The sequence below is a fragment of the Micromys minutus genome, assembly GCF_963924665.1.
Source record: "Micromys minutus genome assembly, chromosome: X".
Taxonomy (NCBI): Eukaryota; Metazoa; Chordata; class Mammalia; order Rodentia; family Muridae; genus Micromys; species Micromys minutus.
The window spans coordinates 79785038-79857126 of NC_137970.1; the positions used below are offsets into that span (position 1 = coordinate 79785038).

At 42.5% G+C, this 72089-nt stretch overlaps 1 protein-coding gene and 1 pseudogene across 2 annotated transcripts; one reads left to right on the forward strand and one right to left on the reverse strand.

Annotated features, from left to right (window-relative positions):
• Positions 1 to 4375: 4375 nt before the first annotated feature.
• Positions 4376 to 10881, reverse strand: LOC308415053 (large ribosomal subunit protein eL8-like; annotated as a pseudogene). The gene is made up of 2 exons: positions 10841 to 10881; positions 4376 to 5234 (listed from the first exon to the last, which is right to left on the reverse strand). The product of its transcript is annotated as a large ribosomal subunit protein eL8-like (transcript).
• An 898-nt stretch (positions 10882 to 11779) lies between these two features.
• PRPS1 (phosphoribosyl pyrophosphate synthetase 1) lies at positions 11780 to 34276 on the forward strand. The gene is made up of 7 exons (XM_080910627.1): positions 11780 to 12016; positions 19879 to 20062; positions 26582 to 26680; positions 28021 to 28145; positions 30934 to 31107; positions 31808 to 31967; positions 33272 to 34276. Exons 1-7 carry the CDS (start codon positions 11895 to 11897, stop codon positions 33362 to 33364), a joined length of 957 nt encoding a protein of 318 aa, XP_080766753.1. The 5' UTR covers positions 11780 to 11894; the 3' UTR covers positions 33365 to 34276.
• Positions 34277 to 72089: the final 37813 nt, after the last annotated feature.

A 72089-nucleotide genomic window follows, 5' to 3' on the forward strand; every position in this document is an offset into this window, starting at 1 on the left:
ACATGAGATTGTCTCAAAAAATTTGGAAGGAAAACATCATTTGTATGACATATTAAATATTTTTATAAATAAAAATATCATGATGCCAAAAGTAACATGATACAAAAGTGCTGGGTGTGGCTCATATCTATAATCCTAGTACTCAGGATTTGGAGGGAGGGGTTCACCAGCAACAACTCACCCCTCAAATACTAAAAACAGTGACAACAAAATCATGGGAAAAAAAACATAAACCTTGACAGATATTTTTCTTTCTTCCTTTTGTTTCATTTTGGTTACTTTGCATATTTTTAAAGAATACTGAGCATTTCAAATACACCCCAAGTGTGTCACATAACTCCGGCTACATTTCCTTACCTTACTACTTGGCATCCATCTTTTTTTTTTTTCTCAACTCCTAGACATGCTTTGGCAGGAATGATGTATATATTCTGTTTCTAGTGGATGAATGAGTTGAATAAGTGCCACAGACCCCAGGGGGAGGCTGTCTAGGACTGACCTGTTTCTGAAAATCTGAACCCAAGTAAAAATCAAAAACCTCAAAAATACAGGGGTTAGAGGGATGAACCAGGAAGAGATGCTAAGACATAGCAAACCTGTCTCTCTTCACTCTCTAGACCAGTGGTTCTCAACCTTCTAACACCACCACCACCTCCACCACCATAAAGTTATTTTCTTTTTTTTAAGATTTATTATTCATTATATATATATATATATATATATATATTTAAAGATTTATTTATTTTATGTGTATTTTATGTAGTGTAGCTACAGTGTAACTGTCTTCAGACACACCATAAGAGGGCATCTGAACCCGTTACGGATGGTTGTGAACCACCTTGTGGTTGCTGGGATTTGAACTCAGGACCTTTGGAAGGGCAGTCAGTGCTCTTAACCACTGAACAAAGCAAGGGTGACTTGTAGACTAACTTGAGCAGTTTACCGAGGAATCACAGCTTGGTTCTATTTACAGCACAGTGGCTGACTTGCCCTATGATGGGGTTCAAGTCATTTCACCTCTTTGGAACTCCTCTTTAAAATGAAGATGACTGTATCTTCAGCCTCCCTCTGCGGCTGTGAGGATTAATGAGATGGTGCTGAAAAAGCAACTATAAAAATCCTCATTCTGAGCTGTACAAGCTTAACAAGTGCAAATCAAGCTGCCCCATTTGCAGTCGATCCACAGAAATTGGTTAAGCTTCCACTAAGTGCCTGGAACTAGAAACTTGGCCCAAACAAGACTGAGGGCCTGTTTCCTTCAAATATCCATTCCTGTCAGGCAAAATTGGCTTCTGTCAGTTCCCCTCAAATAGAACGTGCACAACCTGCAATCTTCTAGCCTTTCTTCTGAGACCATGAAGCTCTGGGGCTGCCCCATGGAGAATCACTAACTTTCAGGAAGAGACTGGAGGCTCTTCCTGGCCTCTGGCCAACACCTGGACTTGTTTCCTGGACGCCCATACCCCTGCTCTTTCTTCATCCTCTTCCTCTTTGCTAGAAGCAGATTTAATTAAAGGAGACCTGAATTTCTTATCCTACTACAACATAGAGGCTTAAAGGAAAGGGTGGGTTGGAAAGGATATCTCAGTTGGCAAAAAGCAAAATAAGGAAGGATGCTAATTTAGTTAAAGAGAGAAGAGTCATTCAAAAATTGATGTGTGTGTGTGTGTGTGTGTGTGTGTGCGCGTGCGCGCGCGCGCACGCGCACACGCGTGTGTCCATCTGAGGAATCCAGAAGAGTGTATCAAATTGTTTGGCATATAAATATGAGCTGCCCAGTGTGGGATTCAAACTTAGATCAAAACAATAAGGAAGCAAGCACGTGCTTTTCACTGCTGAGTCATTTCTCCAGCACCAAGTACTCACTTTTTAAAACATTTTTGTGTGTGACAGGTAAATGAAATCTACCTTTCTGGTATGGCATATTTTATTACAGTTTTAAAAATAGTGTGCATGCATGCTCATGACATAGCATGTGTGTACAGGTCAGAGGACAACTTGTACTTCCTGGGGGCTGAACTTGGGTCTTCAGGTTGACAGCAAGCACCTTTACCTTTGCCATCTTGTTGGCCCCAGTATCCTTTTACTAACTACACAGTCTTCATGCTGTGTATTAGATCTCTAAGCGTGTTTATCCTACATATTACCTAACTAACCAACATCTCTCCAGTACTGTTCTGCTCCCCACTCCTGGGGATCACTGTTTTACTCTTTATCTTTTGGTAGTAAAGTGTTTTTTGTTTTAGCTTCTACTATGAGTATGCTTGTATCTTTCTAAAAGAGTCTGCCTTATTTCACTTAGCATGGTGATCTCTGTGTCTATTAATTTTCCTATAAATCACATAATGTCCTTATTCTCTACTGTTGAATAAGACTCCATGTGCCTGTGCGGTACATTTTTTTAAGATTTATTTATTTTATGTATATGAGTACACTGTAGCTGTCTTCAGACACACCAGAAGAGGGCATCAGATCCCATTACAGATGGTTGTGAGCCACCATGTGGTTGCTGAGATTTAAACTCAGGACATCTGTAAGAGCAGTCAGTGCTCTTAACCGCTGAGCCATCTCTCCAGTCCCTGTGCAGTGCATTTTTATTCATCTGTCTATTGGTAGATGTCTAGCTTGGTTCCTTATCTTGGATATTGTGAACAGAGCTGTAAGGAAGACAGAAATGTATGTATTCTTACAGTATAGTCACTTGACTCCTTCAGCTATAAACCTATAAGAGGATATGTTGAATTACATAAATTTAAAAAAAGAGAGAGAGAATTTTTAAAAAATCTCAAAATCTATTATTTTTACTTCCTTCTTTCCTTCTTTGCTTTCTTTCAACAGAGCCTCACGTTGTAGCTCAGGCTATCCTCCTCCCTTAGCCTCACCAACTATAGTATGCACTATTACACCCAATTAAACTCCAAATCAATATCAGCTTCCCAGGGGCCAACTTCTTGAGTTTACCCACTTTGCCAGGGTTTATCTCAAATCTTTTCCACTTTCACCTAGGCAGTTTACCAACATAATAGCCTTATGCAAATGTTAGTAGGATAATGATTTTCAAGGAATTGTGGGAAAGGGGGGGGGGAGGATTCTGTTCCTAAGATCATTTCCAAGTTTCCTAGAAAGCAAATTCAGCTTCAGTTCAGGACCACTGACTGCTCTCTCTACTCCTACCTCAGTAGGACATCCCAGTCTTCTGACATTCCTCTGGCATCTCAATAACTTTCTGGAGACAACCTTTTATGCCTGTCTTCCCTCTAAGCTGATTTATGTCTCCATTTTTCTCTTTCTGAGCAAAAATACAATCAGACACTTTCACTGGGTTGTGAGCCACAAGACTAGCTAAATAAGACATTTGGGAACTGGGACAAAAGAGGTTCCTGCAAAGTGTAATTATTATTATTATTACTACCATTATTTGCGATAAGGTTTTTCACTGCATAGCACTGGCTCTGGCTGCTCTGGAACTTGCTTTGTAGAGCAATTGGCACTCACTATGTGGTCCACACTGGCCTCCCACTCGCAGAGATCCATCTGCTTCTGCTTCCCTAGTGCTGGGATTAGAAGCCTGCACCACTACATCCGGCTTTGAATCTAATCTTTCAACTAATATGCATGCCCTGTGACCTTTGTAATAGAGCTATTGGAATCTTTTACTTGGGAAGGGAGTAGGCATGAGGAGGAAATACTTAGCATACAATAAATACATTCTGTCTGGCACAAAGACATACATGCGAGGAAAACATCTATACACATAAAATAAATTAAGATAAAACAAAAATTTTAAATCCTAAAAATAAAAAATGATTTCAAGCTCATTTCGTCCTCACCCTTTTACTGTACACATTTGACAATTACTTTTCAGTGTGGACAAGCTGTTTGCTGTGATTGGAAGCAAATGCACTTCCTACTTCCAGTTATGACTTTAAAACATCAATTGCTAGATGGCCTTAGCCACCAAGAGGCATCCTGCCCTCTCTTTAGCCTGGCACAGTGGATATGTAAAAGGGCTCCACTCAAAGAACAAAGTAAAAAAAAATGACAGATTTCATTTGTTGAGTAGTGGAAAAGACAGATTGTTGTGTTGTTGCTTTTGTTGTTTTGAGGCAGGATTTAAGGTATGTGTTAAGGATTTAACACCTGGCTGGAAGGTACTGATTTGATTCACAGCTATTGTAGTGCTGGCCCATGGCTAGCTCAGCTCAGAAACAGAACTAGAAGAGCCATAGACCAGAACATACTTTGATTCTTTTATTTTGTTGTATATATTCTAAATATTAAAGAAATGTGTTTGAACAAGTGCCCACAGAGGCGGTTGTGAGCTGGCACTTGTGGATGCTGGGACCCAAATTCAAGTCCTCTCCAAGAGCAGAACTCACTTTTTAAAAATATTGTAATTATATTTATGTACAGAAAACTTAGTGTACATTAAATCAAGTTTAGTGGCGAGTTCTTTAGCCTTTGCTTTTCCTGCTTGGCAATGCGAGCCACAGACTTAAGACCCAGGATGTTGCCTCCCCAGTGGCGGTGGATCTTGACCTATCTGTCATTATAATTGGTCCTAATAGCTTCCACCAGCTTAGCCAGAGCACCCTTGTCTTCTGAGTTAACCCATGTGAAGGCAACAGTGGTGCATGTCTTCCTGTGGACCAGGCGCCCCAGCCTGGCCTCTCCCTTGATAATGCAGTAGGGCACCCCATCTTTCAACACAGGACAGGCAGGAAAACCACCAGCTCAATGGGGTCTACATCATGGGCAATCACCACCAGCTGAGCCTTCTTGTTCTCCACCAAGGAGGTGACTGTATTGACTCCTGCTTGGAGGACAGGTGGTTTCTTAGTTGGGATGTCCCCTTTGCCAGCAGCTTTCTTCTCAGCACGGGCCAGCAGCCTTTGCTTCTTCTCTTGCTTTGTCTCTGGCCTGTACTTGTGGGCAAGCTTAAGCAGCTGGGTAGCTGTTTGCCTGTCCAGGGCCTGCGTGAACTGGTTATTGGCAGGAGGCACTTTGAGCCATTTCTAAAGGATGACCCTTTGCTGCGGCAGCCTGGAGCTATTTGGCAAAGCGTGTGAGATCTCTTTGGGGCTGGATGTTCTGTCCAATGCCTAAGTTCTTAGGCCTTTTTTCAAACAGAGGATTGACTTCCCTTTTGGCCTCCTGTTTCTTCACGACAGCAGGGGGCCGGGGCCACCTTCTTCCTTTTGGTCTTCTTTCTTTCCTTTGAGCATGTTCCTCCTCTGGAGGAAACAGAGAGAGAGAGAGAGAGAGAGAGAGAGAGAGAGAGAGAGAGAGAGAGAGAGAGAGAGAGAGAGAGAGAGAGAGAGAGAGAGAGAGAGAGAAACTAAGCAGCTGCGGAGATCCTGAGAGCTCACTCTTAACCACTGTGTTAACTCTCCAAACCCAGACATTTATCCCTGAAACTCTTCCAAGGACTAGTAATGTGGCTTTGAACATTATCTTCTTCTCTGTGGTTATCAACATCTTTGTGTTTGCTTAGTTGAGTGCTTAGTTTTGTTTTTAATACTTATTTTATTTTTTATGTATATGTTAGGGTGCCTGACTATATGTATGGATATACCATGTTCACACATGTGCCAGGGTAGGTCAGAAGAACATCATTCAAACATTCCATATGTCTGTGATTATCCTGGGACAATCGGTCATTCCATAAAAGTTAAACACCAGAGCAATCAAAGCTCTCTTGTTCCTGTTGTTTTCCTCTAACTATGGTGGGCATCTTTGAAATCCTGAGATGATTCTTGCTCCCTGAGATACTAACTGACCACACACAATGACACTTACACACATGAGAAATGAACTCATATGAAACTAGAATAAAATGCATTCTGCTTAATCCCAACTGAGATAAAAACACTTTTTAATTAAAGAAATTCTAGGTATATGAGACAAATCCTTCAGAACAGAAATAATTTTAAGAAAATGAGAAAAGCCATGATTTTTGTTGGCTTTTTTTTTAAGAAAAAAAAACTACTTCCCCTACACATTCCATTGTAGGGGATGAAACCTGGGCTTCCAGGGTCCTTGGAAAAGAGCCTGGGGTTGTGCTAAGTAACTGTAAACATCCTCATTACAGTTTTCCCTCCCTCTACTTCTCCCAGTTCCTCCCCACCCCCACTCACATCTAGCTCCATCCCTGTTTCTCATTATAAAACAAGCAGGCTTCTGAGAGTTAGTGACAAAATGAAGTAGGTCCTATAGCTGAAACAGCAGTGGGCACTGCCCCCCCAAACCAGAAACTATCTCCATAACCACTTGCAAATGTAAATTAAATTTTTTCTAAGAGAGTCTCACTGGGGAAAGAAACAACTTGTAAGGGTAGACTATATGTTCAATAGTAGATGGCCAACAGAAAACAAACTCAAATGTATTTTCGAAATTTCCTTGTTTTCACAAATGTGATAGGCATTGTGACTGTGTCCTTTGAAATCGCTGTGATGTTTACTCTTTTGTTATTTGTTTGTTTGTTTTTAACGTATTTGTTTTCTAGACAGGCTGTGTAGCTCTGGCTGTCCTGGAACTTGCTACGTAGAACAGGGTGCCTTTGAACTCAGAGATTCACCTTCTGCTGTCTCCAAAATGCTGGAAACACCCAGTTTCCTAAAGTAAGACATCCACCTTGGTTTGGTCATTGACTTAAGGTGGCCGAGAAAGGCCAGGCCAACCTCCGGAGTGAGAAATCAGATATAGGCATGATCTAGGGAATAACCTAGGAAAAAATGCTGATACCAGAAGAAGCTAGAAATAATCACCAGAAGGTAACTCCAAAGTCCAGCACATACAGTACATTCTGGAAGAAGGCCAGCATGGTAGGGCCAAAGGGCCAGACTCCAAAAAGGGAGATCTTAGGTTGTTTGCATGTTTTTAAAGACAGAGTTTCATAGTGCCAAAGCTGGGCTGTCATGTCCTTATCTTCACCTGAATGCTGGGATTGCAGGAAAAAGCCATCACACTTGTGTGTGTGTTGGGGGGGGGGGGTGTTGTCCTGGGATGGAACCCAGAACCTTATCCATGCTAGACAAGCACTGTACCATGGAGCCACAGCCACAGCAGAAAAGGAAAGTCCATCAACCCCCTCCTAGTCCAGCAAAGTGTAGCAAGTTGCTTTCTTCACTCTCTGCCGTTCAAGTTGGTCATTTACAAATCTGTTTGGCAAGCTTTGTAAGTGAAAGGGTCATGCTTTGGCTTGATGGGATTGCCTTCAACTTAACATTATCTGTATGTGAGCTGTGTTTATGTATGTATGGTTATGTACTTCATTGTGTGGGTGCATATGACCATCAAACACATGTAGACTTAAGAGGACCTTCAAGTGTCTTTATCCCTATGGCCTTCTGCCTAGCTGTCTTGAGGCAGGGGCTCTCCTCAGTTAACAGGAATGTCACCATTCCAGTACGGCTGGTGTATAGCTGGCGTATAGCAAATGAGCTCAGCCCTTTGACCTGCATCTAATGTTAATCACAAAATTCCAGGGTTTTGCATGGAAATGGGGGTGGAGGCGTTAAATGTTGGTCCTCCTGTTTGTATGATAAACACTTTTTCCTACCCCACCATCTCCCCTACCCCTCCATCTCCCCAGCCCCTGCTGGCATGTTTTAGTGTTGTTTTATTTTGCAGGACTTGGAAATAAGGCCTCTCAGATACCAGGCAAGTGTTCTAACACTGAGCTATATAGCCCCAGCCCTGGTGTTGATTTTCTGTTGGTGGGAATGGTTTTTTGTTTGTTTTGTTCTGTTTTTGTGTTTGTTTTGTTTTCTATGAGATCTGACCATGTACTCCAGGATGGCTTTAAACCTGGGATTTTCTGGCCTCTGCCTTATGAGTTTGAGGAATGAATACAGGCATGTGCCACCATGCTCAGTTCGAAGGCCATGTTTGATTCACATCTGTAGTCCAGAGCTTCTCACTGGATGCCTAAAAGAGAAATGGCTGGGGGCTGGAGAAATGGCTCAGTGGGTAAGAGCACTTGCTACTCTTCCACAGAACCTGAGTTCAGTTCTCAGCACTCCTGAGTCAGTGACCTCACAACCTCCTGGAACTCTTAACTCCAGGAGGACCCAACACCTCTGACTTCCACAGATACCTGCACTCATGTGGATGTACACACACAAAGGCACACACACATTATTAATGATTATAACAAACAAATATTTTTAAAGAAACCCCAGGCATAATAGTGCACACCTAATTCCATAGCTCCAGAGGCAGAAACAAATGGATCGCTGCCAGTATAAAGCCAGTTTGATCTACAAAGCAAGCTTCAGGCAGGCTGACGCTACACACTGAGACCCTGTTTCAAAAGAACCGCAACAACACGATTATAAAAGAAATGACTGAGCAGGGAATTCAGACTCTCCTTGGTGTCTGCCACTCGGAGGAAAGTGAAGCCAGACAGACAAACCCCTTTGGATGGGAATAGTTAGAGATTTTTCAAGGAAGCCTGTTTTCGCGATTCTCTCAGTGGCTCTGTGCTGTGCAGGTAGCTGAAAATATGAAATGTAGGCTAGAGGGGACCCCTTAGCATTTCCTAGAACAAAATAAATTGTGCTGCCTCCCTCCTGTTTCCCTCCAGGTCAGAGATGAGATCTCCCCTCACAGCATCAAAACCATCCAAACTCTCACTACTTAGTTTTATGAGCTATTGTTAGCCAGTAAGGGGTTTACAAGTTTTTGGTTTTTTGTTGTTGCTTTTTGGTTTTGGTTATGTGTGTGTGTGTGTGTGTTTGGGTTTGTTTGTTTGTTTTTGAGAGGAAGACCTACAATGGTGCATTGGCTGACCTCAAACTAACAATCTTTCTGCTTAGTGTCCCAAGTGCTGGAATTAAAGGCACCACACCTCCAACACTGACCTGACTTTTGTTCCCCCCCCAAGGAAATTTCAGTTCTCTAAAAAATTTTTTTCAACTGATTAAATCAGGCCCTGTCCAGAAATGAAAAACTTTTCTTACTGTCCAACACCCTGGTCATTAGTATGACTGATGAACTATATTTGTAACACCCATATCTGTTTTCATAGTTATCTTTTAATTTTTAATCTTAGGGACTAGAGACATGACTTAGATGTTAAGTAGACTTTTGCAAGGGCCAGAGTTCCATCCCCAGAACCACACTGGGCAGCTAACAACTGCCAGTAATTCTATCTCAGGGTGGCCCCTATCAGCACTGTACTCTATGCACAAACCTATGCCCAGACATATTCATGTACAGTGAGGGTCAGAGAACAACTTTTGGGAGTTCTACCCTGATAAAACAAAATGAAGTATCAGGTCTTAGTCAGGATTCTCTAGAGTCCTAGAACTTATGGAATGTCTCTCTATATTGAGGGGATTTATTGTGATGATTTACAGTCTGTAGCCCAACTACCCCAACAAGGGGCAGCTGTGAATGGGAAGTCCAAGAGTCTAGTAGTTGCTCAGTTCCACAGGGCTAGTTGTTTCAGCTGGTACAAGGTCTCATGTAATTCAAGCTGGTATCAAATTTGCAAAAAAACCAAGAATGGCCTTGAATTTGACATTAGCCCTGCCTAAGGGATTAAACACATGCACCACACCTAACTTGTTTGGCTCTCTGTTTCTTCCTTTCCTCTTTTACTGTTGCTGTTTCCCTCCTTCCTTCTGACACAGGGTCTCACTACTATATATAGCCAAGGCTGGCCTTGGAACTCATAATCTTCTTGCCTTTAGGATTATAGATACGGACCGCCGTGCTCAGTTTCAAGACAGCACTGGCTTTAGTAACAGGAAGCACAGCATAGCTGTCCTACAAGCTTCTTGTTGCTTATCTTGCCTGAGCTCTCAACACATACTCCCTTCCCTACTTCTGCTCCATGCATTCATCCACCTTGCTTGCCCTTTGACAAGCCTCTTCTTTGTTTTGTTTTGCTTTGTTTTGTTATTTCTCCTCAGGATATCAGCCTGGGTCTCCATGAGACCCATTTCCTGCAAGATCCTTTCTAGATCTTCAATTTGATTTTGTTTCTCTACCTCCAAATGCTGGGGTTATGAGGATGTTCCACCACTTCATGTTATTAAACTTCTTTCTGTATCTTGTGCCTTCTAGGGGAAAAGGATTGTGCATTGTCCACTCTTTATGTCACCATGCTCCAGAGAGCCCAATATATAGGCAATCAGAGTATTTGTTAAATTTATAGAACCCATCATAACATACCTATAACTGGTTATACTTCGCAAAGTCTTCTTTGAAAAATGACTGCTTTTAAATTTCATGTGCATTGGCATTTTGCCTTCATGTATGTCTGTCAGGCTATCGGATTCCCTGGAACTGGCATTGTGCACAGTTGTGAGCTGCCACGTGAGTACCAAGTCCCGGGAAAAGCAGTGCCCTTAACCACTGAGTCATCTCTCCAGCCCTGCTTTATCTAAGGCTCATTTTTTAAAAAGTATGTTCAATGTGTCATATGAATACAAATGCCCTTGGTGGGAAGAGACATCACAAACAGTTATGAACCACTTGGCTGTGGGTGCTGAGAACCAAAACTGGATTCTCTTCAATACCAATATATGTTCTTAACCACTGAGCCATCTCTTCAGCCCCAAAAGTGGTTTGGCAAGCTCCTTATGGACAGTTTTAAGAGCAATATTACACAGAGAGAACAGGGGAGCCTCTCTATGTAAATCTAGCTGTCCTGGAACTCACTAGACAAGGCTGGCTTTGAACTCAGAGAGATAATCCCAATTCACAAGTATTCATAATACCAATGTGCCTCCTGTCTCTCAAAACCTTATTTCCAGCTGGAAGTGATGCTAGAGCCTTTAATCCTAGAGACAGGGTTTCTCTGTGTCTCCTTGGCTGGCCTGGATCTCACTTTGCTGCCAGAGGGCTGAGATTAAAGGTGTTATCCGACATGCCTGGCTCAGAGTCTCAGAGTGTGATTGAGGCTAGCTTGGGACTCATGATCCCCCTGGTTCAGTCCCCTCACTGTTAGGATTATAAGCATGTACCACCATACCTGGTAGTCATTATTTTGGTTTTGTTAATTGTTGCTGTTTTGAGACAAGATCTCACTATATATCTCTGGTGGTTCTGAACTCCCTTTGTACATCAGACTGGCTTAAAACCAACACAGATCTGCCTGACAGCATCCTCCACAATGCTAGGATTAAAGGTGTACACCACTACCACCAGCTTAGTACTGATATTTTTTATTCTAAGATTGTGTGACTTTTCCTTTACATCTAATTCATGGCTATCTGGAATACTGTTAAAGAAAACGGGGTCTAAAAGTACATGTTTGTACTGGTCCAGTTAGCATGTGTTACCTTGCTACGTTAGCAATTTTACCTTGTGTCTGTGGAGGACTTAAAACACTATGTTGATTCTTTCAGGGCTCTTCATGGATAATTCTTTATTTTTGATTCTCCTAGGCATTAGTTAATCAGAAATTTATCACCCAGATATCTCTTGTATTGTTCCAGGATGACTCACCTTTAGTCACGTTCCCCTGGGACTTGCCTTCCAGGTGAAAAAGTAACTTGGTAATTAGAGTCGGTAACAAGCCCTTAGGGTGGGATGCGCCTGCGTTGTAGCTGTCCTTGTGATGTGAAAGTGCTTTAATTTAACCCCTTTCATGCCTTTGGACAAATTACCCGGGAGAGTGGTTGGGCGGCAATATTACCAGAAGGCTCCGCCCCCACCCGGGTCCAGCCAACCCGAAAAGACTGGGTGGAGACCTTCCTTTGTAGTCCCGCCCCCTGGGTAATTTAATGTCGCTCGCTGGGCGGGAATGTAAGATGGCGGAGTAGCAACGCGGTGCTGTAGGTGTTCAGGATCGCTGCTGACTTCCCTTCCCGAGGCGGCGGCGGCGGCGGCGGCGGCAGCAGCAGCAGTGACCACTGAGCACATTTGAGTAGTTGCCCAAGATGCCGAATATCAAAATCTTCAGCGGGAGCTCCCACCAGGATTTATCCCAGAAAATTGCTGACCGCCTGGGCCTGGAACTAGGCAAGGTGGTGACTAAGAAATTCAGCAACCAGGAGACCTGGTAAGGACACAATTGGCATCTTGGTGTACCTGATCGCCCCAGGCGATGGCACCTTGGCAGATAAAGCGGCCGTGGGATTTCCCTGGCTCAGAGGGAGGGCAGTAAGGGGCAGCTTACCCCACGGGCTGTTCCGTTATTTTACCTCCAAGGAGGGTCGCGTTCATCCTCACCGCGAGCGGTTAGGTGGAGCCAAGATGGAGGGGGGCAGCGAGGCCGCTGTGTTTGGAGACTGGGGATGGAGGACCAAATGTCGCGGGGTAATGGCCTCCTGGAAGGTCTGGAGGGGTATGGGCTCTTAGCTTTGGGCATGGGGACACGTGGCTTGTCGCCTCACTGTGGAGCCAGTAGATTGGATTCGGTTCGCTTTCGGCGCGTCGACTGGTGTACATCAGAGAACCTATCGCGTTCTGAACCTGTCGTGGTCTTTTTCCTAGAATCAAAAAGCTTTTTGGTTGGAAATGGTGGCATTCTGGTTTGGTCTTAAGGGAAACATCGTGTTCTAAGGGCGCGAAAATGTTACCAAGTCCCTTAGATTGGCTCTCTGCCGGCTTTTCCAATTCTGTCTGCTGAGGAATTGAACCGTCTTTTAAGTTATATCCAGCTGATGGGGTAAAGTGGTTGCTATAGCTCAGCATCCTTGATCTTCAGAAGCATCTCAGCTTAAGTCATCCCGAAAAATAGAGAAACCTTAGTTGTAGGATTGGAAATTTTGACCTCTTTCCAATGACTCTACTAGCACAGATAATCCACGCGCTCCGCCCCTCCTCCATTGTAGCCGCTTTTCGGTGTTAAGTGTGTGAGGATTTAGGGAACGGCTTACGTGTGAATGTTAATAACTAGAGACAAAATAATAGTGCAGGAAAAGATCTGGCTCAAACAGCGAAGTGAAATTTGAATGTCCTCTTTTTATGCTTTGCCTTAAAAGTCTCCCAGCACTGGTGGGATCCCGCATCCCACTAGGCAGAAGCAAGACAGCCAGCCACAAGTTTGGGGCAAGCCTGCATAACTAATTCTAGGCTAGTTGGTACTACATAGTGAGACAGTCTCTGAGAGTTACCAACAAAACTCTCTTCCTGGCCCCGATCTTCGTCCACATGCACTACTAGACCACGTGAGCGAGTTGGTTACCTGCTCCTTTCAGTGCGCCTTCCACTTATATACAGAATCTTCTACATATTTTATTGGTTTCCTGTGGTAGATGAAATCAGAGCACTAACCTTAATGCTTTTCGTTGGCTTATTTTCATTTTGTTTTTAGTTTTTTGTTTGGTTTTTTCTTTGAGGGGTAATCTCTGACAGGACTCGAACATTTATCTTGCTTCTTGCTCCTCCACCTGCTTAGCACGGGGGTTGCAGACATGAGCCATCACTATCTCCACAGCTAATTTTAGTCATCTGCTAGGGGTGAATTTTTTAAACCAATGATCAATTAAATTACATAAGATTTATTCTATTTCTAAACATTTTGTGGTTTTCCTTTAAGATGGTTTCTAAATATGTCTGTGTAGCTAAAGTTCATCTGTAATGTTGGCTTCTTCCGGGATTAGTATGCTGTTAATTGTGATGCAAATGGAAGGGCAAACACTGATAGCATCTGTAACCAGGCAATACCTTAGTCAAAGGAGGTGTGCAAGCTGCTGTTTTTATCTCTGACCATAAGTACTCCTGGGCCTCAATTAGGAATGCAGAACAGCCCAGACCTTGAACAGCTTAGCCTGGGGATAAGAATGTTGTCTTTTTTTTCTTTTCCTTTTCAAAAAAAAAAAAAAAAGGGAGGACTGTTTTGTCCTTGCGTTAATCCTTCTGCCCTCTGCATAATGCAACACACTAGAAACTGAGATTATATTTGCGGTGGTGGTCATGGGAGAAGAGAACAATGTATTTTCTACGGATTAGTCTTGATAAAGCCCAACTTGGAAAATAAGGCTTTTTACGGTTTCTTTTAATTTAGTGTATGGGTATTTTGCCTGCATGTAAGTATATTGTGCAGGACTGTTACCAGTTGGGGGTCAAAAGAAGGTGCTAGATTCCCTGGGACTGGAGTCACAGATGGTTGTGAGTTACCATGTGGAAGCTGGGAATCAGAACCCCGATCCTCTACTAGAGCAGCCTGCAATCTTAACCAGTAAAAAGGCTTTCTAACCCTAAATATAAGTTATCTCTGAGCTTGGCTTTTTAAAAAAGGCTGAAATGTTGGTAATTAAGCAAAAATTTTAAAAATCCTAGTAACGGTTGGGTGAGTTTTATTGGGGGTGGGGAGTATACCTGGGTGGATTAGAACTTACTCTATAGATCAGTCTGCCCTTGGAATTTAGAAACCTGTTTATGCTTCCTCGGTATACTTAAGCCTGCACCATCATGCCTGACTTCAGAATAGTTTGGGTTCTTTTTGCTTTTTGGCGGTAAGGTTTTACTGTAGCCCTGGCTGTCCTGCAACTTTGTAGATAAGGCTGACCTCCGGACTCAGATCCTGCAAGGCTATGAAGCAGGTGTGATGGCGCACGCCTTAAATCTCTGTTCTGGGAAAGCAGAGACAGGCAGGGATCTCTGAGTCAGCTAGCTACAGTAGTTCCAGGCTACTACATAGTACATAGTGAGACTATATATATATAAATAATTCTGTAGTTACAACAAACAAGGACTATGTTAAAAATCAGTATAAGTCTTATAGAACTGAACACTATAGTATTTTTACCAAGAACTTAGAGGAAAATGCTAAAGTTCAGAGTTAGTTACCTTATCTTATCTCTTGTCTTCTAGCAGCTTAAGAGAGGTATAAGTAATGGAAAACAGCTCTTTAAAGACTTTCCAAATTCCTAGAGTTTTTACACAGTGATAAAGAATGAAGTGTAAAATATAGTAATGTTGTAGGGTTTTTTTTTTAATTGACTTATTTGAAACTTTGTATAAGGTGAGAAGCAACTTTGGTCTAAATGCTTTGAGGAATTTAAACCTGTCTGACAGTCTAGGGTCAGTTGTAAAATTTCGTATTTTGTTTTCCAACTCCTAATCAAACAAGCTGACACTAGGAATTCCTGACATGTGAGTCTTCGAAGCACATGATACTCTGTTTACAGAAACTGCCTCCGTAGGTAGACCTCTGATACCATGTATAAGGAAAACATGACCTTATTGGAAATCAGTGCACCCAACTTCTCTCCCCTGGGAGAACAGAGATCTGGGTCAAAGAGGTGAGATGTCTAAGAGGGGTGCAGACAGATTTAACCATTTGTTTGAAGTTGCTCAATTGTTGGAAATACTTGGTCTAGACTGCATGAACCACAAAACAGAGGCACTTTTTAAAAAGGATTTATTTATTATATATAATTCAGACACACCAGAAGAGGGCATCAGGTCCCATTATAGATGGTTGTGAGCCACCATGTGGTTGCTGGGATTTAAACTCGGGACCTCTGGAAGAGCAGTCAGTGCCCATAGCCACTGAGCCATCTCTACAGCCCCAGAAACACTTTAAAAAAATAATAATAAGGGAATCTTTCAAGGAAAGTGAGTAAAAAACAGGATGCAATTATTAATAAGCTAACAGCTGTAACCTGGTCGAGTGTTTTGAAGAATATATATAGCCAGAGTAGTAAGAATAATTCCCCCACTCTGTGTGTGTGTGTGAGAGAGAGAGGGAGAATATGAATGTTTCTGGAGCTGGAGTTATAGGTGATTGATTTCTGTCCCTGTTAAGAATGATTGAGCTATCTCTTCAAGCTGTGTGCATCCACAAGTGCTCCTATGGGAAAGTAAGAGATAGAGACCAAACCTTGTAGCTAGCTTGCTTCATGTACACAGCTGTTAAACAGCAAAGAAACTCTCTTCTGACCTGACTACACACACAACACTATACATATAAAAAATTAGTACTGATTCCTAAATATGGAAGAACTAGATAGTGTTCAGTTCTCTCTATCATTAAAGTAAAGAAGCTTTAAAAGTAAAATTTTACTCTAAATATTTGGAAGTGTGAATGTCATGTATGTACCACAATACAAGGGTGGAGGTCAGAAGACAGCTATTGGGAGTTCCTTTCCATGTGGGTTCCAGGAATGGAATTCAAGTGGGTAGGCATGTGGCAAGCACCTTTTATCATCTGGACTACTAACCTTTTTTATTGATAACGCCTGACAATGTTTAGTACATTTTCTTTATGTTGAGGAGGGGACACAATGGCGTTGGTTATTTTCTTGTGCCAGGTCCGTTTAGGGATTGAACTCTGGTTGTCAGGCTATGCAGCACCTGCTAAACCATTTTACCATAGTTTTGTTGGACTTTTAAAAATCTTTTTGTATTGTTGCTTTTGATTTAAGATAATTTTTTAACTGTAGCCTAGATAGGCCTCTAACTCAATCCTGCTGCAGCATCATGAGTTTTAGATTTACTAGTATATATTGTCCTACCCAGCTAATAGGTACATTTTTAAGTATGTTTGAACTAGAATAAAATTAAGATCTAGTGAAGATAGTTGGTAGTTTTGTTTTGTTTTTCTTCAGTTTTATTTTCCACATGAGTGTTTTGCCTGCACGTCTGCCTATGCAACACATGTTGTGTCCATCAGTGCCTATGGTGGCCAGAGGAGGGCATTGAATCCCTAAACTGGAATTAGGGGTAGTTGTGAGAGCTGTGAACAGAACCTGTGTCTTGTTCAAGAGCAACAAGTACTCTGTATCACAGAGTAGACTGGCACATACACGGGCACTGGCGCATGCATAAACACACACTAGGTTTTGTTTTAAGACAGAATTCAGGCTGCTCCCACACTTAGATAGGGTCTAACCCAAGACTGCCTAAATACTAGGGAAACACTCCCAATTGAGCTACACCTTAGCTACATTCTTTTATTCTTACTAGTTCTCTGAATACAGTTTAATAAAACTATCAGAGAAGGAATTGTAATTGGAGACCAAAAAAAAAGGGTATTTGTGGATACTGGCAAGAAGCATAGAGGCCAGAAAGTGAAAGGATATATATCCAAGGAATATGAAAGAAAAAAGAGAAAGACTGAGTGCATGACAAGCTAAGGAGAAAATATTTTAAACTATTTTTTGAGACAGGGTATTTAGCCTTGGCTTTCATCAGTTTCCTAAGGGATAGCAGCATAAGTGTATACCATCAAACCTGGTTCAGAAGTGGACGATTTCTTATGCTAACTATAGAGATTGGAAGTTTCCCAGGCTCCCTCAGCATTACATAGCTTCTCAGAGAATACAAAATTAAAGTAGGTTCATTTGACTGACCACAGAAGTGTCTTTCATTTTTTTTTATGTCTGTACCTCAGCTTTAATTGAGAGATGCAGTAATGGTTACTTGAGTATACACAGGTATAATGGCACACAATTATACTCTTTCCTTTACTATTTGTTTAGTTGGTTGTTTTGAGACAGGGTCATAACTGGCCCAGACTGCCCTGGAGCTCACTGTCTATCCTAAACTGCCCTCAGCATACTGTCTTAATTATAAGTGTGCGGCATCAAAATTGAATTTGGAACCAGGCATGGTGGTGCCTTAGGAGGTAGTGGCAGAAGAATCAGCTCTAAAATTGCAGGCCATCATAAATTACATGAGTCCTTTATTGTCATTTCCCCCAAAATAAAAAAAAAAAGGTTGAGTTTTGAGAGTAGAGTATAGCTCAGTGGTGTGTACAAAATCATGAGTTTATTCCGACTGTTACAAAAATGAATTTTGAGTTATAGACTTACGGGCAGTTGGTAGAAAATGAGAAAAATATGTCTTGTATATGTGTTTTATAACTTTCTGGCTATAATTTTTCTGCAAACTGTAGTTTATTTGGAAATCTATGGTATAGTATAACAATAAGTATTTTTACACTGATAAAAAGTCAAGAGAGGAGGGGCTGTAGTGGCACACACCCGGGTGGCAGAGGCAGGTAGATCTCTGACCAGCCTGGTATACAAAACGAGTCTAGGACAGTCAGGGCTCTGTAATAAAAAGAAACCTTGTCTCAAGAAGGAAAAAGAAAAACAAACAAGTCTAGATATATAAAGCACCCCTATTGATTTAATCACCAAAGGGTCTTTTCTATTTGCTATGAGATGACTACAACTGCTTTCCTCCTGTTCTTTCAAGGATTTTCTTTTAATACTGCCTTCCTCAGGTTTTAGTATCTGAGTAATAATGGCCTCAATAAAACTGAGTTGGAGCCTGTTTCCTATCCATTTCTGGAAAAGACTGTAAAGTTAGCATTAATTCTGTGTAAATGATGGTAGAGTTCTCAGATTAATCTGGGTGTTAGTTTTGTTGCCTGTTTTTTTCATACAATATTTTTGATCATATTTTCTCCTCACCCAAATCCCCCCAGATCCTCTCACCTCTCTACCTACAAAGCAGTATTCGTTGGTTATCTTAGAGAGTTATCAATGGTATTGCTTTTTCTTACTCATATATAAACTAGCCTTTTTTTCCCTTACAACTTTATTTATGTACAGATGATGAATATATTTTTGTCAGTACTTGATTTTTTTAAAGGTTTGATAATATGCATTGAAAGTTCATAAAGCACATGTAAAATAAAATGTAACATGGAAATAGTCAAGGTGTTTTTGGTAAAGATTAAACATAATGATTTTTAACTACCAAAAATTGCCACAAGGCTATCTTCTTAGCTCTTGAGTTATTAATTATTTAAGGTCTAGGTGTACCCCATTCTGGGAGGGTGCTATACACATTATTATTACTATTATTATTATTATTATTATTATTATTATTATTATTATTATTTTCTTCTAAGAAGGACTGAGGCTTCCACTTTTTGGCCTTTTTTTTTTTTTCTTTTTTTGAGCTTCATATAGTCTGTGAGTTGTTTTCTTGGGTATTCAGAGCTTTCTGAGGCTAGTATCCAATTATCAGTGACTGTGTATTTCTGTTCTTTTGTGACTAGGATACCTCACTCAGGATGATTTTAAACTAACCTTTTATTTTGTTGGTTTTTCTTCACTTTGCACTTAAGCCTTTGACTTTCTTTTAGACAGGGTCTCTTTATGTAGCTACCTTGTCTTTAAAATCACCACCACCATTTTTCAGTTTCTTTAGTCCTGGAATTGCAGATGTGTGCCATCAGCACTGGCCCAATTTTGTAGTTATGATTTGGTTTTTAGAGACAGTATCTCTATGTATCCCTAGCTGCCCTAGAACTCAGTGGACCAGGCCAGCGTCAGACTTATAAAGAGTTTATAATTCCAAACACTGGGATTAAAGGCCTGGACCACCACATCCAGCCAATTCATGTTCTTAAAGACTGATTAATCTCATCCCTCCAGACCAAAGTAGTTAGCAAGGCTTTCTGCGTAATTCAGAGTAGTTAGCACAGAAAGAGGGCAGGGCCCACATCTGTTCCATGTACTGCTACACACGTATTCCTAGTAGAGTACTTGGTTTAGCATGAATATTTAATACTTTAGCAAACTTACACTATGATGGGAAGGGTACTATCTTTTCTATACAGCATCTTTACAGAACAGTGATGATTCATTTCTGAGGATTTTCTTTCTTATGTGTGGACTATAATAGTCACCATTACTAGCAGATTTGGTACTATATCTGATGGCTACCATAAAAAATTACAGGGCAATTCCATCTTAATAAGTACTTTAGAGTAAAGTCAACCAATCTTTCTCATCCTGTGTCTCATTTATAAACTCAGATTATTTGTATAGTAAACTTTAATAAACTGGATGATAAACTGCTTCTGGTATGCAGGTTCCTTTAGGTGTCCACTCAAAGTCTGAAGTGATCAATATCCATGTGTAGCTGTAACCCATGCATAGCATGTATTAATGCTCATCCTATGACTGGGGCTTAAAAAATCTATTGTTTATATTCTCTTTTTTTATATTTTAGCGTGGAAATTGGGGAAAGTGTTCGTGGAGAGGATGTCTACATTGTTCAGAGTGGGTGTGGTGAGATAAATGACAATCTAATGGAGCTTTTGATCATGATTAATGCTTGCAAGATCGCTTCAGCCAGCCGGGTTACCGCAGTCATCCCATGCTTCCCTTATGCCCGCCAAGATAAGAAGGACAAGGTAAGAATGGATGGTTTTCTTGGAGTTGATCAGACCCAGAGCTTAATGTTGGCCAGTGCTCTACCAGAGTTATACCTTCAGATCAGAATCTTTCTAATGTAGGGAAAAGAGGAACATATAAAGTCACAATGTCCTTAGCTGTTTGCATGTTTGTTAGATGTACCATTGGTGGTATAGTGCTGAGTATAGCTGCTTTCCAGAATATTTCCTTAAGCACTCCCTAACTTTACATCAATGCCATATATATAACTTAAGTATTTTAACTTTCATTTAGATGACAAATAATGCTTTCATAGCGAAAATTATAGTTTAATTCAAATGCTACAGAAATCCATTTGTAAGTAAATGCAGTGAAAAGGCATTGATAGTATGTGGCTTTACTTTTTTTTTTTTTATTGTGTCAGTGCTTGGCTTTTTTTCCTTTAAGGTTTGATACTCTGCACTAAGGTCTTACTAGTTACAATGAGCAAAAAGTACATGTAAAACAGGATGTAACCCGGAATTAGTCAATGTTTTCTTGGTGTGTAAGGATTGAGCATGACGTTTTGTTTTTTTTGTTTGTTTGTTTGTTTGTTTCTTTGTTTTTTTGTTTTTTTTTCTTTTCTTTTTTTCTTGAACTCACAGTCTGTGAGTTGTTTCTGGGGCAGTCTGAGCCTCTGGGGTTAGCATCCCACTATCAGTGACTGCATATTATGTCTGTTCTTTTGTGACTGGGTTATCTCACTCAGGATGATATTCTCTAGATGCAACCATTTTCTTAAGAATTTGGTTAAGTCATTGTTTCTGATGGCTGAGTAGTATTCCATTGTGTAAATGTACCACAATTTTTGTATCCATTCATCTACTGAAGGACATCTGGGTTCTTTCCAGCTTCTGGCTATTATAAATAGGGCTGCTATGAACGTTTTGGTGCATGTAGCTTTGTTGTATATTGGAGTGTCTCTGGGGTATATGCCCAGAAGTGGAATAGCTGGATCTTCAGGTAGTACTATGTCCAATTTTCTGAGGAATTGCCAGACTTATTTTCAGAGTGGTTGTACCAGTTTACAACCCCACCAACAGTGGAGAAGTGTTCCTCTTTCTCCGCAACCTCGCCAGCATCTGCTGTCATCTGATTTTGGATCTTGGCCAATCTGACTGGTGTGAGGTGGAATCTCAAGGTTGTTTTGATTTGCATTTCCCTGATGGCTAAGGATGTTGAGCACTTCCTTAGATGTTTCTCAGCCATTCGATATTCCTCAATTGAGAACGTTTTGCTTAGCTCTGTACCCCATTTTTAATAGGGTTGTTTGATTCTCTGGTGTCTAGCTTTTTGAGTTCCGATGTGGAGTTGGTAAAGATATTTTCCCATTCTGTTGGCTGCCGTTTTGTTTTCTTGACAATGTCCTTAGCCTTACAGAAACTTTGCTATCTCATTAAGTCCCATTTGTTAATCTTTGACCTTAGAGCTTGAGCCATTGGTGTTTTGTTCAGAAAATTTTCTCCTGTGCCTATGTGTTCTAAGGTTTTCTCTACTTTCTCATCTAATAGTTTCAGTGTATCTGGTTTAATGTGGAGATCTTTGATCCACTTACACTTGAGCTTTGTACAAGGAGATAAGAAAGGGTCTATTTTCATTCTTTTGCATGCTGAGTGCCAGTTGAACCAGCACCATTTGTTGAATAGGCTGTCCTTTTTCCATTGAATGTTTACAGCTCCTTTGTCAAATCAGGTGACCATATACATGAGAGCCTATTTCTGTACCAGTACCATGCAGTTTTCAGCACAATTGCCTTGAAATATAGCTTGAGGTCAGGGATAGTGATTCCTGCATATGTTTTCTTGTTGTTGAGGATGAATTTCACTATTCTAGGTCTTTTGTTATTCCAGAATAAATTGCACATTGATCTTTCCAACTCAATGAAGAACTGGGTTGGAATTTTGATGGGGATTGCATTGAATCTGTAGATTGCTTTTGGTAGGATGGCCATTTTTAAAATGTTGATCCTTCCAATCCATGAGCATGGGAGATCTTTCCATTTTCTGAGATCTTACTTGAGTTCCTCCTTTAGAACTTTGAAGTTCTTGTCATACAGGTCCTTCACTTGCTTAGTTAGAGTCACACCAAGGTATTTCATAGTTTTTGTGACTATTGTGAAGGCTATCTTTTCCCTAATTTCCTTCTCCACATGTTTGTCCTTTGAATATAGGAAGGCTACTGATTTGTTTGAGTTAATTTTGTATCCAGCCACTTTGCTGAACTTGTTTATCAGCTGTAGGAGTTCTCTGGTGGAATTTGTGGGGTCACTTAAGTACACTATCATGTCATCGGCAAAGAGTGATGTTTTTATTTCTTCCTTTCTGATTTGCATCCCCTTGATCTCCTTTTGCTGTCTAATAGCTCCAGCCAGGACTTCCAGTACTATATTGAATAGGTAGGGGGAGAGTGGGCAGCTTTGTCAAGTCCCTGATTTAAGTGGGATTGATTCAAGTTTCCCGCCATTAAGTTTGATGTTGGCTGTTGGTTTGCTGTATATTGCTTTTATTATGTTTAAATATGGACCTTGGATTCCTGTTCTTTCCAGGACTTTTAACTTGAAGGGGTATTGAATTTTGTCAAATGCTTTCTCAGCATCTAGTGAGATAACCATGTGATTTTGTTCTTTGATTTTGTTTATATGGTGGATTACATTGCTGGTTTTCCTTATATTAAACCATCCCTGCATCCCAGGGATGAAGCCTACTTGGTCATGGTGAATGATCGTATTCTTGGATTCGGTTTGCAAGGATTTTGTTGAGTATTTTTGCATCAATGTTCATAAGTGATATTGGTCTGAAGTTCTCTTTCTTTTTAGGGTCTTTGTGTGGTTTAGAAATGAGGGTTATTATAGCCTCAAAAAATGAGTTAGGTAGTATTCCGTCTGATTCTATCTTGTGGAATGGTTTGGAGAGTATTGGTGTTTGTTATGTCCGCAATAAAATTCTGCACTGAACCAGTCTGGACCTGGGCTTTTTTTTGGTTGGGAGGCTTTTGATGACTCCTTCTATTTCTTTAGGTGTTATGGGATTATTTAGATGGTTTACCTGATCCTGGTTTAACATTAGGATCTTGTATCTGTCTAGGAATTCATCCATTTCCTCCAGATTTTCCAACTTTGTGGAGTATAGGCTTTTATAGTATGATCTGATGATTTCTTGAATTTTCTCAGTTTCAGTTATGTCTCCACTTACCTTTCTGATTTTGTTAGTTTGTATACTCTCTTTTGCCCTCTAGTTAGTCTGGCTAAGGGTTTATCAATCTTGTTGATTTTCTCAAAGAACCAGCTCTTGGTTTTGTTGATTCTTTCAGTGGTTCTTTTTGTTTCTATTTGGTCTATTTCTGCCCTAATTTTGATTATTTCTTGCCGTCTACTCCTCTTGGGTGTATCTGCTTCCTTTTGTTCTAGAGCTTTTAGCTGTGCTGTCAAGTTGCTGGTGTATGCTCTCTCCAGTTTCTTTTTGGAAGGGCTCATGGCTATGAGTTTTCCTCTCACTACTGATTTCATTGCATCCCATAGGTTTGGGTATGTTGTATTTTCGTTTTCATTGAATTCTAGAAAATCCTTAATTTATTTCGTTATTTCTTCTTTTACCCTGCTATCCTTTAATAGAGCGTTGTTTAGTTTCCATGTGTATGTGGACTTTTTGTGGTCTTTGTTGTTAAAGAGCAGCCATAGACCATGGTGATCTGAGAGGATGCATGGGAGTATTTCAATCTTCTTATATCGATGAAGGCTCGTTCTGTGTCCAATTATGTGGTCAATTTTCGAGAAGGTGCCATGGGGTGGTGAGAAGAAGGTGTATTCTTTTACTTTAGGATGATATGTTCTGTAGATATCTATTAATTCCAGTTGGTTCATAGTCTCTGCTAGTTTTGCAGTGTCCTTGTTCAGTTTCTGTTTCCATGATCTGTCCATTGGTGAGAGTGGGGTATTAAAGTCTCCCACTATTATTGCGTGGGGTGAAATGTATTTTTTGAGTTTTATTAGGGTTTCTTTTATGAATATGGGTGCTTTTGTATTTGGAGCATATATGTTAAGGATTGAGAGTTCCTGACAGATTTCCTCTGTAATGAGTAAATGTGTCCTTCCTTATCTTTTTTGATAACATTTGGTTGGAAATTTACTTTATTCAATATTAGAATAGCCACTCCAGCTTGCTTCTTGGGGCTGTTTGCTTGGAAGTTTTTTCCCAACCTTTTACTCTGAGATAGTGTCTGTCTTTGTCTCTGACATGAGTTTCCTGTATGCAGCAAAATGCTGGATTTTGTTTATGTATCCAGTCTGATAGCCTATGTCTCTTTATTGGGGAGTTGAGTCCATTTATGTTAATAGATATCAAGGAATAGTGGTTTCTGTTTCCTGCTATTATTGCTTTTGTAGGTTGAGTTGTGTCTGTGTCTCTTTCTTTTGGTTTTCTTGCTTAGTAGTTTTCTTGTTTTTACTAGGATGTAGTTCCCCTCATTGTATTGGGTTTTCCACCTATAATTCATTGTAGTGCTGGGTTTGTGGTCAGATATTGTGTAAATTTAGATTTGTCTTGAAATATCTTCATCTTTCCATCTATGGTGATTGAGAGTTTTGCTGGGTATAGCAGCTTGGGCTGACACTTGTGTTCTCTTAGGGTCTACATGATGTCTGTCCAGGGTCTTCTAGCTTTCATAGTCTCTGTTGAGAAATCGGGTGTGATTCTGATTGGTCTGCCTTTATATGTTACCTGACCTTTTCCCCTTACTGCTTTTAGTATTCTTTCTTTGCTTTGGGCACTTGGTGTTTTGACTATTATGTGTCGGGAGAAATTTCTTTTCTGGTCCAACCTATCTGGAGTTCTGAAGGCTTCTTTTATGCTCGTGGTCATCTCATTCTTAAGGGTAGGGAAGTTTTCTTCTACAATTTTGTTGAAGATATTTACTGTGCCTCTTAGTTGATATTCTTCTCCCTCTTCTGTTATTATTATCCTTAGTTTTGGTCTTCTCATTGTGTCCTGGATCTCTTGGACATTTTGGGTTAGGAGCTTTTTGGTTTTTGCATCTTCTCTGGCTGTTTTGTCTATGTTTACAATGTTGTCTTCGGCCCCCGAGATTCTCTCTTCCATCTCTTGTAGTCTATTGGAAATGCTTGGTTCTGTGACTCCTGATTTCTTTTTTAGGTGTTCTACCTCTAGGGTTATCTCTTTTAGTGTTTTTTTATTGTGTCAATTTCCGTTTTAAATTCCTTCTTCCATTCCTTCATCTCTTTGGTTCTGTTTTCCTCTAGTTCTTTGAGTTCAATGAGTGTTTTTCTTGTTTCCTCTTTAAGCGCTTCTGATTCTTTTTGCTTTTCCTCCCGTTCTTGTTTAAGGATCTCTATCAGCGTCTTGGGGTATGATTTTAGGTCTGCATCTTCTTTTTCTGGAGTGTTTGGCTTTCCAATGTTTGTTGTGATGGGAGAGCTGGGTACTGTCGTTGCCAGGTTGTCTTGGTTTCCTTGGGATATGCTCTTTCGCTTTCCTCTTGCCATCTTGTTGTCTGTGCCTTTCCCTTGTACCTGGTCTGTGTCCCTGGATCTCCACTGGTCCATGTGGCAGATGGTCCAAGCCCTGTTCTGCACCCCAAAGCCGCCGGGTGGGAACAGAGGTCACAATGCTGGGTTCCTGGTCCCTGGATCAGGCAGGGCAGGGGCGCGCTTTCCCTGTGCACTCGGCAGAGATCTCTCTGCTCCCTGGCTGTTCAGATCTCCTTCTCACCAGGCCTTAACCTTTGGGAACTGCTGGTCCAGGTGGCAGATTGGCCAAGCCCTCATGGTTTTACTTTTTTATGTATTTCATTTATTTACATCCTAAATGTTGCCTCTCCTCCTAGTACCCCCTTGCAGAATTCTTCCCCGTCTTCCCTCCCCTTCTCTTGACAGGGTACCCTCTCCTGGGTATCCCCCAACCTGGGGCATCATCTCCCATTGAGGCCAGACAAGCCAGCCCTTTGCTGCTACATATGTCCTGGGGGCTTCAGACCAGTTTGTGTATGCTGCCTGGTTGGTGGCTCAGGGTCTGGTAACTTCCAGAGGTCCAGGTTAGTTGACACTGTTGTTCTTCCTATGGGGTTACCCTCTAGTTCCTTCATTCTTCCTCCTAACTCTTCCAAAGGGGTCTCCAATCTCAGTGCAGTGTTTAGCTATAAGTATCTGCTTCTGTCTCAGTCAGCTGTTGGTAGACTGTCTGAGAGGACAGCCATGCTCTACGCCTCTTTAAGTACATCATAGCATCAGTAATAATGTCAGGGTTTGGCTTGCAAAACTTTATGTATATATCTCATCCTGTAAGTAAACCAGATACATGAAATACACAAAAGCTGTAGAGTAAAATTTGTTTTTAAAGTTTAAACTCCCAGCTAATAATACCATTCGGATCTTATTTACATTGAATTTACGTGCCATACATGGCATATAGGTACGTGAATAATGTTTCTCAAGCAAAGGAATTGTTTTCATTTTGGTTTTTGATTTTTGTTCCTTTTCTGCTATTCAGAGCCGGGCTCCAATCTCAGCTAAGCTTGTTGCAAATATGCTGTCTGTAGCAGGTGCAGATCATATTATCACCATGGACCTACATGCATCTCAAATTCAGGTACGGGTTAAAGCTAAATACTGAAAGAAGAATGGGAGGAAAGTCGGGAATGGTAGTGGACATCTGCAATCTGGAGGCTGAAAGATGAAGCAAGAAGCTTGACAGTTTGGTATTATGGGAAGTGCATAGGATTTAGGGTTAGAACTAAGATGGATGCTTCTACTGAAACATACTCACACGTTAACTTTAACCGTGTTAGGTTGCGTCTGAGCATGTGTTCATTATTATGGTTATAAAATAATAAGTGTATGATATACTTGGTTGATGTAACTGATAATTTATGGTAGCTATTATCAGCATTTTCCCCCCTAGAATTTAGAGCTACAGCATTAAGGATTTTTCATAGAAGCCCAGTGCAAGGGAAATCGATTGCCACGTTTGGTTTATAGTATAGAAACTTCCTGTTACATATGGTAGTGCAATGGTAGTGCATACTTAAAATCTTAGCATGTGGAAGACCTAGGCAGGGAGGGACTAAAACCTGTTTTAAAAATAAAACTCCCTGTTAATACCATTTGGTTCTTGTAGCAATACAGTGATGTACATAGGATAGAGGAGTATACTTGTCCTATAAAAAAGCAACTTACTTGAGAAATACTACTTGTTTGTGTAAACTAGAATTAAAACACGTCTTGTGATTTCTAGTTAATCTGTATAATCATTCACTATAAAGAGTTGCCACTGAGTTTATATGCCATACTATCTCCAGCTGCTTTACCAGTTGTACCAGCACAAGTGGCATAAACAGTGTCTATAGGTTGGGAGTCTGGTCATTGGTTTGTCAGTTCATAGTACTTGGCCGAATTTGACTTTACAAGGGCTCATTTCTGTTCCTATGGTTAGGTGTGAGTTGGCTAAAGGCTAATAGTGCTGATTTTGCCAGGAAATAGGCTCTCTTTTATAGTTACCAGCTTGGGTATGCCTTTTCAGTACTTTGAATATTGTTGTAAGGTATTTTTATGTAAGCTATTTTAACATTTGCATATTGTGTGTGTGTAAACATGGATACATGCATGGTGTGGAGGTAAGAGGATAACTTGTAAGAGCTCTCAGTTAAGTGGGTCCTCAAGATCAAACTTGGGCTCCTTTACTTACTGAGCTATCTCACCAACCTCCTGTTGTATTGATTGATCAGTTGATTGTTGATTCAGTACACATGCTGAAACGTGTAGTCACTTCTCCCATGTGAGTCCCAAGGAGCAAACTCCTCAAGACATCAGACTAAACAGCAAATACCTTTGTCAGATGAGCCATCTTTCTGGCTCTACTTTATTTTTCAGACATTCATAAATGGAAGAAAGGAAAAATAAGAGAAATGTTAACCCAGCTTCTTTCTCCAGGGTTTCTTTGATATCCCAGTGGACAATTTATACGCAGAGCCAGCTGTCTTAAAGTGGATACGGGAGAATATATCTGAGTGGAGAAACTGTACCATTGTCTCACCTGATGCTGGTGGAGCCAAGAGGTATGCTTATAATTACTATTGTTCTTAAAAAATGTACTGTACTGGGTATTGGTGGCACGTGCCTTTTATCTCAATACTTGGGGGGAGGCAGATGTAGATGGGTCTCCAATTTAAAAGCCATCCTGTTCAACCGAGTGCTCATTCAAGGACAGCAGAGTGTCCCAGAAAAAGCCTGTCTCAAAACAACAACAAAAACAAAACAAAATTTAAAAAAAAACAAGTTGTTGCATTATGCTTGACTATTGCATTAGTAAAACAACACTTGCTGAACTTTATCAGGAAGCGTAGGAAATTTCATTTGCAATGAATGGCATTCATTCTTAAGCCCAATATCAATAGATAAACACTCCTTAGTGGTCTAGTTCCTGGGAGCTCTGGGTGGGCCAGTAATCCATCCTAGTGTAGATGGATGCTGGAGCAGTGGGGCAGAAGTGGGTGAATGGGTAGGGGAGCACCTAGAGGGAAAGGGGAGGAGAGAGGGCAGATGGGATGGAGGGTGAGGAGGGGTAGCTGGGATATCATTTGAGTTGTAAAGGAGTAATAGAATGATGACTAAAATTAAAGTTAGCTTTACAAACCTTTTACAAAGCTGTTGGTTAAACCATTTGATCCCTGGATTAAAATATTAAAAAGAGAGGAAAATAAAGTATGGTATTTTAATTTAAAGCATGTACCTTACATTTTTAAACCAAACCTTATTGCCAGGGTTTAGCAGCTACGATACTTAATAGCTCAAATAGTGCAGACTAAGGACCTTTGATTTTTTTTTCTTTTAGTGGATTATGTGTTAGTAATGCCTGCAGAAATATGGCACATGTTCTTGTTGTAGAAATAGAAACTCAGATAAGTAGAAAAAAAAAGTAGAACTTTCTAAGGTGATAACAAATCATGAAGAAGTCAAACAGTTCAAATAAAGAATTAATAAACTGAGAACTTGGTTTATTCAACCAGGTTTGATGTTTAATCAGCACTTGTCATCTGTGTCAACAGTTGTCACATACAAGTATGCTGTAGCTATCTTCAGACACACTAGAAGAGGACATCAGATCCCATTACAGATGGTTGTGAGCCACCATGTGGTTGCTGGGAATTGAACTCAGGACCTCTGGAAGAGCAGTTAGTTCTCTTAACTGCTGAGCCATCTAAATAATGTCTTAGGCATGAAGTTCATGTCTTTCTCAGACTTAAAAAAGTTAACTTGAAATAACCAAACAGGTTTGCTTGTTTTTTTTTTTTTTTATGTTTGGTATTAGAATACTACTTTCTGCAAATGACTTACTGTTCTTTGTCATTCTTTCACATTATAATTCATAGTGATAGAGTGTTTTCCAAGTTAGTGATGCTCACTTCTGTCTTAGCAGACTTGGGGTGTAGGTAAGAATCCCTAGTATGATTATAATTTGCACAGAAGCTCTCCACTCAAGGGGGTATGGGTTATTTTTTCAACCCTTTTCTGTTCCATGTCTTGGCCAGTGAGAATAAATAATTTGGAACACTTAAGGTAACTGATATCATGCATTTGTCTTGAGTGTCATCATTTTAAGTAAACTGGTTACCTCTAATGTTAGGTTCCTAACCAGTAGTAATCGAAAGCACAAGGTATGGTCAGTTTATAACCAGGTAGAAATGTTGCCTAGAGTTGTAATTCAAACCTTATGGTCACAGGTTCTTCACCTGTTCAACAAAAACTCTGCTTACAAGGGAAATAGGACATAATGCTAAAATTTGAGCAATGCTACATTTAAAAACACAAAACCTGAAGTATGAATCTTTTATGACAAGAACTATACAAGTGGTTCCTGGGCACACATGTCACATAGGTAGCCTATTGTCATTTACACTGAGTGACTTTTTTTAGTATAGAATAGAGTTTATATTTAGTGCATGGGGGAGAGAAGATAGTAGAGACAAAGGTAGAGAGAGGGAGAGAGGGAGAGGGCAGAGAGGGGAGGGAGAGAAGGAGACCAGTCATGAGCACATGGAGAGAGACCAGGGAGGGAAATGGGAAGAAGAGAAGGAGTATAAAGGGAATAGAGGAAGAGCCACTCCACTGAAGGACTTCTGCATAAGTGAATATGTTGTACTTTGTTAGATTTGTCTTCTAACCTGCCTTTAATGAGAAAACAAATTTTCTTCATTTGATAAATTCATAGTAACATAATAACATGCCCTGTTTGTCTGGTTAATTGGCTTAATTTTCTTTCTAGAGGCAATCTCAAGGTTGGTGACCAGGTACAGTTGGTGATATTTACCATCTGTGGTGGGTTTTACCACCATTATGGGAAAGAGGGTTGGCTTACTCCATTCCTCCTAGCTTCAGGTTCACGTGTCACTACTTCTAGACTCACAAGTCTGCCATGATGGAAACTGGTACAATCTGTGCATTTCCTGCACTCAATAATAAGATCTCTCTTCTGGTTTAATTAGCAAACTAATATACCTTAGTATATACTGTGTGCCTGGACTGGTGAAGGGTATGTCTACCTCATCCACACAATGAATGTTTTGTTTTGAGAATTATATTCCAAAAAGCATTAATCCACAAAATTCAGTTTATAATGGTTTTTTGGGGGATGTCAATGATAGTTGCCCTGGAATCTGTTTTAATTTCAAGGAGTATTCTTTCCCAGGAAAAACATTGTATTATTTTGTATAAGTGAGCACAAGTGATGGGACCTAGGGTCACATGCATGCCAGGGCAACTGTCTACCACTAAATGATACTCCCAGTCTTCGAAGCAACTTTTGCCTTGGATTTTGTCTTTAATATAACATCTCTTGTTTTACAGAGTGACCTCCATTGCAGACCGGTTGAATGTGGATTTTGCTTTGATTCACAAGGAACGGAAGAAGGCCAATGAAGTGGACCGCATGGTACTAGTAGGAGATGTGAAGGATCGTGTGGCTATACTTGTGGATGACATGGCTGACACATGTGGTACAATCTGCCATGCTGCTGACAAGTGAGTACAGGGTAGTGGGGCATATTGCTAGACCAGGGAAAGTTCAAATTCTACACCTGGTTTCTACTGAATGCATAGTATGTCTGTGCCATTATAAAGTCAAAGTTATAAGTTCAAATATAGTCAGAACAATTTTTATATGGTAAAGCTTGCCCTTTTAACCATCTAAGTCAATGAGAATAATTACATTTACAGTATTCTACACTGCTCACTTTTTGTTTTGATGAGTTAGAAATCCCTAGATGCCCTTTACATATATTTATTTTGAATGTGCATATGTGCTCATGCCTTGACCAACATGTGGAAGTCAGAGGACAACTTTTGGAAAGGCTCTCTCCTTCTACCCTGTGGGTCCAGGCTGGGCAGCAAACACAGTCACATAAAGTCTTTCTGAAGGGTGTTTTTTGTTGTCATTCACAAAGGAAATATGTTATAGAATATTTTATAGATTCTACCATAATAAGGCTTAGTATGGGCTTTATTCTTTAGTAGTCCATAACTGTGTCCCCCTAAAATTCATGTGTTGACTTCTGTCGCTAGATATGGTTTTGCAGATTACCCCAGGAGTATTTAGACTTAAATAGTGGGATTCTGAGAGCAGAACCTTCATGGTAGGATTAGTGACCTTATTAGAAGAAAATGCTTGCCACACTTCACATGTATACTTGAATGTCAGATTAATGAGATCTTTTTCCTCCAGACTTCTCTCAGCTGGAGCCACCAGAGTTTATGCCATCTTGACGCATGGAATCTTCTCTGGTCCAGCCATTTCTCGCATCAACAGTGCATGCTTCGAAGCAGTAGTAGTTACCAATACCATACCTCAGGAGGACAAGATGAAACACTGCTCCAAAATACAGGTGAGATAAGATTGACCCCAAACCAAATTCCCATTAAGTGTTTTTCAAATGGTAACATTAAGTCAGATATGTCAATACTGGAGCTTTTAACTTTGGGTTTTTGGTTTGTTCTGGAAATGGAACCCAAAGTCTTGTTTCTGTAGGTAAGCACTCTTCCAGTGAATTTCTAAAACCATCATTTGTCCCTTTCTTTTGGCAATAAGGACTGATAAAAGTTCTACTTTGTACTGTTTAAGATGTTTTAAGTTACCTCCACTGGCCTTGAACTCACTCCGTAGCACAGTCAGGCCTTGAAGTTGGAATCATACTTTAGCCTAGAAAGCAGCTAAAGTCCTGGCCTCAGTCTTTGGGGGGTTTTGCTTGTTCATTTGATACAATAATTATTATTATGTAGTCCCAACTGACTTAGAATTTGGCATGTAAATCAGGCTGGCCTTAAACTCAATCTACTTGCCTGTTTCCTGAGTGCTGGGATCAAGAGTATGCCTGAGAACATCCAGCTTTGTGTGTTTTTAAAGCTTTTAAATTACTATTTTGAAAATTATTCATGTGAAATTACACGTGTGCTTGTGTGAAGCTGGAGCTGAATGTAGTGGTGAGCTTGTAGTGGTGAGCTTCCTTGGGAATGCTGGGAACTGAGTTCAGGTCCTCGGCAAAAGCATTAAGCAAACTTAAATCTGAGCCACCTCCATAGTCTCTTTGCTAACTTTGTTGCTTTTGCTTTGGCCTTTTGCAATAAAGCCACTGTTGACCAGGGTAGCCTGAGACTCACTGTAATCCTCTTGCCCTAGTCTCCCAAGGACTAAGATTATATATAGGCATGTACTTTTTTGTGAGTTTGTCTGTTTTCAGAGACAGGGTTTTTCTGTATAGACCTGGCTGTCCTAGAACTTGTTCTATAGACCAGGCTGACCTCAAACTCAGATCCACCTGCCTCTGCCTCCTGAGTGCTGGGATTAAATGCATGTATCATGTGTGGGAGGCTCCTGCAGAGGGCATCATATTCTTGTAATCCCTGACATGTAACTAGTCATGTAGAAGGTCAGTGAGTGCTCTCAACTGCTGAACCATCTCTTTAGCTGCTGTAGGCATGGACTCGGCCTGTGCAGAATCACTCTATTAATGATCTTGAGTCAGGGTTTGTCCTGTAAATAATAGCATCTTAACTCCTTCCTTTGTGATTATAGTAAAAGGGAGGAGCTGAGTGCTAGATCCTTAGTTTGCTTTCCAGGCTCCTCGTAGGCTGCAGATTGGCCCATGGACTGTTTTTGCATACTAACCAGGTGCATTTTCTGCCTTTCTAGGTGATTGACATCTCTATGATCCTTGCAGAAGCCATCAGGAGAACCCACAACGGAGAATCTGTCTCCTACCTGTTCAGCCATGTTCCTCTATAATATAATAACTTCTTTAAGCATTTTGAAAATAAAACCAACCCCATCCCTTGTTTTTCTTGGTATTGGTGAGTTCAGCAGAAGAGCCAGCTTGCTTCAGTATAGCTTTTTACATCCCACATTAGCTATGTTAGATTTTATCCTACATTGGAGAAAGACAGATTGCTATTATCTGCTAGGATGCCTTACCTGCATTGTTGCATCCTGGCTTTCTTGTTTATATTGTGAGCCTTGCAGCTTTAAGTTGATCTCAGCTGTTAAAAATGTATAGACTGTTAAGAGAGTGTTCCACAAGGTCCTAAGGATTGACAAAGCTCATACTCCATTGCATGTGACTGCTTTGGGGTTTTTTCATTCAGAATAACTAGCAACAAAGACAGCCATGTGTAATACATTTTCAGAGGTCTATGCTACACTGCAGCAAGAACCCTGAGCATCCTTAAGCATAGTTCAGCTGTTGAGCATCCTGTAAGGCAGGGGCAGGTAGCTCAATGCAGTAATTCTTTTGGGAGGAAGAAGCCTGATCCATTGCCATCTGTTTAACCCTATAGCTTGGATTCTCTACACCCATTCCTTTCCAGTTGGCTTTACCTTCATCTATCTTGACCCTTTCCTGTCCAAATATCTTGGACTCAGTGATCATTGTTACAAACTCTTCTGTAAGGCAGACTTGCTTCTTGCTGTATAACTGCTAATGTTCACATTAGGTAACCTGCTGTAGCTCAATCTTCCTTAGCCTCCTACCTCTGAGGTGGTGGGTTTTAGGTGGTGTCCTGTAGTGCCTTTTGCTTAATTTAAGTATTTAATTTTTATCTTCCTTGTACCCATTTGGCCTCTCAATTAAGCATATTTCTGCTTAACAAGTTGATCTTACTGTCTTGTGTGGAAGAACCTTAATAAAATGTCTGTCGTGTACGATTTTGGGTGTGTTGTCATCTCTACTGATTTCCCTGTTTGTCTTAGTTGTTTCACTGGCCAGTACATCTTCCTTTTCCAACCATTTTAGCCACCTTGTTAAGAGAAAGCAAGTATCTGAGGCTTAGTGAGAATTAGAACTAATTAATTTTATGGAGTATGCTTGAATTACATGAAGCATAATTAATGTCTTCTGGGTTTTTGCCACTTATTCCTGAAAATCTTTTAAATGTTAAGAATTGTTTTATTTTTGGGTTTTGACATAAGACCTAGACTATAGGATTCTCTCTCTAATACTTAGGGTGAAGTTTTGAGGTCGTTCAGGAAAAAGTATCACTCAACTTTGAACTATGCCTGGAGCAATGCCACTGCCTAGGACAATGAAAGTGCTGCAAGCAGGCACCAGCAGGGGGAGAAGCCCCAGGAACTTGGACATTTGTTTGTTGTTCTTTGATTTTGGAGCTAGGCTCTCACCTGGGCTTTCCTGCCTCTACCTCATGAATGCTGGGATTAAAGTGTTGCTGCAGCCTCTCCATCCCAAATAAGTACACCCGTGCAATGAAGACACAACTCAGTTAATGTGAATATAAGCAGTGTGCCCAGACTGGGCAGATCTACCACTACCCTACTCTGTTCCACTGCTAAGAAATCCCTTAGAACTTGTGGTTTCTCCAGGCCACATGTTTCAGCTCCATCTTTCCACCTCTTCCTCCTCCTCCGGTGACCCCCCCCCCCCACTCTCCACCTTCCCTTTCCCTGCCCAATCACTGGCTTGATTAAAATGGGGAAAAGGTTCTCACAAAGTCACCTGAGTATGTGACTGGCAGCCCTTCTTGGGAAAGTGGAAATAGCATCAAAATACAAACAGCTCCAGGATAATCTACAACATTAAAGTCATGTGCCATTTGTGTCAAACTGTGGTTGGTTTTTAAATTTATTTTAAAATTACATTTTTTTCGTCTATGTGCACATGGGTGTGTGAGATGCCAAGATCACATGAAGGTCAGAGAACAACTTGAAAATTGTCCCTTCTACTATGTGGGTCTCTGGAATCTTTCTCAAGTCAGGCTCCTCGGCAAGTGCCTATATCTGCCAGTCACCCCACAACTGTTTTGGTGGTCTGTCATACCATGTTTGAGGCAAGGTTTCACTAGGCTGGCCAGTAACAAGCTAGTTATAAAATTAGAGATATGCCTTTTGAGTGTTGGGATTAAGTGTGTGTGTGTCTCGGTCCTGTACCTAGCTCCCAATAGTGAGTTTGTTTTTAATGATGCTTTCTTGATAGATTCTTTTACCAGGTGAGTCCTGGGGATCAAATTAGGTTATCACGAATTGAAGCTGAACCATCTGGCCAGCCCCTTAGTGTTTTTGAAAAGGTCTGTAGTCCAGATTGGCCCAGAACACACCCTTTATTTTTGTGGCACTCATGCTCAAGCCTCCTTAGTCCTAGATTACAGGTATGAGCCACTACACCTGACTTGGCAGTGGGTTCTTAACTGGTTATTTGGCAGGAGGTGGCACCACAGTGGTGCAGTTAACAGGATCTGAGATCTGAGGGATCTTACGAACCTCCCTTTCATCCCCAGAATCTAAGGAAAGGTGCCTATGTTATTGAACAGCTTGCAAAGCCACTGCTTCTATAAGACATAAGGCTGGGGGCCCCTGGTCCCAAGTATTTTCAGATCTGGAAGTATTCTGCTAGAGACAAGGGTGGGAATGTATGCCTAGTCTTGAGAGGCTGAGATAGAAAAGCTGCCATGAATTTGAGCTGTCTTTTGTCTCTCGGAGAAAAGGTGTTCCCTATTAAAAGTTGGGGTCAGTTAATAGCATATGACTCTTAAACTGAGGGTTATTATGAAATACCTAGAATTTAGTGCTTATAAAGCACTATCTCTATTGGCCTGCCTTCCTACCCCTCCCTGCTAAGGAAGTGATCTGCAGAAGGGAATCCAGTGATAGGTGCGCCCCACTGCACACAGGGAATTAACAAGGCTGGAGAAGGTGGCTCGGCACTCATCCAGGCCCGGTGCTCAGTCTAGAGATCATTGGGAGACAGTGCTCTGTGGAGAACCCATTGCCTGAGGAGGGGAAGTGGGAGTCAGCCCATGAGTCTCTATTCTGTATCTTGGCCTTTACAGAAGCCTCAGTTGTTTGGCCTCCTGAAGTCAACACCTGGCTTTTTGCTCAGCTTTTGTGAAAGACTAACCTCCCCCCACCTCCCCGGCTTCTTGCAACCCAAGCATATTAGGGTCTCAAGTTTGGATACAAGACGGTCCATGCATCTTTGGAGTCTTGCCTGGCCTGGAACTCCCAGAGATCTGCCTACCTCAGCTTCCTGAGGACTGTGATTAAGGGCACGTGGCACCACACCAGGCTTAAGATGTTTTTTATGTATACCCCTGTGAGCAGGTTGGTTTGCATACTTACGTGCAGAAACCCATGGGTGCCACAAGAGGGCATCAGATCCCCTGGAGTTGGAGTTACAGGTTACCAAGAGCTGCAAGCATCTGAAATGGCTGAGATGTCTCTTCATCCCTCCCTCCATGTCTTGAGATCCATTTTGCTCTTTGTTCACCTGAGATCCCTCGTTAAGAATACCCAGGTTCCCTGACGCACACCTGTAATTCCAGTGTCTCAGGGCTTAGGAGACAAGAAGGAAACCATAAACGAGAGGCAGAAGGAAGAGGTGATGGAGGAGAAGGAAAAAGCAAATTCTGCTAAGATGTCAAGTGTGTGCATGATGCTCAACAGAATCATGTTAAGATAAATCTCTACAGTTTTTTTCATTATAAATTCTCCCCCTTTTGGCCAGGGCAGCTCTTTTGAGGCAGGGTCTCAAACTCGGGCAATCCTTCCTCTGGTCCCAACATACTTACTTATATTACAGTCATGCACTTCCATGCCTGGCTTAATTTTTTTTCTTTTTAAAAGTTATTTTTAAGCTAGCTGTTGTAGCCCATACCCTTAATCCAATCACTCAGGTAGATACATGCAGACTTCTGAGTTACTCTGGTCTACATAGCAAGTTCCAGTACATCTAAAGCTACATAGTGAGACCCTATCTCAAAAACAAAAAATATGTAATTTTTAAATGATCTTGTAAGAGTAACAAGATAGCTCACCAGGGAAAGGTATCTGCTCCCAAGCTGTTTTGTGCCATAAACTTTCCTCTGGCTGCCACATATAGGCCATGGCATATGCCCTTCCACACAAAATAAGAATTTAATTTAATTTAAAAGGAATAATCTTGTGTATATTTGAAGTTTACAGCATAAGGATATAGGTTATAAAATGCATATAAGTTCTAGAATCACTGTAGTACAGCAAATTAACATTGTCTCGTCTCATTTTTGTGACAAGAGCAACTGAACTCTGCTTATTTAAAACTTCCAGGCTGGGGACATATAGTTAAGTTGATACAGTGCTTACCTCACCTGCACAAGGCCCTGGGTTTGAACACAGGGGGAAAATCACCAAAATTGAATATGGTAGCACAGGCCTATAATCCTAGCAGTTTAGAGGGAAAGACAGGAAGAATTCAAGCTCATTCTTGACCACATTTACAACATTCAAGGGATTTTCTGGTCAGAGGCAATGGGCACATCTTTAGTCCCAGCACTCCAGAGGCAGGCAGATTTTTGAGTTCAAGGCCAGCCTGGACTACAGAGCAAGTTCTAGGACAGCCAGGGCTACACAGAGAGACCCTGACTCTAAAAACCAAACCAAACGACAGAAACGGCTGCCACTAGGGGGAGTAAAGCAGAGGTTCTAAAGCAGGAAGAGACAGACAACTTGGGATTGCTATGACAAAGCCCAGCAGTGGGATGTGAGATAGACTAAGCACCTGTCAGCTTTCCAGGGCCCCAGTAGTCACAGTAGCAACATAGTGCCCAGTGCACACACACTTTGTACACACGCTGAGTGCAAACACCTCAGGTGAATAACTCAATGTATTGTCATAAATAGGCTGTGTGCTGGCTGAGACCCATGTACGAGCGTGACAGAATCCCAGATCCTGCAACTTTCAGGATTTGATATATTTTAATCACATCTGCTCCTCCTCCCGAACTCACCTTCTCCACTCTTATTTAGCCACCCATCTTAGAGATGGAGTCTCTCCACATAGCCCTCGGCAGTCTTGGAACTCAGTATGTAGAGCAGGCTATCCTTGAGCTTCAATCTGCCTAAAACGTTTTTAGTAGCTGTGCCAGAGTTGGCAATGTGTTATTTGCAAGTAATTCAAGTCCACTATCAAACACTGCGTTGCCCTCTGTGTGGGGGCTGTCCTGGAGTGTGATTGATGTACCAAGGGTCACACTATTCATGAAAAGAGACTCCTCCCTCTCCTAGCAGCCATAAAATGCCAGTAGCTCCTCTCCTAGTAGGATTTCATGCCCACCCACCCGGACACACACACACTATGGTGCAATTTTGTCTGGGCTCCCTGAGCCTCTGCAGCACCTACGCATGGTTTCCCAAACACTGAGTTCCTGTGCGCATCTCTGTCTGTTGTGTCTGGAAACACTGTTTCCTTGAAGTTACCCACTACCCGTGGGTGCGCCTCATTCTTGCCCTCTCCTCTGTGAAGATGCTGAGGCTTTGGGGAGAGGTGTGATATGTATGCCCTATTTAAGGCTGAGTATCTATCTTCTATCTATCTTCTCTCGGTGTTTGTACATTGACCAGTTATGAGTCTCTGTGTTTAGTCACTAAGAAGAAGCTTCTCTGGCAAGAATCGATTGCTCATTTATTTTACATGAATCAAACCTGACTAAATATTTCGTACTGCAGAATCCAGGGCACCTTTAAGGTTTTTGGGGGGTGATTGATATTTAGATTTTACACTGGTCACACTGAGAATGCCACGTTACTTAAATATGTAGTATGAAATGACACAAGGGTATTTACTACCGTTTCAGAGGTTGCCTGAAATTCTAATTCCAAGCCGAATTTATTTAATAAGGTTCTATAGACTCAAGTCAAAAATTTCAACAGCAATTTTTAATTTTTTTAATTTTTTATTTTATATGTATGACTGTTTTGCCTGCATCTATTTCTATGTATCATATGTAGGCCTGTTGCAAACTGAGGCCATAAGAGGACATTGGATTCCCTGGAACTGGAGTTACAGATGTTTGTGAGCACCATGTGTATGCTGAGTATTGAACCAGACTTCTGGAAGAACAGACAGTAACCCTAACTGATAAGCCATCTCTCCAGCCTCAAAGGAATTTTTTTTTAAATCAAATGTTTTGACCATCCAAAGAAACCCTAATATGATACTTAACACTCTGAGGAATGAGGGCAGGAAAATATTAAAGCACTGTTCGTCATATTTAAACCTTTGCACCTCTGAAAGACAGAAAGCTGTACAGTCAAAGCACAGCGATTCAAATCCTATGGTAATCTCAGATGGAGTCAGAATGGTTCTGGCCATGTTTGTTGGCATCGTGTATCGTGGTGGGCTGTGCAGCAGTGAAAAGTGCACTGGTGGATTTCGTGCCAAGGTCACAGTGACGGTGTGGAATGCAGCACGGGCAAGTGTCACCAGAAGCACCTCGGCCTCACTGACTGGACTTTTGAGTTGGAATTCATTTGGGGTTTTTTCATGTTCACTAACCAATTGCTGCCAGACCTTGCACAACCACAGATTTAATCACAGGACCCACAGTTTAAGGAAGCTGTTGTTTACAAATAAGTAAATAGATTATTAGGACCTGCCCTAATAAGGAACAGGATGATGGGCAAACCAGGTGCTATGGGAACTCTGGAAGAGATACCTAAACCTTAGGAGTCAGGAAAGACTTCCTACTTCCAGGAGACAATTATTTTCACACACACACACACACACACACTTTTTTTTCAAGACAGTATCTTGAACTCAAGACCCTCCTGCTTCCATCTGCCATCAACTGGCACTTTGGTCAACATTCCTCACCCTGTCCTTTGGTGCTCTGTCTTCGGCTTGCTCGTCAGCTGCCAGTTCTTGTGGGGTTCCCAACCCTGTCTAAGCCTTGCGCGTCATCTGTGATCCTTGGTTATTTTCCACGGGGAGAATCATCTCACAGCTCAGTAATGGAGATTCCCAAGTCGATATCCTTTTTATTTTCCCCCTCAAACTTGTTTCTCTCTGAATTCACAATAGTGCTAGGAGTCAAGCTCTCTCAGAATTCTTACAAATCATTCTTTATGTATGTGCATGGTGTGTATGAGGGGGGTGTACATGACCAAGAAAAACCGTATGGAGTATGTTCTTTTGCTTTCTACTTTTACTTGTTGTCTTGGGGTTTCCATGGCTATTATAAAACACTACGGTTGCTAGGCAGCAGTGGCTCATGCCTTTAATCTCAGCAAGATGCAGGTGGATCTTTGTTGAGTTTGAGGCTAGCCTGGTCTGTCTACAGAGTGAGTTCCAGAACAGCCAGGGCTACACAGAGAAACCTGCTTTGAAAAGCAAAACTGGGCTGGAGAAATGGCTCAGTGGTTAAGAGCACTGACTGCTCTTCCAGAGGTCCTGAGTTCAAATCCCAGCAGCCACATGGTGGCTCACAACCATCTGTAATGAGATCTGACACCCTTTTCTGGTGTGTCTGTACTTATGTATAATTAACTAATTAATTCATTTTAAAAATTACAAAAAAAAAACAAAAGAAAAGGTAAAGAAAAGCAAAACAACTTGGGGAGAAAAGGGTTTGTTTCAGCTTACACTTCGGGGTAGCAGCCCATCACTGAGGGAAAACAGAACATGAACTAAAGCAGAGGTAATACACAGATACTGTTACTAGCTTACTCCCCAAGGCTTACACAGCCAGGACCACCAGCCTATGGGTGGCACCATCTCCCTTGAGCCAGGCACTCCCACATATCAAACATTATAATCAAGAAAATATACTACACGCTTACCAACAGGCTAATCTGGTAGGAGTATATTTTCTATTGAGATTTCCTCTTTTTTTGTATTAAATGTAGCTTTGTTGGGAAGCTGCTCTTGTGTGGGTGAGTCCATTGACTCCAATGACAGAGGCCAGGGAAGTCGCCATGGGGAGAAAGAAAGGGAAAGGAAGAGAGAAAGGGCATGGGGGGAGCCTCTGTTTTTAAGGTTCTCTTTTCAGATTTCTTAATTTTGTTTTTATGTGTATGAGTGTTTACCTGCATGTGTGTATGTGAATCACATATATGCCTGGTGTCCATAAAGAGCAAATCCTCTGGAACTGGATTTACAGATGGGTGTGAGCCACTATGTGGGTGCTAGGGGCTGAACCTGTGTCTTCTGCAAGAGCAGGAAGTGCTCTTAACTGCTGAGCCATCTGTCCAACCCCTGAGGTTCCCTTTTCTAACGTAACTCTAGCTTGCTGTCAAGTTTGCATAAAACTAGTAAGCATACATGGGTTTGGGGGCTCAAACTCACATCACCAGGCAAAAGGCAAGTGCTTTTATCTGCTGAGCCATCTTGTTGGCTCTTGTATAGTACTATTTCTGTGAAGACATGAAAAAAACAACCTACTCATCTAAGATAGGGAACCAATGACAGAGCAACTTAAGGACACACCAAAATCCAACTTGGTAGATCAATGAGTTCTATTGGGGTTACTACAGGAATGAGGGTCAGGAGTTACTTACAGGAACAGAAATGGCTAAAAGATACCACAGAAGGCCACCTCATCATGTGTCATAGCTCATGAAAGCTAGAACTCTGGAGCACACTGCACAGAGTGTGGGCAGCTCAAGGTGTTGAAGAGTGCCTTTTTAGGACTAATTTGATTCTTGGAGACAGTTTAGCTGGTCTCTGCCTCTTTGTGGAAGCTAGGTTGGTCGGAGCCTAATCTACGCAGCTCGCATGGTCTGAGCGTGTCTCTCAGCAGTCCTGCTTATACATGCTTGTGGAGGGAGGGACCTGCTACTACTGTATCTAGTCATCTTCCATACCTTCTGATGCCTTTATTTCCTGAGCTTAAAGAGCTTCTCTATAGGATGAAAGGTTTTATGGCAGAGGAAAAACTACTACACAGTATTCAAGGTGGGTTTTTTGTTGTTGTTTTGTTTTGTTTTGTTTTTTGATTGGCTGGTTTGGTTTGGTTTGGTTTTGTCGGGATTTCCTGCTTTCCTACTGTAGCCCAGACTGGCCTGAACTCTTAAGCCTCCTGCTTCAGTTTCCCAAGTGTGGGCATTGTTGAATTATATGCCGTCATGCTCTGTGGAGAAGCATTTTTCTAGAATAATTTCTACCCCCTAAGTATTTTCAATCAAAGATTGATTGAAACTGAGGTTGCAAAAGCTGTAGCCAGCAATGAGCATAGTTCTGCATGCCTCAAGTCCCAGCACTTGGGAAAGTGAGGCAAGCAGATTGTGACTTAGAGTGTGATAATCAAACAAGGACAAAAGAAAGACAGCAAGCTATGTATACATGTGTTGGAGTGTTGGGACAACTTCAACCATAGCTGCCCAGGTAGCTTTTGCAGCTAGATATTCATGAAGGTGAAGTCGAGCTGCTGAACTAGGCCAGACTTAAGCTCGGTGATCATCAGTTTCATTTGTTTTTGCTACCGATGTGCTTGTTTGATTTTATGCATATGAGTGCTTTGCCTGCATGCATACCACACGTAATCCTGATGTCCTCGGTGGTCAGAGGAGGGTATAATATCCCCCAGAAGTAGAGTCATGAGGCACCATCAGGATTCTGGGAATCCAACCCAGATCTCCTGACAAAGCAGCCAGTGCTCTTGACCCCTGAGCCATCACTCCCTCCCCCATTTGTGCCCCTTTTAAAGACAGGATGTCATGTAACCCAGGCTGGCCTGAAACATGCTATGTATCTGGGAGTGAATTTGCACTCATTTTCCTGCCTCTACCTCTCAAATGGATGAGTATATACAGCCATACCTGGCTTCAGAACGTGTTGAAAGGACAGAGAAGTGGTAAAACCAAGGGAATCTGGAACACAGGTTTAAATACATATATTAAGTGTGTATGATAAAAATTGAGGTTATGAGGCATTTAATAGAAAAGGAGAAACAGAAGCCAATGGAGAAAGCTCTAAAGGAAAAAAAGATGTCCTTCCTTTCAAAATGTTGGACCTAACTCTCTCTCTCTCTCTCTCTCTCTCTCTCTCTCTCTCTCTCTCTCTCTCTCTCTCTCACACACACACACACACACACACACACACACACACACACACACACACACACACACACACAAATTGGGAATGGAGGCTAAGAAGCCTTTCTCAGAACCTGTCCCCTCATCACAGTGATGATGGTTTCAGTGCATTTGGGAGCCATGAATGACTGAGGCCACAGCAGCAGCAAGGAAATGCAAGATAATCTAAAGTAACAGCTTGACAGAGTCAAGAGCCACACTTAAAAGGTGCCACCAGTAACCAAAAGGGGACTGGCAAGCAGGAACTCATTGCAAAAGGGAGAGATTCTTTACTTTTTTTAACTGGCATACAATCCTCATACCTATTTATCAGGTGTGAGATGATATACAATGTGTACCAGTCAGATCAGGGTAATTCACACATATCTACCACCTCAGAGCTTTAGCGGTACTTTGGCTGGAAACATTTACCATCCTCTCTTAGCTTCTTAAAAATAGTCAGTGTATGTATGTGAACCAAAGTCACTGTGTTTCAAAACGATAGAAGTGATTCCTTGTACTGGTCCGTCTTTTGTTAAGCCTCCTCCCATATCCCAAACCTTCCCCAGGTAATCTTGTTCTGTTCATCTTGTGTCCTTGGATTTGAGACATCCTGGGCTTAAGTTTCTCCTGGGTTTTTTCCTACTTTCTGTTTCTGATACAGGTTCTTGTGTATTTCACGCTGGCCTAGACCTTACAATGTAGTGTAGGCTGGCCTCAAACTGACAACCGTCCTGTACCAGCTTCAGTCAGGAAGGAAGAAGCATCATGCCCTGCTGATTCTCTATTGAGATCGAGATTTGTGTGTGTGTGTGTTTGTTTGCTTGCTTGCTTGTTGAGACAGAGTTTCTCTGTGTAGCCTGGCTGTCCTGGAACTTACTCTGTAGATGAGGCTGGCCTCACACTTAGAGCTCCACCTGCCTCTGCCTCTTGGGTGCTGAGATTAAAGGTGTGTGCTACTGAACCTGGCAATTTTGATATCCTGTAGTCCCATTGGTTGACTCTTGGGGATAAATAGTAACTAATCCGATGAATTATCATACACTATGCAAGTGGAATAAGCAAAATACAAGATACCCTAGTCAAGGAGGTAGCTCTGTGATTAAGAACACTGACTGCTTTCCAGGGGACCCAAGTTTGAGTTCAGCACTCACACGATGCCTTCTGTACTGGCTGGTTTTGTGTCAACTTGACACAAGCTGGAGTTATCACCGAGAAAGGAGCCTCAGTTGGGGAAATGCCTCCATGAAATCCAGGTGTAAGGCATGTTCTCAACTAGTGATCAAGGAGGGAAGGCCCAGCCCACTGTGGGTGGTGCCATCCCTGGGCTGGTAGACCTGGGTTCTATAAGAAAGCAGGCTGAGCAAGCCAGGGGAAGCAAGCCAGTAAGTGACATCCCTCCATGGCCTCTGCATCAGCTCCTGCTTCCTGACCTGCTTGAGTTCCAGTCCTGACTTCCTCTGGTGATGAACAGCAATGTTGAAGTGTAAGCTGAATTAAACCCTTTCCTCCCCAACTTGCTTCTTGGTCATGATGTTTGTGTAGGAATAGAAACCCTGACTAAGACACCTTCTAACCATTTGTAATTGTAACTCCAGTTCCAGGGAGATTCAGCACCTTATTCTAGCCTCTATGGGTACCAGGCACATGTGGAACACAGGCATATAGGTACACATAGACATCAAATAATGCTTTTTTTTAAGACCAATATAGAGCTGGGTGATAGTGTGGGGCACACCTTTGATCCTGGCGCATAGGAGGCAGAGGCAGATAGATCATTGTGAGTTCCAGGCCAGCCTGATCTACATAATGAGTTCCAGGACAGCCAGGACTACAAAGATCAACCTGTCTCAAGAAGAAAAAAAAAGATACAAAGATCCCACCACTTCTGTCCCTTCTTTAACTCTAAATATAATCACCAGAATTGAATCAAGCAGCACAGGACTTTAGGAAATAGCTTTGTTTGTTCATTCATTTGTTTGTTTAATGTTAGGGACTGAATCCAGGGCCTTGCTCATGTTATGCAAGTGCTCTGCCTCTGTGCACCATCCCAGCCTGATTGTCCGGAGCTACAACTGAAGTTGGTTTGTATCAGCCGTTCTATTATACTGAGTAGGATACTGTGAATGCACTACCATCTGCTCCAGCATCCACCGGCTGATGAACATGTATGTTTCCTGTTTGTGCTGATTGAGAATAAAACTTTTATAGTCTATAAACATGCATCATTTTTATGCACCTATAAAATCTATGGCCCACAAATGAGAGAAAACATTCAGGATTTCTCTAAGCTTGGCTTATACTTCGACTTTGCTTTTCTGTTGCTGGGATAAAACTCTAACCCAAAGCAACTTAGGAGGAAGAAGGCTTATTACTTTACAGGTTGCAGTCCGTCATTAAGGTATATCAGGGCAGGAGCCTGAAGGCAGGAACTGAAACACAGGCCATAGAAGGGTGCTGCTTACTGGCTAGCTTCCCATGGTTTGCTCAGCCTGCTTTCTTATATAGCCAGGGACTATTAGTCAAGGGATGGCACCACCTATAAAGGGCTTAGCCTTCCCTTATGAATCAACAATCAAGAAAATGCCCTGCAGCCCAGGCTGATTGATGCAAGTTTGTCTGCATTTGTGTGAAGTTGACTAAGACTATGACAGTTAAATACGATGATCGCAAGTCCATTTTGCTAAAATGGAAACAAAATAAACAGTTTATTCTTCATGGTTGAACAGAGCTTTCTTATGTGTACAGGCCACATTTTCTTTTGAATTTTTATCTTTAAGACTGTGTGTGTGTATGTGTGTGTGTGTGTGTGTGTTGTTGTTGTTGTTGTTGTTGTTGTGAGCGTAGGGGTTCATAAGGCCTGAAGAGAGTGTCAGATTCCTTGGAGCTAGAGTTATTAGCTATTGTGAGCCACCCAGAGTAAGTGCTAGGAACTGAACTCTGGGCCACTGGAAGAACAGCAAGTGCTCTCAACCACTTAGCCATCTCTCCAGCCCTCATATCGTAGTTTCTTTATTCAGTCTACTAAAGGATATCTAAACTTATTCCTTGGTTTGTCTATTGGGAATAGTGTAGCAATAAAGTTGGATGCCCGGGACTGGAGAGATGGCTTCGTGGCTAAGAGCCAGTGGACCCAGGTTCAATTCCAAGCACCTACATGGTGTCTCACAACCATCTGTAACTATTTCCAAGGTATCTGACACCCTCTTTTAATCTCTATGGACACCAGGAAAACATGTGGTATATATAAATACATGCAGCCAAAACACTCATATTCATAAAATAAATAAAATCTTTAAAAAAGATAGGTGCACACGTTTCTCTGCAGTAAGCTAATTTGGAGTCCTTCAGGTATAGGAGTTGTATAGCTGGGTCATATGGGAGTTCCATTTTTAGGTTTTGTTTTATTTTGTTGAAACAGGATTTCTCTGTTTAACACTGGCTGTCCTGTAACTTGCTGTTTAGACCAGGCTGGTCTCAAATTCAGAGATCCTCTGCCTCCTGAGTACTGGGATTAAAGGCATTTTAAGAGCCTCTAGAAATGTCTATAGAAGCCATTGCTGTGTACAAAGAATATATGCCAGTTTTAAAGGGGCTTGGAGAGAGTGCACAATGGTAAGAGTTCTTCCTCTGTTAGCGTGGAGACATGACTTCAGATCCTCAGCACCCCCACGGAAAGCACATTGGTATCTAGAGCATTGGAGGTCAGAACCAGGTAGGCCTTGGAGCTCCCCAAGTAGCCAGCCTAACTAGAACAATGAGCTCCAGGTTCAGTGAGAGACCCTGTCTCAAGAGAATAAGATAAAGTGTGTTAGAATAGTACGCCAATGTGTACACACATGTATACATACCACACACATACACACCACACACACAGAGTGTAGCCGAACATGGAAGGAAGGGCATGCCTATAAGCTCAGAATTTCAGGGTGGGAGACTGAGGCAGTAGAATTGCTGAGATCTGGAGGAGAGTTTGGGCTAGATTCCAAGACCTTGTCTAAGCAGATGAGGACTTTCTAAGAGCATTAACTGCCAAGTTGTGTTTCTCTGGGATTAGAGCTCAGCAGAGCCATTGACAGATCATGTGGTGCTTGCGTGGTTTCAGAAACTGCTGGACTTCAGTAGGGTGGAAGTCGAATTGTACACTCCCACCAGCTAGGAAAGACTGCTGGCTGCTCTTGCTTCCCAGTCCCACTCCATGTGGTACAGTCACTGTGTGCATTGCAACCATCCTGACAGGTCTGGAGTGATGTTTCATTGTAATTTACGGTTTTGTTTTGTTTTGTTTTGTTTTGTTTGGAACCAGGCTGACCTTGAACTGGTTATTAGCAAATATGACCTTGGATTCCTGATCCCCCTGTCTCTACCTCCCCGAAAACACTACTGTGTGATCTACATCCTCAGCTATTTCGATTTTAAAGTTTTATTTATTCATTTATTTCAATCTAACTGCCAAAGCTGACAAGATATTTTTCAAGTCTTTCTCTTTTATTATTTTCTCAAATATTTGTTTTATCTTCACCTGTGTGTCGATATGTGTGTCTGTGAGTGTATGTCTTCTGTGTGCAGTTGCACACTGCGGTCAGAAGAGGACATCAGATCCATTTGAAATAGAAATTTAGGTTGCATGTTGCCCAATAGAGGTACTAAACACCAAACTTGGGTCCTCTAAAAGATCAGAGAGTGCTCTTAACTGCTAAAGATTCACTCCCAAAGCTAAATACCTTTAGATGATTATTATTAGATGATTATTATTATGTGCATGACGTATGTGTGTACATACACACGTGAGCCTCGGTGCTCCCGTGGAGAAAATTTTTAGATATTGCTCATTCCACCATGGATGAGCATAGAAAATCTGGAGCATTATTCTACCAGAAAAGGGGAAAGAGGGAATAGAGACTCCAACCCTTTCCAGACTATAATGAAGTAAAGATGGTTTCTTGTAACCTAGTCTGACCTTGAGCTTGTTATGTAGCAAAGGATGGCCTTGAATTCCAGCTTTGCAAGGGAGGTCTCATGGGGATGAGACTTCCAGCTCCGTTAGTTAGTAATAAGGTGACCCTTTCCTTCCCTCACTGGGATACCCTCAACTGGAGCACTGTGGCTTTTGCCATTGCCCACCAGTAACAAGGCCACTGCTCTTGCCACTAAGTTATGTCAGTGGAGGCCATGTCGGGAACAGCAGTGAAGAACTCACATTCCTCCACCTCGGGAGGTCAGAGGTGTTATGGGAAACATAGTCATGGAGCTCTAATCCCACCCAGTGGTAAGGATGAGGCTTCCGATGTGGTTGTCAGTGGAGGTTAAATGGGGAATCTATACTTCTATTCCTAAAGGGCAATGATAAAGTGGTACCCCATCCCCTGCTTTCCTTACTGAAACAGCCAGAGAAAGCCAGCTAAAACTCAAGGCATAGATAGGTAAGAGCTCTCACAGGGAAACTCCAGTAAAAAAGTGATGTAAGAATGGCAAGAAAACACTGCAAACATGTAAAATATCATTAGACACATGCAGGCAACCGTGCTAGTTCAGCAGGTAAAAGGATTTGCTGCGTGGGTCCAGGTTTAAGATCGGAAGCCCAAGGTGGGAGAAGAGGGCCTTCCCGAGGTTGTAAAAGTTAAATGCAACTCAGGTGAAGCGCCTGACATGGAAGCGGGCCTGGAGTCCATGGATGAGTTTGCCATGTGGTACTGTTTGCTGTGGCTGCTGGAAGTGATAAAGCACTGTGTGGAGGATGTGATAAGATTCCTCACCCTGAGTGTTAGTTCCCTTCCGCCCTCCCTACTCAGGAACAATGGGGAGTCGACATCCACCGGGACTGTGTTCTGAAGGTTAGCAGAAGATGGGCGGAAGAGTGGCTGTAGCTTGGTGTCCTTATCAGGGCCTCTGAGATTTGACAGGCCCTTGCGTTCCTTCGACTCCTATGCAGGCCTGAGCGGATCAGAATAGGCTCCTGATAGGAAAAGCACATCCTTCCTAATAGATTGGAGCCTGCATTGCCCTTGAACTTGAACAGCATTCAACTTTCTTCTTAGTGTGCTGAAATAAATGGTCCAGAAAGGTCCAGGCCAGCAGAGCTATGTGTCTTTCTAGTTATATGTCTCTGACTGGTTTCTTCGTTTTGGCCAACAGCATTGATTACCATACCCAGTCATGTTTCAGTGAGACTTCAAGGTGCCTCGCCCCCAGATCCTAATTTGGATATTAAGGGGAGAGCTTGTGGCTTAATGTCTAAAGTGCAGTTGGAAATACTGTGTTTTATTTTCAAATGGCGTCACTACATACTTCTGTGACAAGAAAATCGTGTTGTAAAATTAAGTAGCACCAGGGCATCAGAAATCTCCTGACTTTGGGAATCAGCTACTGTAATAATTGGACATAATTCATGAACTTGTTCTACTGCAGAGAAAAATGCTCCCGCTTCAGGATTTATGAAGTTGCCCTACTCTCTGAGGACAGCAGAGGGCCTCATTAGCACAAACTCAAAGTCACTGGCAAAATACATGAAAAGGGAAGTTAGCCAACGTTCTGAAAGCTCAGTAAAACTTTAACAGAACTGGGCAAGAAAATTGACCGGTCAGCTCAATTCTGTTTAGGAAAAAAAAAAAGGACAATGGGGGTTGTACAGAGCGTTCTTATTGTTCCCCTCTTTGTGGTTGAAAATTCTTTTAAAATCCCCAAATTGTTCCTACTACCTCAGCTAGTAATCCAGATCCAGGTTCGCTCGCTAGGTTTGGAAAATAAACGTACAGAACTTCCATACAAAGACACCAAGAATTATGCATTTTTTAAAACGTAACATTTGTAAAGGCAGGAAGACAACAGAAGCTTAACTAGGGATTTTGGGACTTCAGTATGTGGACACCTCGAGTTCTCTTTTTGCTTCATATATCTGGCTCAGGTGCAAGACACGGTTTCAGATATGCCAACAGAAGAATGTCAAACAGAATCCAGCTTCTCTAGGCAAAGGATCAGGAAAGAGGCACCCTGGCAAGACAGAACACTTTCAACACAACTGCTCCGCTGCAGCCAAGCAGCACAGAGAAAAATGGCCCCAACGTATCCAGGCCAGCATGGGTGGAATGACAAATCAAGATTTCCACTCCGGTCAGGAAATGAGGATCTGTTCTTTCACCTGCACCCGGGTTTAGAAAAAAGGCCTTGCATGTGGGTAGCTTTTAAGTAGCAAAGCCAGGCCACACCCGTACTAACATCATCTTTTCTGTTTTGTTTTGGTTTTTTTTTTTCCTGAAATGCATTTAATACTAGACCTCCTGGTTTCACTGTTTCACTGGGTTCTTCTAATTTTGAGTGAATTCTGATCCTGAACCTGAACTCTAGTGATCTGTCACCACTCCAAGCCCGTGGGAGGAAATGAAAGGAAGTTTCTGTGGCGGCAGCAGCAAGCGTGGAGTTCCTGGGCGCCTCCACCTTCATGGTTGCTTCCTAAAATGCTCCCCCTTGCCCATCTATCGTAAAAATCAAATATGGGAAGAACAGCAGCAGCAGCAACAACAAAAAGCAGCTCAACTCCTGTGTCTTCTCCAAGGAAGACTGCTGAGGTAAACGTCTCCTGCAGGATTACTATGTGAAGTAACGAGATAAAGTGAAAATTATTAAAGGCCCCTTCACTTCATTCCCAGAGTTGCTCGATAAATATTGTTTTTCTTCCTTCATTTTGTAGCCCCAGACTTTCCTGGAACATTTGTTTTAATTGAAAATTCATACACTATATTCTGATCACAATTTCCTCTCTTCCATCTCTACTAAGATCTTCTTTTGGAACTTTTGATCAGCCTACCTTAACCTTCTGAGTGTGGGGTCTCAAATAATCACAAATGTGAGCAACGCCACTAGGACACTGAGTTCTCTCTCTCTTTCTCTCTCTCTCTCTCTCTCTCTCTCTCTGTCTCTCTCTCTCTCTCCCTCCTCTCTCTCTCCCCCTCCCTCCCTCTACCTCTCTCCCTCCCTCACCCTCTCTCCACTCTCCTCCCTCCTCCCTACCCTTACTCAACAAAAAATCTCACCATGCAGTCCAGACTGGTTTTGAATTCACAATCATTCCTGCTTCAGTGTCCTAAGCACTGAACATAGAGGCATGCATGACAGCCCAAATCACTTCATTTCCTTATTTGAACATCAAAGCTAATATTTGAACATCTTCACTCTGCCTGCAGCCCAGGGACAAAGCACCTCTGACCCTCTGACCCTTGAATGCCATTATTATTTTAACGATTAATCAGTGCCCTTATTGACAAAAAGATAAACCATGCTTAATGAAATCCAGGCAATATGAGCTGGTATGGGGTGAAAAGAAAGTCTCTCCTGTTCTAGGCCACATTTCTCTCCATCCTCTTCGTCCAGGCAAACACTATTGCCAATGTATTCTTCCAGAGACATTGTGTGTGTTCGAGTGCTTATATATAACCTTTTGCTCACCCATGTGAGCACTAGATTCCCTGTTCTGTACCTTCACGTGCTATTTTTAGTTTCTAACAGCCCGGTTTTATTGGGATACTGACCAGTGGCTGATCCTAAAGGCCCTTATGAAAAACAGCCCTTTGAAACATGTTGCTGCAGCTATTGGAAGGATGTTGTCAAGGATGTTGTTCATTGTATCCCACAGCATCCTCTCCGAGGCCCCTGGGAGGAATTCCTGTCTGATCTTAGGACTGAGAACAGTTGCCCTCTGAGCACTTAGGTTTGTTTTTTATCTCCTGGACATTGTGAATTGTGTAACGGCAAGGTTTCCCCTTTCCTGTTGGCTGCTAGAAAGCTTAAAACCAACTTTTGGGCCCACCCTTTGTGGCAGCATGGTATGCATTTGGAGCCTAGTGCTTGGCTGTGCTCTGAGTTCACCTCCTGTTTTCCACCCTTTAATTTATGCTATATCGTGTATGTCCTTATAAGGTATTTGGAATACTTTATGACAGGAGGTGAGGTTGGAAGAATGAAATGCCTGCCTGACTATTATCTAAGTCCCCTCCATTAGCCCCACCATATCTTTCTAGCACTTTTGTCATATTCCTCTCAATTGTCCTTTACTACCTTGAGTCTTTGATGGGAATATTATGCTTGTCACTGTCCCCTCCCTACCCCTGTACCCACTTCCACATTCATCGTGCACAATTGTGCTTGCTTTCATCATTGTAGAACAGAGACTCGGGGGCTTCGCTCTACATTAGGATCATTTGTAAAATTTTGCTTAAGGATGTATATGAGTGTTTTGCTTCCATGCGTGTCTAAGTGCCACATGTGAGCCTGGTGCTCAAAGAGGATCTTAGATCCCCTGGAACTATATGGATGCTATAAACTACCGTTTGGTTGTTAGGAATTAAAAACCCAGGTCCTGTGGAAAAAGCAAGTGCTCCTAACTGCTGAGCCATCTCTCCAGCGCCCAACTGATTAGGATTATTTACCATCCACCCAGGGTTGAAGGTTGCAGCCTGCAGCCAGGAGGTTGAAGCAGAAGGATCAAAGATTCCAGGTCAACCCGAATTTTGCAACAATAATATGTCCAAACCAGCAACCCTGAGATGAATGTGTGAAAGGAGCTGTGTTCCAGGGAAAGCATCTCTTATAGAAGGATGAATAAAACAAAGTACTCTGTAGAAAAAGGCATGAAGAGCCTACAGAAAATTTAGGATTTTTTTTCTGTCCCAGGCCCTGTCACTGAGCAGCAAGGCCATATCTATTCTTTCCTTTCTGTCCCTGGTCCTTGGTGGGTTTTTAAAGATTTAGTTGTTTGTTTGTTTGTTTGTTTAATGTATGTGAGTACACTGTGGCTGTCTTCAAACACACCAGAAGAGGGAGTCAGATCCCAATACAGATGGTTGTGAGTCACCATGTAGTTGCTGGGAGTTGAACTCAGGGCCTCTGGAAGGGCTATCAGCACTCTTAACCACTGAGCCATCTTTCCAACTCTGGCCCTTGGATTTTTGATTCAGAAAAACAAACAAACAAAAACAACAACCACCACAAGAAAACCAAGTTAGAGGATCTCTAAGGGCCCTTCCTGTTTTGACAGTTTATGAACAGATAGATGCTCCATTCTTTGGGTTTTTGAAACAGGGTCTTATATAACCCAGGCTGCTCTTAAACTCTGATTACACAGACCCTCTGACCCTCTGACCTTCTGACCCTTCTATTTCCACCTCCCATGTTCTGGTATTGTAGCATGCAACACCATGTCTAGTAGTCCCTATCAACTGTAGCCTCTATCCATTCCTGTCTGGGCCCTGCTATGAGGAGAGTGAGCTCCCAAGCTTCATCTGTTTGCAAGATCTGACTCCAAACAATTGCATGATTCTGCTTCTTGACCATAGAAGGAAGCTTTGTGCAATTATAAATTTTCCAAACTGGTAACTTCTCCCAGATCCAAATTCAAGTTGAAGTTTAAGGGAAGCCTAGCTCGAGACTCTGATAGGACCAGCACTTAGCTGTTTGCTTTGTCCTTCTGGGGATGCCAACAGCATTAGCAACAGCAGATGGAATGACTCACAATGAAGCAGTTTCTCTGTTTGCCTGTTAATAGCCACCAGCTGCATCAGAGACCGACAGTGCTCAGGAGTTAAGGGGATAATAGCAACCTTTTCCCTTGATCTACAGGCTCTCACTCAATGTAGCCCTGGTTGGCTTTGTACCTCTACAGGCTGCCCTCAAACTCCCAGTAATACTTCTGCTTCAGCATCCCTAGTGCTGAAATTTCAGGAATGAACCTCTGTACTAAGAAAAATCACATTTTAAAATGTACTAACGTCTGCACGCACATGTGCATGTGTGTGCACCTGTGTGAATGTGCACATGCCAAGGAGTACATGAAATTATAAGAGAATCTATGAGAGTTGGTTCTCTCCTTCTACCATGTGGATTTCAGGCATCAAACTCATACCTTAATGCTTGAGTGCCATCTCAGCCTGCAAGTCTTATTTTAAGTCAATATGTTCGGTTGGGTTTGGTGACTTATAATCCTAGCACTTAGAAAGTGGAGGAAAGAAGATCAGGAGTTCAGGATAACCCTGGGCTAAATAACAAATTCAAGCCTAACCTGGGCCGAATGGGAAACTTTATCTGGTTAAATATATATATATATATATATATATATATATATATATATATATATATATATATATATATATATATATATATATATAAACGCAAACACCTCTCAAACATACAAAATCTAGTAAATACATAAAAATACTTAACATCCTTATTCATAGAAATATAAACCAAAACTACATTGAAGTCCTAATTGACAATGATGATCTTCAGGGAAGCTGGCTGGAAAGATAATTCAGTCAGTAAAGCACTTGTCTTGCATGTACAAGGACCAAAGCCAAGTTGTTGTTGTTGTTGTTGTTTTAAGTGTATTCTAGAGATGGGAGAGGTGGAGGCAGGGCACATTCCTGAGGCTCACTAGCCTCCCCCCACCACCACCACCACAAGAAAGGCTTGCTTGATGAGCAAGGAACCTTGTCTCAAAAAAAAAAAAAAGTTGCAAACAGTGACACCAACCAGAGGAGTGACTGTCATGGAGTTGTCCTCTAGCTTCTTCTACATTCATCCATCAATACACACATTTGTGCAGCACACATGCAAGTACATGCATGCACAGGCATGCACACACACACACACACACACACACACACACACACACGGAAAAAAAGACAACAAATGGCAGCCAAGATGCAGGAAAAAAGAATATAAATTCAAGGCAACCACTCCAGAAATAAATATGGAGGTTACTTTAAAAACAAAACTAATGCTGTCATATATTCCAGCAGCTCCTTGTAATATTCTAGAAGGACTGTAGGTCAGCATACTACAAAAATGTCCCCATGTCCTGTCTACTGGGGAATATTAATGATGATGGCCAAGTCACAGAATCAGTTTGGGAGTCATCAGCAGATACATGGATAAAGGAATTGTGTGTGTGTGTGTGTGTGTGTGTGTGTGTGTGTGTGTGAGTGACAGGATTTTTATTCAGTCATAGAGAAGAACAAAATCATGTCATGTGTGGTCAGACAAACAGATGGAGCCAAAGATCATGTTAGGTGAAGTAAGGCAGACTCAGGAAGGCAAATGTTCGATGTTTTCATCTCTCCTGCGTAGATGTTAGAAATCCTGAAAGCAGGAGGGAGGGCATTTGGAAGAACAAAGGGAGTCAGAGAGAGAGGGCAAGAAAATCAATGAGGGAGCTAAATGAGCAAAGAATGTTTCATTCATTGTGAAACCGCCAAAAAATAAAAATAAAATCCTTACTATTTTATACAATTAACGTGAAAGTAACAGAGACATGTTAAGAATAACGTCTTTTTATTCATACGGCAAAGTGCAGGAAAGAGAGAAGTGGCTTCAGATAGCTTGTGTTTATTGGGCATAGGAATGTGCCTGGCCTTTCTGAAGCATGTCACATGGATTAACCCATTCCTCACCATGACGCGACAAGGTTAGACTCCTTCTAGTAAACACCTAGGGAGCCCCTCTCCAGACTCAACCAGCTGCAATACGCCTTGGATAATTTCGCCTCCAAAAAGGAAAGAAACCCTTGCAGAAACAATGCTCCTCCTGTCTCAGTCCCCTCCTCTCCTTGTTGGCAACTGTGAACAGGAAGTTGGCAGTTAGTGTGGGGCTTCTTATGCTTTCATAGAGTTAGTACACAAGGCATACTCTGTAACTAGTTCGTGGTTTTAGTTTTGCTTCATTTCTAAAGAGATTGCTGTTCGAGATTTATTTTTGATTGTGTGTACATATGTGTGTCAGTGCGCGCCGGTGAGTACAGGTATGGTGCAGGGTGTTGAATCCCAGGGAGTTTGGGATCTGCAGACAGCCGTGAGCTTGGGAGTAAGCTAAGGTCCTCTGCAGCAGCAGTATGTGCTCCATGTACCACGGAACTACCTCTTTACCTCCTTTGATGTGTGTGTGTGTGTGTGTGTGTGTGTGTGTGTGTGTGTATGTGTGTGTGTGTGTGTTTGGTTTGTTTTTTTTTTTTAATTTCTTTTCTGAGACAGGGTTTCTCTTTGTAGCCCTGGCTATCCTGGAACTCGATATGTAGTCCAGGCTAGCTTCGAACTCAGAGATCTATCTGCCTCTGCCTCCCTAGTGCTGGGCTTAAAAATGTGCACCACCTAACCCAGTCACAAAAGAACAGACATAATATGCAGTCACTGATAGTGGGATGCTAACCCCAGAGGCTCGCACTCCCCCAGAAACAACTCACAGACTGTATGAAGTCCAAGAAATAAAGAAAACAAAAAAATATACATATATTCACAAAACAAGAAAACTTTAACTATTTCCATGTTACATTTTGTTTTACATGTACTTTAGCTCATTGTAACTATTAAGTTTTCAAGGCATACAATCAAACCTTGAAAAAAATCAAGTACTGACTAAAAAATATATTCATATAGTTTTATGTAAAAATTATGTTAAAATCTGAAAAAACAGTACTGACAAAAATGTATAATTTTAAGCAAAAAATGTTTAAAATCTGTACATTTATCTTTGTTTTGTAAAATAAAGTTGTTTAAAAAAAAATGTGCACCACCACCACCAGGCTCCCTGTGCTGAGTTTCCAAACAGTGCCATACTATGGATACCAGGCTGGTCACACACTCAGCAGCATTCTGCTCCCAAGCAGCAGATGTTGAAATTACATGAGTGCTTCATCACTGAACAGTGGCATTAGTGGAATTTTTTAAAAAATTTTGTTTATTTACTTTCTGTATATGAGTACACTGTTCAGACATGCTGGAAGAAGGAGTCGGATCCCATTACAGATGGCTGTGAGCCACCATGTGGTTGCGGGGAATTGAACTCAGGGCCTCCCGACGAGCAGTCAGTGCTCTTAACCGCTGAGCCATCTCTCCAGCCCACATTAGTGAAATTTTAAAGGTTCTGAATTTCAAATATTAAATAAATAAATAAGCTTAAACGAGTGTTGTCATAACATCCTTCTCTTTTAATAATTAGGGGTTATTTTCTCAACAATACTAAAGACCCATTCATGAGTAAGTTTGTGTCTTATTGGCATGGGTGGGCCTTATTCACACGGTCAGTTTCCAGATCGGATGTCGACAATTAGGTCCCACCCAGACTCACTGTGAAGCTGCAACTTTTCTCACTCTCTTGGGTTCTGGCTATCTTCTCACTCATCTTTCAGAGGACTAGCCTTATTTATTTTTTCAACAGCACCAAGCTAACTAGCTCCTTTTGGGCTGACAGCCAGAAACGTCTTCAATTTCATTATTTTTACTTTTACTTCGTTATTTTTATATGGAGGGGTGTTTGGCCTCCATGTGTGTCTGTGTAACACTTTCATATCTGGTGCCCAACAAGGCCAAAAGAGCATGTTGGATTCCCTGGCACTAGAGTTAGAGTTGTGGTGAACCTCCATGAGGTTGCTGGGAATTGAACCCAGGTCTTCTGGAAGAGCAGCCAGTGCTCTTAACAGCTGATCTATGTCTCCATCTCCTTCTTTTCTGGACCACACACCAAAGCACTTGTATCTTTATTCCCACCTCACCCACCTTCTTTCCAAGGAACTCATCACTCTTCAGCTCTTTAACGCTTTACCTAGTTAATGATTGGCTCACAGATATGAACAAACAGCCTGGATTTTCTTGCTGAGTTCCAGACCTATATATCTGTGTGCCTCACTGCATAACTTACCTGGATGTTTTTAAACTTACCTTCTTATCTAAAACAAAAAGAATTTTCGATGCACACTTTCCATGGCTTCCTTCCCAACCAGTTAAAAAAAAAAAGTTCGTTTTTTTAGTGCATTTAATTTAGATCCTGTCACAATGGCTTAACTACTATTATTCTTATCAAAGGTCCTCCAATTAACCAACCTTAATGATCAATTATCTGTCCTCATCTTACTAGGTTTCTGGTTAGTTACTCACTCCTTGAAACTTACCCTCGCTCAGCTTCCCCCAACACCTCTCCATTTTTTTTTAAAAACCTTCTGTTTGTGGTGCCGAAGGTTGAACATGGGACCTCACACAGCAATGTAAGCGCTCTACCATTGATTTATGTCCCTGGGGCTCATTTTAGGTTTTTATGTTTGTCTTATTTTGGTTTGGTTTGGTTTTCAAGTTTAACTTTTTTGTATATGAGTGTTTTGTCCACCTAAATGTATGTGTACTACATGTGTGCCTTCTGCCCTTGGAGGCCAGAAGAGGGTGTCCAATCCCCTGAAACTGAAGGATAACTCTGAGGCACAGGGGTGCAGGAAATGAAATCAGATCTTGCTGCAAAAGCAAGTTCTCTTAATGTCTGAGCCATCTCTCTTAGCCTTTATTTTATTTTATTTTATTTTATTTTATCTTTGTCCCTGCTAAATTATAAAATAGGTTCTCACTCTGTAGTCTGGGCTGGTCTTGAACTTGTGGTTGTTCTGGGCCAGCTTTGCAAGTAGCAGGGATAACAGACCTGCTCCATCAGACTTAACCAGGATCCTAGTTTTCCTGCCTTGTGGCCTGCCCCTCCTCTGTCTCCTTCATTAGAATTTCTTAATGTTTCTGATCTCTAAGCATTTGTATGTGCCTCCCTACACTCAAACCTTCAGCTGATTAAATCTAGTCCCCCACGTGCTTTCTCAGCCCCAGACTCCCAGACTCAGCTGTTTACTTGCTATTTCCACTGGGGATATATCATCACGTGAGAACAAAACCGAACTGAAGTTCACACCCAAATTAGACTTCCCACCCCAGGAAATGGCACTCACCAAATGTCCCTAATCAGAAATCTAGAAATATCCTTGGCATCTCCCACCGAGAGGATCCAATCCATCTCCATATCCTTGCCAATTCTACCCCAACCGGATGTGGTAACTGATGCTTATAATCCCAACAGCACTGAGGAAGCTGAGGCAGGGGGATTATCCCAAAACCAAGGCTAGCCTGTGCGACACAGAGAGCTCAAGACTACTCTCCACTCCAAATCCTCTAGTGTACACCCATTGCCTACTACAGACATTTTCTGTGTTTATTTTGCTTTGTTTTATTGCATTGTATTTTGCAGTACTGGAGATTGAGCCTAGGGCCTTGGGAATATGAGGCAGATGCTCTATTTGACTATTTTCCTAACAGAACATTCACTTTCAAACCTATGTCAAAAAGATAGGGTGTTTAGAACAATACAACTTTTAGGCTTTCAAAAGACCAGATTTATAGACACAGACAAAAGCTGAAGCTTTTCTACTTGGAGAGAGGTGCAGGTCCTGCAGCTTTATCTGCTCTGTCCCTTGACCCCTGCCTGCCCCTCCCTTCACTCCCTGCTAGCAGCTACTAGAGGAGTTCCCCAGAAGCAGCTCAGTTGAACGGGAGTTCTTCAGGAGGAAACACGGCTGAAAAACTGCAAGACATATTTCAAACTCTTACAAAACAGAGGAAACAATGACAGGGATCTTTGTCTTGCTCTGGGCCTCCCTTCTTGGCTAGATGGCGTCTGCTAAACCACGTCACTGTGCTCCTAGGCTGCAGCTGCAGGCCATAGACTAGCATCTTCCTTAACAACCCTCCAACACCAGTTTTAGCCTTTAGTCCATAAACTTCCTGTTCCCTCCCTGTCAAGCCTTCAGTCCCAGATCATGACCATAAAAGTCAAAACAGCCTTGAAAGTCTTCCTTGACAACTGCAGCAGGATTTGTGGGCACTGGGGAGTAGGGATGGAAGTGGGGGTGGAGCCTGTAGTCTATCTTATTATCTTTATCCGGATGCCTCAAGGGCAGCCATCTTATTTGGCTTATCTCTGTGGACAACAGAGCCTAGTTTGTAACAGGTGCCCAATCAATGCTTGGAGAATAGCCCAGTAAGACTGAATCAAGATGGTCTTGACACTATTAATAAACCCTATTAATATGGCATTTTATCCAACAGGACACATGCACTAGATACGGCTATCTGTAAAGATAATACACTGTGTCTGGTTTCTTGTTTCCTAGCATAAACAATGAATCCCCTCTATGACAGGTTCCTGAGCGGAAAGGGACTGGTCTCAGAGGCAGCTAGCTGCTGCTGGCAACTTTCTAGAGTCAAGTTTGGCCCTTAATGGGAGCCCAACAGTACCACCCAGTTATGAAATGCACTGTATTGTACTCTATCAGACTGGCTGCATGTGGAAGCAGACCAAGGTCTATGTTCTTTGTACTGTTTATACTAGCTTAACCAAACTGTTTCGCTCCCCAGTGGGAGAGGAGTTGTCTTAGGAAGGCCATCAGTACTAGTGTGGACAGTAGAGAAGTAAGGCCATATATTCAACTTCACTCCTCCCTGGAACAGCGCCTGGGATAGCTGCTGGAATCACCTTCATGCGTCTTGTCAGACATCAAGCACAAGTTATGAATAGATGTCCACGCCTATGTCTTTACCGTCTATTCTGCACCAGACCCTTCACTGAGAGCCCCATGTTTGTCATTTAGTCCTCATAGCTGCTTAGGTTAGGTATTTTGATTATCAGTCTCATCTTACCAATGGAGAAACTGAGACCTGATCAAATCATGTGGACTTGCCTGGCCTTACACAAAACAAGAAGCAGGATCCAGGGGAGGGTGAGTCCTTCCAGGGGAGGGTAGGTCCTGATAGTTTAGCTAAGTCCATGTGCCCCAATCATGGCAGCACACTGTCTCCCATTAGAGAGCCAACAACGACAGCAAACAGGTATAACACCATCTTCACGAGGAAGGGATGTAACCAGAATACACACAGAAGACACATGAATGACGAAGTGCAGAGATGCTCACTGGTGGTTGAGTCTGGGGATCTTTAGCAATGGAATGTGAAAGGATAGGGCAAAGGGAAGTGTGTGTTGCAATGCTGCCATCCAAATGAAGAGAAGGCCAACGTTACGTAGAAAACTGAAAGCCAAGCCACTAGGGAGCTTCAGTGGCTCCACCATTACATACCTAGGGCTAAACCTGAAACAACTGAAATCAGACACTTGGACATGGGCTTGTACACCAACAGTGTTCACAACAGCTCCACCGTGGAACAACCCAAAAGGTCACCAATAGATGGAAGGACAGACAGCACAAAGTATTACCATGCAATGGCCTATTACTCAGCCTTTAAAAGCAAGGACATTTTGACATATGAACAACATGGATGAACCATGAGGACCATGCTATGTAAAATAAGCCAGACACCAAAGGAAAATACTTTATCACTCCAGTAATACATGATACCTAGAGTTGTCAGATCCATAGACAGAACATACAGTAGTAATTACAGCAGATGGGAAAATATTCTTTTTTTTTAATGTATTTATTTTATGTGAGTACACTGTAGCTGTCTTCAGACACACCAGAAGAGGGCATCAGATCCCATTACAGATGGTTGTGAGCCACCATGTGGTTACTGGGAATTGAACTCAGGACCTCTGGAAGAGCAGGTAGTGTTCTTAACCACTGAGCCATCGCTCCAGCCCGGGAAAATATTAATTAGAACACATTGTTTTAGTTTTGCAAGATGAGCTCTAATGATGGATGGTGGCATGACTATGGGTGTGTACCTTAGTCACTCAGGATCTACTCGAAATTGTTCCAGAATTCCCAGCACCTGAAGATACTAAGTCTTATAAATTTGGTATAGCATTTGCTTATAAACCTATGCACATCGCCTAGCCATGGTGGTGGTGCATGTTTTTAATCCTGGCTCTCAGGAGGCTGAGACAGGAGGATTTCTATAAGGCCGTGAGTTCGAGGCCAGCCTGGTCTAAAAAGCAAATATCAGGACTCTATCTCAATAACAAACACATGCCTATACATATTCTTTAATATGCTTTAAAACCATCCCTAGATTATTTACAATACCGATTACAATGTCAGTATCATTCAAATAAGCATTCTACTGTATGTTTTTAGGGACTAATACAAAATGTCTGCACATATTCAATACAGATGTCATTTTCTGGGTATTTTCAGATATCAGTTGATTGTGTGTATGCAGATGATGCAGTTCTCAGTGAGTAACACACTTAACATGACCTAACACCCCACAGAAACAAAACAAACGAAACTGATCAACAGCAGCCTGCTCCACAGAACAGCCTTAGATGACAGAAACTTGTGACTTGGATAAGAACCGCAGTAATCAGAAATTACCTGAAGAGGGTGCAAGAGAGCTCTGGGAGATTTACCCCCATCCCCCAACATCTTCCTCATCCCACCCCCTCACTGTGTGCCCTGTGCCCGCAACCTAGTAAAGCAAGTCAGTTTAGCTTAAATTGTTGGGCGTGGCCAAGCTCCCAGGGAGTTCTGGGGAATCCCTGTAAGAGAGCAAATTTACTTCTCTCTGAAGGCTAAAAGCCTTGATTTCCCCCACGAACATTGCGAATAGGTGCTGTTCTGCCCTCAGAGGCGGCCTGAAGGAGAAAGAAGTAGTGTAGAACTGAAAAGCTGGAGCAGCAGGCACATTCAAATCCTGATTCTACCATATGGTAGTGAATGGCTTTGGATTCCATGTGTGTGTGTGTGTGTGTGTGTGTGTGTGTGTGTGTGTGTCTGTCTGTCTGTCTGTCTGTCTGTCTGTCTGTCTGTCTCTGCCTCTCTCTGCCCCCCCTCTGTTTCCTTGTCTGCAAAATGGGGTTAATAACAGTTCCTGTAGGAGGAACTCAAAATTCCTGATAGCTCAAAATTGTTTTACAAGCTGACCAATAGTCCCAGCCCGTAATCACGGTGCTCAGGAAACCAGGCAGAAGAAGGCAGTGTAAACTACATAGCAAAACTCTACACAGCAAAATTTGGAGTCTCAAATCTAAAAGTAGGCCTGCGGGTGTGATTTGGTTGGTAGTTTTCCTGGCATGCACAAAGTGCTGGGTTCAGTCCATACACAGCCTAAACTGGACACGGTGGGACAAAAAATAATCTCCGCACTTGGTGAGTAGAGGCAGGAGGATCAGAATTTCAAAGTCATCCAGAGCTACATAGTGAGTTTAAGGCCAGTCTGGAGTAGGTGAGGTCTTACCTCAAGCAGAGCAAAACCAAAACAAATCAAACACAGGAATCTGCAAATTTAGCTGAGTTGGCAGTGTTTGCCTAGCATACAACAAGTTCTGTATTCTATCTATAGCACTACATAAATTAGGTATGGGGGTGCATGCCTGCAATCCCAGGATCTGGGAAGATAATCAGGTAAGGGTTATTAAATACATAGGTATTTTGAGGCTAGTCCAGGCTCCGTAAGACCCTGTTTCAAATTTAAAAACTAAAATCTAAGGATTGAGCGGATGGCTCAGCAGTTAAGAACATTTGGTGCTCTTGCAGAGGACTCTGGTTCAATCCCCAGCACCTGCACGGTAGTTTACAACCAAACAGAACACTAGTTCTAGAGGACCTAGGGACCCCTGCATCCTTGGGACCTGGCCTTCATGGCTACTAGGCACACACATAGTACCTACATGCAAATCACCCACACACATACAACGAATCTTTTTATTAATCTAAGAACTGTGTGGTTTCAAAAAGATATGTGAAGTACCAACCACAGTGCCTGCATGTAGGAGTGTGAAATATGTCAGCTAGGAATGCCCCATAAAGCAATAATGATTAAAAGCTCCAAGTAGCCCATACCCTCTGGGCCCTCAGCTACTATCCCGTCACAATGAGAAAACAACTGTGGAATCATGCAGGCAAGAAACCTGGCTGAGGGACATAGAGAAACTGAGAAGTGGCACAGAAAGAAAAACTGTGTTTGGGAACTTGTGCGACAATGGCAGCCTGGCACCCTCGCCCTTGAGCCACACCCTGGGTCTCACTCAGGTAGTCCTGCAAGAAGGCAGGAGAAGGGAGAGAAAGAGCCAACACCTGGGAGCTTTTGGCACACTTGACCTTTGACTCAGGGAACACCTTGGGGGAGGGGGCAGGTGTGGCTCCACCTTGGAGCCTTAGGTACCAGCTGTACAGTAACAGGTTCTGTTTCAATTCCTCCCAGCTCACGGTGTCTAAGCTTGTTTTTGTGGCTGGAGAGGAAAAGCAAGGGCGGGGCTCCACTGCACAGCACCAGCAACCACAAACCCGCCCCCGGGACTAGGGTACAGAATGTACCCAGACTTCAAACCACACCCTTGTGGCTTGGGGAGGCCCCGGAGGCCTGACTGGGGAACTGTCACACTACATTGTTTGAGTGACTTGCCTAGCAACCAGCTTGGGATTCCTTAGTACTCAAACAATGGGATATCCCAAAGGGCTAGACTTAGTCAAAGGACAGCCTGCCAAAGGGTCTGCCAAGACCAAACCTGCCTCTGACTGGAGGAGAGGTCCAAGGTCCGCTGACACCCTCCTGGGACCAGATTAGTTTTGGGACTAACCTAAGAGAGCTTCTAGCCTAAGCCATTGTGCAGGGACACCCCAAGGTACCGGCAGGTTTGTCAATAACCCCAAACTAGAGGAAGCGAGACTGCCTCTCTTCACTTGCTAGCATCATCTCCCAGGAGACATAAGTGGGGTTCCCAGAGCAGTGAAGAGAGAGCACCATTTGGGACCTTTGGGGTGGGAGGGTTGAAAACAGTTTATCCAATCCCAAAGAGATTTGGAAATTCGAGAAGGTTGTGAGGAGGCCAAGTCCACAAGAGATAGGAGCAACCTCCAGTTGGACAGGTCAGAGGGAGGTCCTGTGAAACCAGGATAAAATTCAATGGGGACTAATGTAAAAGATTCTGTAGTGACAAAACCTAACAGCACAATCATCCGGCTCAGTGCAAACAAACAAGGGAAAACACCACAGAACAAGAGCACTCACCACAACTGAATCAGCTTCAAAATACAGCACAGTTCACTGATGTGGACCACATTCTCCACGCCAAATATGAGGCCACATAGTTGACAAGCTTGAGTGTACTTGTGGGGAAACAAGCCTGGGTGTCTGAAACTTTCCCTAGCCACCATCGGTCCTTGATTTGTTGAGCTCATGCTTGGTGACAGTTTAGTCTTCATGAGAGAGCTATGTCCAGAATCTGGGGGAACAGACAAGGTTAAGATTAGGAAGAAAGAGGTGGAAAGACAAGATCTCTGCAAAGATTCGAAGTGAAGGCAGTGTGGTAAGGCAAAAAGAGCTCAGCCTTTGGCACCTAATGGTTGCGCAATATCAGGAAAGTTACTCAATTGCTTTGAGCTTTAGTGTCTTTGTCTTTAAAACCAGGATGATAACTATCTAGTCACCATAACGAATATTACTATAAAGATGATGACTTTTGGTTTTTCAAGACAGGGCTTCTCTGTGTGGCCTTTGCTGTCCTGGAACTCCCTCTATAGACCAGGATGGTCTCGAACTCAGAGATTAGCCTGATTCTGCCTCTTATTTGTTTGTTTATGTGATTACACTGTAGCTCAGACACACCAGAAGGGGACATCGGATCCCATTATAGATGGTTGTGAGCCACCATGTGGTTGCTGGGATTTAAACTCAGGACCTCTGGAAGAAGTGCTCTTAACCTCTGAGCCATCTCTCTAGTCCTGCTTTTGCAGCTTGAGTGCTGGGATTAAAGGTGTGCACCACTACCAACCAGATAGATATTGGTTTTCTTAAGACAGTGTCTCACTATGTAACTGACTAGTCTGTAACTCAGTATGTAGATTAGGCTGGCCTCAAACTCACAAGAGATCCACCCCCATGCCATGCTTCTACCTCTGCCTCTGGAGTGCTAGGATTTTTAAATCTGTGTACCACTATACCTGGACTCATCATGGTTATTATTGATATTTACATGACACCGAAAGCATAAAACACCAAGCGCATAGTAGGTCCTCAACAAATGTCTGTCTTTGGGAAAGAGAAATAAGATGTGAGGGGATTGTAGGAGGAGGTTGCTAAGCAGTCCGTTCCTGACATCCTTGGCAACTGGAACAGGGAAACAAATATAGCTAGAGAGGAAGGATTTAGGGTGGGCACTGAAGGGAACCCAGTGATCATCAGACCTTGCCAACTGCCACTGAAGAGGCTGAAACTAGCCCTCAGGCAGGTTTTGTTTGGCTTGAACAGCATGTCCCCAAAAGTTGAACTAGTTGGCCACCTTTTAAAAAGTAGAAGATTTTGTAACTGCCCTGGCAGAAGAAGAGACATTCTAGAGACAGGAAAGTCTGAGGCCTGTTGCCAGCCAGAGAAGGAAAAAAGAGGGTTCACAGAGTGAGCGCAACTTGTCAGACCACCTTGCAGGAGACGCTGGAGCCCAGGCATTTATGGGTCAACAGCAGGCAGGACCGCACCTTGCCTGGAATTGCACAGTTGTTTGTGCCCTCTGCTGAAAACATAAACCTCTTGTCAGGACCTGAAGACAGACTTGTGAGGTCATGGGACCTCTGTATTTGTTCCTCTTCCTGATGTGGCTCTATTGAATAAATCTGTCCATGGTTTCTACTGTTACTTCTTTCTCTCTTTAGTTGGCATTTCGGGAGGATGATGGTTGTTGTGTTTAGTTTGTTGGGCCTGCTAGGGTTTGAGCATTTACCCTGAAAGCTCTGGTAACAATTGCACCCAAATGTAGTGTACATGCCTGTAGTCCCAGCATTTGGGAGGCTAAAACAGGAGGTTTGTCAATTTGAAGCCAGCTTGGCGTATATATTGAGACCTTCTATCTATTCATCTGTAAGATTGTGTGTGTGTGTGTGTGTGTGTGTGTATGTGTGCGTGTATGCATGCATGCGCGTTCACGCGCGCAAAAATAAACACAAAACAATTTTTAAAACTTCCCTTGAAAAAAAATTAGAGCATCTAGTAATGCTGGATCCTGGATCCACTGGACACTGGTTGTGGGAAGGAACTGGGGTGGTACTGATGTTGCCAAACTGTCATGCACATAGATGCAACTATGCCAAAGAGGCAAAGCCATTGGAACAGGAAGTCTGATAGTGGCTGCCTGGCTGAGGAGTGGAGGAAAATTGGGAGCTGCTGCTAATGAGGTGTTTTTTTCTGGAAGAATAAAGCGGAACATGATAGAAGTGCTATTTGCGGGGTTGGAGAGATGGCTCAGCAGTTAAGAGCACCCACCGACTGCTGTTCCAGAGGCCCTGAGTTCAATTCCCAGCAACCACATGGTGGCTCACAACCATCTGTAATGGGGTCTGATGGCCTCTTCTGGTGTGTCTGAAGACAACTACAGTTTGCTCCTATACATAAAATAAACATATTTTTTTAAAAAAAGAAGTACCGTTTGCACAAGCTGTAGATTCTCTAAACACTGTGGAAGTGTAATTTTCAAAGATAAAATTTAAGGTACACGAACTATATCTTAATAAAAACTGTTTTCTTTTAGTTTCTTTTTTAAATGCAGGTGCTGATCCCGCAGATCTGAGCTGGAGCTCTAGCCCTGCCTTCTTCCCATGCTATGGAAGGAAGCAATGTTCGTGCCTCAGGTATAGCCGGGGTAGCATGCAAGTTCCTGCATTTGTGATGAACTCTCAGATATGGTGCAGGACACTGGTGTGCAGGGCTGGTTTCTACTTTTCCAGCACACCGAAAGCTCCTGGACACTTTTGTTTTAATTCTTTTGCCTAACTCCTCTGTCAATCATCCTGCAAGAGTCCTGTGGAGGCCTTTGTACCCTGGGAAGAGAAGACAGTTTCAAAACAGACACTGCCTCTCCTTTTGGCTACCAGGCTATTAAAACACTGAACCCAGAAGAATTCCTTTCCCCGGGAAGTCCTGCTAGGGAAAGAGAAGTACAGAAGCCCTGGCGTCTGCCTGACAACTTGTGGAACCACCTCACAGGAGAAACTAGAGGCCAAACAGTAATGTGTCAGCCACGGCCTTGCACCTTAACAGTGACTGCTTAGCAATGCGTAGCTCATCTCTTGCCTTCTGTTTAAACCTAAATCCCACATCAGAACACCAAAAGTTTGTTCCGGTCTGTCCCCAGGGTGTGGAATGGCCGCATTGAATAAATCTCTTCTCTGTCTGGTTGTCGCTATTATCTTTTTAATTGACATACCAGAATCTCACCCTAAGAACTCTCAGTGGAGTGCTGGAGGTTGGCACATGGTTGGGGGGGGTGCGTGAAGAGCTCCTGAGATGAACTCACTTTGCAGCAAAATTTGGGATCCACCCACATTCTCTCTGGCCACATTCTGTTTCCCCTTCCTCTAGCCTCAGCCTTGGTGGGTAGGCATTTGATCCAGAGCTGTTCCAAACCTCTCAACTTGGCTTTCACAGCCCTGGCTGCCTCTGCGAGGCTCCCTACTATTCCCATCCTATTTCTAACATCCTGAGTTTAGACCATTACCTCTCTGTCCCCGAAGTCCCTTATTAATGGAGCTTGTTTGGGCATTTTTTGAGCGAGGGCATGTGTTGGAAATGCATTTGGAAAAATCTTAGGCACTTCAGTCTTCCCTGCTTCTCTTCCCCAACCCAGTCAGTCATCCAGAACTATCCAGGAGCCACCCAGTGCCCAGGCCCGCCCTGTCTGGCGGCCGCATGGAGAGCCACATGCCTTCCGCCCCCTGGCTAGCCGCAGAACCGCGTGGGGAGCCATGTGCTCCTGGTCACTAGGGAGGGGCAGCCCAACAGGAGCCCTGGCTTGGAAGCCACTGAGAACCAACCGCGAGACTTTTCAGAGGCCCGAGGGAGGGGAAGAAAGTGGGCAGGACATGGGAGGAGAGCTTGCAGCTAAGATGCCTCAGTAATTTATTGTTGCGTGAGAGTGTCTCAGAGCTAGCAGCCCTGATTGAGGTCCAGACGTGGGCAAGTCATTCCAAGGGAAAAGAGGTTATAACCACAAAAAGAGAACATTTCGTACTGAGTGGGAGGGAGGCAGCTGGGCAGGGCCAATGGAAAGGCCCCAGCCAGCCAGCCTTGCTTTGGAAACTGTTTGTGCCATCTCCCAGCTGCTTTTGTAAACATAGGGTCTCTCTTATTTTCTCTGTCAACGGCTTGCTTTGTCTGTGAAGACGACTTGGATGGAGCTATTTGTGTCTTTTCCCTTCCTGACTTGTTCCTTTTCCTTGAGCTTCCAAACCAGTTAATGAGAGTCTACCTAGAAGGCGCTGTGAGACTGGTTCAATGGAGGGTTTGGTTGCAGGTGTCCTAACTGACTTGACACTAAGGATATTGTCACACTTGCTTTTGATAATTCCTCTGAAGTTCAGTGGCAAGTGCCAGAACCTAGTGTAAAGTTTGGAGAGCAAACAAACACCTCCACCCAAGCTTCTTCTCTATTCAAGACTAGCTTTGTCCCTTGCGTTTTCAGGGTTTGGTGCCAACTGGGGCATATGGGTACCTATATGTATCTTGGCAGGGTCACAGTCTAAATGGGGGGGTCTATGAGGATGAGGGATCTTTGAGTTTCTTGTCCCTTTCACACAAGAGGCCAAAGAATGTCCTGGAGAGGAACTCTGACCCTGGAGCAGCCCAACTTTGGACAGGGTCAATGTTGAACATTCTCAGAAAGTTCTAGTCCTTCAGCAGCTGCCTTCCCACTGCTGACAGGACAAAGTCGGCACCTCAGCAGCCCCACCCAGCCTCACCAGCTTGCTCTTGGCCTCTGCCCTTTGCCTCCTGGCTCTGGCTCCTTCTACAGCACCAAAGAGGAAAGGCAAACTGCAGAGCTACAAAAATGGAGAGCCACTGTCTATCGAAGAAGAACTGCGAGCCTCAAAAAAAAAAAAAAAAAAAAAAAAAAAAAAAAAAAAAATTGAGGAAGGTTGTAGCCTGGCAACAGTGGCCAAAAGGAACCTTGAGTTGGGTCTGAGTTGAGGTCTTGGGAAAATGAATTCAATGAAGGATTAAAGGGGGGTAATTTTAATAGCTACCTCTTATTAAAGGCTTATTAAGTGTCAGATGCAAGGCCAGATGCTTAACACAAATGATCTCATTTAATTCTCTTAAGTGTCTTTATTATCACCACATTATTCTTGGGTAGTGGAAATTCTGGCTCAGAGAGGTTGGGTAGCTTGTCTAAGGCCTAAAAGAAGCAGGAGGTCTAGAACCACATGTATTCAGAACCACTACTTTGAAACACAACACTAGGCAGCCTTTTTCCTGCATTGCTTCAGAGGTCCCAAGGATGGTGCTAGGCACTTCATTACAGGTCCACTGAATGCGACAACAGATCCTAGAGAAACACCAAAACAGTCTTGGGGAGAGTCATGCCACATGTCTGCAGTGTTTGGGGGAAAGCTTTTCCTTCTCTCAGCCTCCTGAATCTGCCAAAGCCATGTGTAGATAGATGCATCCCTATGCAACACAGAGGATCCTGGGATAGCAATAGCTCTTGAAACTAGCTGGAGTAACTGTGCCAGAGCTCAATAAATCAATGCACAGAACTTTCTGCGTTCTTGACTTTCACATCCCCTAAAAGACTATGAAGCTTGGACTAGATGGGTGTTCTAGGGACTACTGACAACCAGGGCTGAGAGAGGGCATCATTTTACAGACTGTGCTGGAAGGCACCCTAGAAAAGGATAGTACTGTTTTGACACCTGTTGTTTTCTCCCGTGCAAACCTTTCTATCCTGATTCCCACAGGAGGCCTTTGGAGTGTTCTTTGAGATTGCCTTGTCTCTGGCCTGGCCCCTCTGGCCAGGGACAGTGATTCACCCAACCCAGAATGTTTGCATCTGCTCAGGAGAACACCATGTGCTCTGGACTATTGCCGGAGCCCAAGGGAAAAGGGAAGTGCGCAGGACCAACAGGCCAAGAGAATATCTGGGAGGGGTTCGGCTATGGCAGCAGCTCAAACACTTCCACCTAAGCCTGGCCTTCTTCCTTTGGGCAACATGGGGACTGTCACTGAGTGCTTCTTCAGCTTTTCCTGGAGGCTGATTTCCAGCAGGCAACCCCTATGCTTTGGTTCTGAGCATGATATTCCCTTTAAGGTAGTAGCTGCAGTTGATGTGCAATGCATAAGCTCTTTATCCTGCTAAACTGTCTAACCAATGCTGTTTCTACCGTAATTCACCTTCTTGTCCTGAACTACCCTCAGAGCCTCCAGCTTTTCTCCCCAAAGCTTCATATCTCCCTCAATACTACCCGAGCCATCTCTTTGAGAGGTATATTTGGTCCTGCCAGTTCCCCAGTGAGAAACCTTTTAGTGGCTTCTCACCACCTCAAAACACAGGGTGGACATTGGGGTGTAATGCTCAGCACGTACACAGCTCATCTGGGCCTTGCATTTTCACCACCATGAAGATGCCAGACCAAAAAGAAAATTTTCTTTAATATAAGTATGTCCCTTGCATTGTAACCCCTGTTGTTCCTCACACAATCTCCACCTGTATTTCTACCACACATCCTAGTTTTTCTACGGATAGAACCAGAATTAAACTTTCACATTTAATCCCTGTCTCGGGGTGTTAACATTAGCATCCAAAGCGACTCTGGAGCCCTCCAGGCTGTGTTTCTTCCAAACCATCGGTATTAGTTTCTTTTGTCACTGTTGTGACAAATTCTTGAGAAGAAGCAAGTTAATGGAGGGAGGATTTAGTCTGGATCAAGGTTTAAGAATCTAGATCAGTGTGACAGGAAGGCACAGCAGTGGTAACGTGAGTCACTTTGTGTCCTCTGTCCGGAAACAAAGATGATTGATTTCTCCTTTCCATTCAGTCCAGGACCCCAGCCTATGGGATGAATCTCTCTGCACATACAGGCTAGGTTTTCTCTGTCAATTAAACCTTCTTGGAAATGCTCTCACAAACATGCTCAGAGGTATGTTTCCATGGCGATTCTAAAGCTCACTAAACT

What these genes read in the sequence shown, in the direction of transcription:
- PRPS1 (XM_080910627.1), top strand. Translation starts at nt 11,895, where the DNA reads ATGCCGAATATCAAAATCTTCAGCGGGAGCTCCCACCAGGATTTATCC. An exon ending in TTCAGCAACCAGGAGACCTG is followed by an intron (nt 12,017 to 19,878) that starts GTAAGGACACAA and finishes TTTATATTTTAG; the next exon opens with CGTGGAAATTGGGGAAAGTG. An exon ending in GATGCTGGTGGAGCCAAGAG is followed by an intron (nt 28,146 to 30,933) that starts GTATGCTTATAA and finishes CTTGTTTTACAG; the next exon opens with AGTGACCTCCATTGCAGACC.